The 50,575-nt window shown below is 38.6% G+C and overlaps 3 protein-coding genes across 6 annotated transcripts; 1 reads left to right on the top strand and 2 right to left on the bottom strand.

The window, feature by feature from the left end:
- Positions 1-5,020: 5,020 nt before the first annotated feature.
- Positions 5,021-7,361, bottom strand: hypk (huntingtin interacting protein K). Its single transcript, XM_058381322.1, has 4 exons — positions 7,160-7,361; positions 5,464-5,519; positions 5,333-5,384; positions 5,021-5,238 (listed from the first exon to the last, which is right to left on the bottom strand). Exons 1-4 carry the CDS (start codon positions 7,337-7,339, stop codon positions 5,143-5,145), a joined length of 384 nt encoding a protein of 127 aa, XP_058237305.1. The 5' UTR covers positions 7,340-7,361; the 3' UTR covers positions 5,021-5,142.
- Positions 7,362-11,010: 3,649 nt separating this feature from the next.
- Positions 11,011-28,390, top strand: serinc4 (serine incorporator 4). Its single transcript, XM_058381905.1, has 12 exons — positions 11,011-11,591; positions 15,823-15,990; positions 16,135-16,313; positions 17,474-17,553; positions 20,087-20,180; positions 20,471-20,682; positions 22,033-22,128; positions 23,968-24,094; positions 24,177-24,249; positions 25,241-25,280; positions 25,373-25,526; positions 25,622-28,390. The coding sequence occupies exons 1-12, from the start codon at positions 11,523-11,525 to the stop codon at positions 25,830-25,832; spliced, it is 1,503 nt and encodes a 500-aa protein (XP_058237888.1). The 5' UTR covers positions 11,011-11,522; the 3' UTR covers positions 25,833-28,390.
- Positions 28,391-29,487: 1,097 nt separating this feature from the next.
- On the bottom strand, positions 29,488-47,717 carry adamtsl5 (ADAMTS like 5). 4 transcript variants are annotated; one of them, XM_058381903.1, is made up of 15 exons: positions 47,612-47,717; positions 46,811-47,350; positions 44,942-45,017; positions 42,906-42,978; positions 39,859-40,001; positions 39,643-39,703; positions 38,605-38,710; positions 38,373-38,500; positions 35,112-35,235; positions 34,303-34,386; positions 32,489-32,652; positions 32,117-32,303; positions 30,704-30,814; positions 30,518-30,589; positions 29,490-30,116 (listed from the first exon to the last, which is right to left on the bottom strand). In XM_058381903.1, the coding sequence occupies exons 4-15, from the start codon at positions 42,942-42,944 to the stop codon at positions 29,788-29,790; spliced, it is 1,548 nt and encodes a 515-aa protein (XP_058237886.1). In that variant the 5' UTR covers positions 42,945-42,978; positions 44,942-45,017; positions 46,811-47,350; positions 47,612-47,717; the 3' UTR covers positions 29,490-29,787. The 4 variants fall into 4 exon arrangements, with proteins under 4 accessions (XP_058237885.1, XP_058237887.1, XP_058237886.1 ...); XM_058381902.1 differs by lacking the exon at positions 44,942-45,017 and having other exon boundaries at positions 29,488-30,116; positions 30,704-30,805; XM_058381901.1 differs by lacking the exon at positions 44,942-45,017.
- Between the last annotated feature and the right edge of the window lie 2,858 nt (positions 47,718-50,575).

Consider the following 50,575-nt stretch of genomic DNA (forward strand, 5'->3'; position numbering starts at 1 on the left):
CTGTGCACCAGTGCACAAAGCAAGGTCCATAAAGACATGGATGACAGAGTCTGGTGTAGATGAACTTGACTGGCCTGCACAGAGTCCTGACCTCAACCCGATAGAACACCTTTGGGATGAATTAGAGCGGAGACTGAGAGCCAGGCCTTCTCGTCCAACATCAGTGTGTGACCTCACAAATGCACTTCTGGAAGAATGGTCAAAAATTCCCATAAACACACTCCTAAACCTTGTGGACAGCCTTCCCAGAAGAGTTGAAGCTGTTATAGCTGCAAAGGGTGGACCGACGTCATATTGAACCCTATGGATTAGGAATGGGATGTCACTTAAGTTCATATGCGAGTCAAGGCAGGTGAGCGAATACTTTTGGCAATATAGTGTATATCATAGGGAAAGGGGTAGGTCAGTGTGTGCAAACTGAATTTAAATGTCAGATAATCACCCAAACACAGCATTTAGAGAATTAAAGAAATAATTTAAAAGTATTTAGTGCCACATCCAGTGTGTATTTTCTTTTTATTTGTTGGTCTAAATATCCAGAACACATCACATTTCCCCAGTGCTATAGCTGTCCTGGGCTTCAGTTAACAGCCTGCACCTACAAACATTCTATCAACCCCAAATCTACAGTTGTGTTGATTTAGAGTAGATTTTTTTTTTGTCAATGCAATAATCTTGCTGCTATAGTGTTCACAAAGACTGACTCACTCAGACAGCTTCACACTCAATCCAGATGTGACTGCTCGTTCTCTCCTGCTTAAACAAACAGCTCCATGAGGGAATAGAGCATTAAAGTTCGATGTAAACAGACTAAAAGCTGCACATGTGAAAGAAGTCCAGATGATGTAAAAAGTGTACTCCAGGCTTGTTCAGTGTGTAGTAAGAGTTGTGTGTGGGATAGTGGTTAGGCTTTTAGAAGCAGGATCAGATTCAATTTCACCCCCAGACCTTTTGTTTTTCCTGTGAGGACTATCTCAGCTTTCAACTATCTTGAGTCACTCTCTTTAGCTGGTAGCTGTACTGTGATGGTGAGAACATGGAAGTGAGTGGGGATTGAAAATGGCAATAGTAATTGAACAAAACGAGGACACTTCAAACAAACTTTGCACACACATAGTTTGTATTAGCTTCCAGCTAAAATCCCAAATCTGACTGCTGGAGCTGATGAGACTAAATTCCAGTATAATGAACTGTGTTCTGTTATTTCAGGTCAAGAACTTTGGTCGTTCAGGACGCACCAAATACACACATCTGGTGGATCAGGACACCACCTCATTTGACTCTGCTTGGGCTCAGGAGAGCGCCCAGAACATCAAGTTCTTCAAGCAGAAGGCAGGGGGTGTGAGAGACGTGTTCGACCGGCCAACAGTGCAGAAGAGGAAGACATGAACTATGTTCTGGATGTATACATTATAATGAAAATAAATATATAATAATTTTTCTTTGTTTTTTTTGTTTGGGGGGGGGGTTGAAGATGATGCATGAAGATGAAAGTTGTTACAGCATGGCAACAAATTTTTGTTTATTGCATTTTGTAATTGTGAATAAATTACAGGAACATTAATTCCACAACATGCCTTGGTCTTATTCACACACTGAATTTTTTTTACAAAGATCCCGACGCAAAGATCCTGATCCAAACCCGTACATCAACCACCCGGTAGGTACCACACACGAACACATGTTTTTAAACAAATCTGATGCCTTCTGAGGTTGTCTAAGTAAAATTCTTGATACACTTTCACAGGAATGAATGTGTGCATATGCAATGACAATAAAAGGGGATAAACACATGGGAACAAAGTCATCATCAAACAGATGTGGATATTCCCTCCTGTGACAAGAACTTGTCCACTTCAGATGGATCCTGGAACAGGTTGGTAGTTCTCCGGTATGTGACGTTGAGAGAGGCAAGATGAAGCTGTCATAAGTGGCAACAGACGCTTTCAGACGCTTCTTGACCTTGTCAAATTGCTTGTGTTTACGCAAAACCGCAGCAGAGAAATCTTGGAAAATCTTCACATTAGATATCAAAGTCTGCTCTCCGTTACCCATCTCTCTCACTGCTGTGATGACCCATTCCTTGTCCAAGTAGTTATGAAGGACCAGGACTGCCTTTGGATATGGGGATTCACCTTCTGCATTCTCAGGAAGTCCAACAATACATACATTCTTTCTTCTCTATCTGTTTTCCAAATCATCCAAATGATCTGTTAACTCCCAAACTCGTCTCTCTAGCGTCTCTAATTTACCTTTGACCGGGGCAGCAGCATCTTCCACTGCAGAGATTCGGTTCTCAGTTTCCGTGATTCGTTTTTCATGGTCATCAAACTTTTTCGTTCTGTTGTTGTAAGTGCTGTGACAATATACTCAATTTTTCATCGATCAACTTTGAAATGTTTTCCGTGATTTCTGTAATAATCTGCCGTAAACCCAGTTCGGAAACACTGGTATTAGCATCTGAGCTGACATTAGGATTATCCTCACCCTGATGGTTATGCTCTATCAGCTAATCAGAATCAGCTTTATTCCCCAACTGTGCACAGACACAAGGAATTTGTTGTGGTTTTTAAGGTGCTCTTGGTACGTACATTATATATATATATATATATATATATATATATATATATATATATATATATATATATATATATATATATATATATATATATATAATGTGTACTAGGGATGCAACAATACAGTTAACCCATGGTTCAATACGTGCCTCGGTTTTTACCCACGGTTTTCGGTTCGGTTCGGATGGCTTGGCAAATTAAAGTGTTTTTTTCATTATTCTTTGCTTAGGTGACAGGAACAGTAAGATGTTAAGAAGAAAAAAAAAGCTGGTTTTAGTTGCAATTCTCTTTATTTTACTTAAATGGAAAAATCACATTCGTACGAAAAAACAAACAATCAAAAAATCGAAAACAAATTGGCTAAAGCACAAAGCCTTGCTCTAATAACAGATAGTTGGACCTCGGGGGTAACAGAGAGTAATCTCACCCTTACTGTTCATTACATAGCGGATTGGGAAATAAAGAGCGCCGTCCAAAGCCGCCCCCTGTAATAAAGTCATACAAGCGCTAATTTTTATCTCTCATCATTTTCAGTACACTATAAATGCGTACTGGATGTGTATTTGGCCTGTTTCTACAAGGCTTTGGTACACCCCACTTCGGTAGGCGTCTTCTTTGGCCTGGTGAAGCTGTTTGAGTTTTCCACTGAACCAAAGTTTGTCGTTGTTAAATGTTTAATAAGTCCTGGAGGGAACACACATGTCCTCACAGAAAGTGATGTAGGACATCACGGTGTGACGGCATCACAGCTGCTCCGACTAAAATGTCCGGTAAATGTCTCACTGCTCAAATGTCGGCAAAAGTTTGTTTGGTGTGCTATTTCTGATGTCCAGGAGTTCGTTTCGTTTATTTATAATTTAGTATTTTTTATTTCTTTTATAGTTTTGTCTTATTCTAAATGTGATCACCGTTTGCGTGAGTAGATGTTGAGGTAATTGGCTATTAACACTTAACATTGTAATTATATTCTGCTTAAAGGAACGAAATGACGAAATAATGAATATTAGTTCATTTTGCTGAATGAGATTCAAAGATCCGAGTAACTAAAATAAACCGAACTTCCCATCAATTCTAAAGACTGACATATTTTTATGCAGGTGTAGTGAACACCATGTAGTGGCCCTATGTAGGGGATACTGAGTGAATTTACTTAAGTTCATTTAATATCCATCTTCATGTGTGTTCTTGAAGGCATAGGATTATTATTCCTGGAGTTTTGCATGTTGTTCCTTAGTTACAGAGATTCTGTGTAACTTCTCCACTATTTTTATAGGTAGGGAGGAGGAATGGATGATAAGGTGAGCAGTTTAAAAATAATCCTGTTCAGTTTGAGTATTAATTGTTGGGAAATATGCCAACATATCCAGACATATGGCGTCTTTTATACAGCAGGACAGTAAATGACCTACACACAGCAACTGTTCACGTATTAAAAGCACTGTAAAAAGCTCTGCTGGTGGTCTTGAAGTGTTTTGGCAGACGTGGCATACTGTCACCCCCATACAGATGCACATGCACACACAACTTAGATCACGAATCTCAGTGTGCAATCATATCAGCTGGAAAAAACTTGTGCTGTAAAGACAAAAATATTGAATATTGTGGACATATTTGCTAGTAAAATAATTGGTGGTGATATAAGGGTTATAAAGGTTTTGACCGCCTGATTCACTAAATTTGTCTTTTAATTATTTTATTATTTATTCTCCAAGTTCCTAGGGTGGACGTAATCTGCTCAAATACAGCTTGACTCATGTTGGTGTCTGTCTTTCAGGAAGGACAGGGTGTCTGTGGCTGAGCGTGAGGCTGAAGACCAGAGACAGAAGGGTCTTGAAATTGGAGCTAAGAAGCATGCGGAGACTCTGAAGATTGTAGAGGAGGAAGCCAAGAAGAAGTTTGAGGAGAACAAACACACGCTGGCTGCTCTGGAAGCCCTGGACATGGCCAAAGAAAATGAGGAAGAGGAGTATAAGGCCTGGAAGGTCAGGGAGCTGAAGAGATCAAGACGGACAGAGAGGATCGAGAAGCGCAAGTTCTGTTTATGTTTACTGAGCAAGGTAAAGTATTTTAACGCGTGGTTCCAAGTCTCAACGACTTGTCTGCGTGTGATCTCCAGGATCGAGAAGGAAAAACCGACATAGACAGATCTCACAGAAGAGGAGAAAATGTTCCGTTTTCAGTGTTTGTGTGTGTTGAAGATGAAAGTTGTTACAGCATGGCAACAAATCTTTGTTTATTGCATTTTAATTTTGTACATCTGATGGATTACTTGACAATTTAGACCTTTGTAAAAATCTTAGTAGTAATTGTGAATAAATTACTAGAACAGGAAAATTAATTCCACAACATGCCTTGGTCTTATTCACACACTGAATATTTGTACAAAAAAGTTACTAAAAATGAAGGAAGTCTTTAGAAAAGCTGAGAGGTGGACATGGCTGAGCTGTGGTGTAGAACAGGTGAGATGTTTTATTATAGATAAGAGAATGCGGTGTGAAGCGGAGGCACTGCTGAGTAGGAGGCACTCCTATGCCCATGCTACCAGTCACAGCTGGGTCTTAACAGTTCAGTTGGTCAGTGCAATCAAAGCCTCCACAACGTTCCCCATGTGTTCCCTTAAACTGCGCTCGGCCACGACACGTGGAATCTCCATCTCGGCCATCTGTGGATCAAAAACAGTATCGGATGGAGTTCAGCATAAGCAGCAAGTGATTCAATAGGAGATTTGTGTTGAAGAAAATTCTTTCGATACTTACAATGAGCTCTACATCCTCCTTCTTAATTGTCACTTTGGCCAATTCTTTTTCTCTGTGGAGACCATGCAAGTAATGGATTTAGCCATGTCTATAATAATCGTCAAAAATAGCATATAACTGCATCACCTCACCTTTCCTGTTTTGCTTTCTGTTCTCTTGATCTCCTGTCACCAATCACGGACATGGCCTTCAAACACAAGAGCAGATGAAATATACAGTCAGGTGAATTAGCTACAACAATTCATTACAGGAGGCTGAACATGGGGCATCAAACAGCTGGTTTAGGTGATGTACTTGGCTTATTAATGTCTGTGATGTTAGCACCCCATCTGAAAAACTGAACATGAAACACTCTACACCATGTGTTTGTGCTAGTTTGGTTTCTGAGACACAACAACTGACCTACAGGGATGCCACAGTACATTATACCCTGTACACATTGATTAATTTGACAGTCTAACCAAAAAAGTGTTTCACTCACTGTACTGTTTGCACTCTGACATCCTGCTTGACTGTTGATTTAAACTGAAATAAAGTAGTTGTGAGATTATGAAAAGAACCCTGGGGTTTTCTAATTTCCTCCCAACAAAGCTGTGTGGGTGTGAGGATTTAGCTGTTCATATTGCAGTTCACTGCAGTGGTGAAGTAGCTGTATGGGCCCTGAATATTTGCTTTAAGTCATGTATTTACACAGTGTGTGAGTGATGTGTGTATCCAGTGCTGTGGGAATGCTTGGCTTCTCAACCACAATATATCTTTGGGACAGACTTCCAATCCACTACAACTCTGACAATAACAAGGCCATGATGAATGAAGGGAGTGATGAAAGGATGTTCTTAAACAATAGCAATCAATATGTTTAGAGAGTGAATTAGTTTTACTCAGATTTTTCTATTTATCCGGACAATGCCAAGGACTCACTTCATACACGCAAACAGATTTATATTTTAAGGTAGTTTTAAATGACCATATTTACACTGCACTACTGTTCCCACATTAAAGCAGGTCTTGACTAAAATTTGCAGTGGCTCCGCCCACAAGGGAAATTAATTGATAGGTAGTCACGTGACTTTAATACAGCATATTAAAGTACACTCAACTTTGGAGCAGACACCCAGTATAGTCTTACATATTTTATGATTAACAGGTTGTAATAAGACATGGAGGTTCATTTAATCGCAGCATTAGAGGGAGGAAAAAATAATCCAAACGTCCAACCTGATAGACAGATGACAGAGATGAATATTTAGTATGCTCCGTTTGATAAACATTAATAATAGTAATAATAATAGCGTACAATACGGCATGCATAGGCAGTAATTAATGCAGCTTCAAAAAAGCCTGTCCTTTCTCTATTTTACTTTTTAAGCACATGTCAGCTCTTTAAAAAGATTTACAAGAATTTCATGTATTACTTTAACTTGTCCTCGAGTCATTTCCCTGCACAGTAGGGACTTGTAGAAAACGCTGCCATTCCCTAGATACGTGCACTTCGTAGGATAAAGAAGTAATTCTCCACGTTTGTAGTTCAAGTGCACTAGAGAGACATTTAGGACCCAGCCCTCCACTGAGCAGGAGTAATTACAGCGTTACCCAGCACGCATGCTATCAATCCGGTTAGCATGGTCCATACTTCCTCGGTGTGATCCAGAGCTAACGGAGGGTACATTAACTAGCACTCTCTCTTTCACAGTTTAAAGCGAATCTAAATAAAATATTTCAACTCAAACAGTGAGATCTCTTTATTAAAACACTCAGGAGACACGGCGCTTCCCCCCTCCGCACATGGTTAGCTAAGACGGCTAGCTGAACAATCTGTAGCCTCACCGTTTCCAAGTCGGAACTCGAGATTTCTTTTTCTTCTGCATAATCGGTGACTCTTTCTAAATCAGCAGCCCCGCTGTCGTGCTTGCGTGGTTTTTCTGTTGGCTTCCCGGTGCAGTTCTCCTCAGCCTCCAGGTCCAAATCCACATCTCCCTCAGCCGCCATGTTTGCGTCCATCCGCATCCGGAACAAACGGAAGATACTGCGGAAAAGACCCGAGAACAAATTAAGGTAACACACAGGAGGCGAGTGACGTAACTGTTTCCGTTTCTAGGGAGAGAAAAAAAAAGTGGGGAAATAGCCTCACGAAAATGTCTGAATTTCTGACACAGTGCTTAAAAATAACACAATAATGAAAAGTATGTCTACCAGGGATTACTGTAAAGATATAGCTATTTAAACAGTCTTATTTATTATGTATTTCCATCTGTCCATTCATACTTACACACCTGGAGTCTATCCCAGAGGACAGGAAGTTAGGGCCAATCTGGAAGGGTACCAACTCATCACAGGGCACAATCTCACACACTTTGGACTATGTACCGTTGCCAATCAGTCTATCATGTATGTCTGGACTGGGGAAGGAAACCAGGGTACATGGAGGAAACCCCTAAAGAACATGCAAACTCTCTCTAGAGGCAGGAATCAAACCCCCAATCTCTGGAAGTACAAGGCAAACATGTTTAAACCTGTAGATTACTGTCAGTCAATATCATAATGACAAATTGTTTAGAAATGTTTATTTGAAGTGATTTAAATGAAATTGCAAAAAGAATTTCTGTAATGTTTCAAAACAAATTCAGCAACAATAATTATAGCACACACACACACACAGAGAGGGAGAGAGTGTGATAGATAGATAGATAGATAGATAGATAGATAGATAGATAGATAGATAGATAGATAGATAGATAGATAGAGTGTGATAGATAGATAGATAGATAGATAGATAGATAGATAGATAGATAGATAGATAGATAGATAGATAGATAGAGAGTGTGCTAGATAGATAGATAGATAGATAGATAGATAGATAGATAGATAGATAGATAGATAGATAGAGAGTGTGATAGATAGATAGATAGATAGATAGATAGATAGATAGATAGATAGATAGATAGATAGATAGATAGATAGATAGATAGAGAGTGTGATAGATAGATAGAGAGTGTGATAGATAGATAGATAGATAGATAGATAGATAGATAGATAGATAGATAGATAGATAGATAGAGAGTGTGATAGATAGAGAGTGTGATAGATAGATAGATAGATAGATAGATAGATAGATAGATAGATAGATAGAGGAAGAGAGAGAGTGTGATAGATAGATAGAGAGAGAGAGAGTACTGTGCAAATGTTTTAGACAGGTGTGAAAAAATGCTGTAAAGTAAAAATGCTCAAAAATAGAAGTGTTCATTGTTTATTCTTATCAATGAACAAAATGGAAAGTAAATGAACAGAACAGAAATCCAAATCAAATCAATATTTGGTATCATCACCCTTAGCCTGCAAAACAGCATCAATTCTTCTAGATTCACTACTCGGTAGGTTGGTTGTTCTAAACATCTTGGAGAACTAACCCCAGATCTTCTGTGGATCTGTCCAAAATCCTTCGGTCTCTTCATATAATCCCGATGATGCAGACACGATGATGTTAAGATCAGGGCTCTGTGGGGGCCAAACCATCACTTCAGGACTACTACTCTTCTCTATGCTAAAGATAGTTCTTAATGGCATTGGCTTTATGTCTGTAGTCATTCTGCAGAATAAATTTGCGGACACCAAATGACAGACACCACCCTGAAGATATTGCATTATGGATAAGTATCTGCCTGTATTTGTCAGCATTGAGGACAGCATTAATCCTGACCAAATCTTCAACTTTTTTGCAGAAATGCAGCCCCAAACTTGCAAGGAACCTCCATCATGCTTCATGCCTCATGTTCCCTGCAGACACTCATTATTGTACCACTCTCCAGCTTTTCAGTGAACAACCTGCCTCCTGATATAGCCACAAATTTTGTCTCATCAGTCCAGAGCACCTGCTGCCATTTTCTGCACCACAGTTCCTAAGTTTTTGTGCTTTATGTTCCTATGTTTTGTACATTAAGAATATGTCTATTGATTTTAACAACACACATAGCAACAACAACTTTGCTCATAGATATAGAAACATACAGACAGATGACGCCAAAAAAAGTCTCACCCATTCCATAGTATACTGTGAATAAATAAATAAATAAATAAATAAATTTCCACTCAATATTAAAATATTGTAATCATTTAAATTGTAATAATTTATATGAAATAGTTGAATATATGTATTTCTGTAAACCTGCTTTGTTACAATGCCCATTGTTAAAAACACTATATAAATAGAATTTAATTGAATCAAAATTTCCTGATGTTTACAAAAACTTCACCTGTCACATGTTCCCTCCTCCTGCCTGGCAAACCAATCCCTCAACTTAACCTTAATCAGCTTAACAAAAAAAGGAAAGCTTTCCAACTTTAAATACAACATCTACGAGCCAGTCTAAGTGTTTATCCTGACCTGTGGCGCTTGAGGAATGATTCAGGAGTTTGACAGATGCCATTATTCCATCATCACCAACATCTTCATCCTACTGTATGATTGATCTGTGGACCTGGAGCTCCTCTTGACCGTAGGGTTACTGACAATGACGTGTTGGCGCTGTTGCTGGGCCCAAGTAAGATAATGAAAACTGGGAGTTCTTTAGACTTGTGCAAGTGTAGTTTTTTTTCTGGGATCTTTAAATATAGTCTTGTGACCTGAAAGTGTTTTTTTTTCATCTGTCTAACAAAAGATCTGTGCCTAACATTAGCCAGATGCAGATCTTTTTCAAAACATAGGCCAGATTTTAAGCTTTGAACTTTAGATGCATATAATAATGAAATCCTGTTACATCAAATGTGGATCTTTTATCACTACTCTGTGTCTTTTTAATCATATTTTCAATTCAGAGTTGCTGTAATCTAGCTCTATGAGAAATTGTACATGAAGTGTTTACTGCAGTGCTTTGAGCTGTATGCTGAGAAACATGCTTTTCACAGGGTGGTTAGTTGCCCCTTTTCTCACAAAGCCCCCAATTATCAGTGAGGTCCGTTGTCCATCTGATGTTTTCAATGTGAGAGAGAATGGAGGCCTGTTGTGTGTATGACCTGTTTACTTTAACATACACTAATTGCTGTGGAGAAATTACTTACAGCCTGGTGTATCCAACCATGGACTAGTGGCCTTCAGTTAAACATGATTTTTTGCTATTATTTTAAAGAGAAGTTACAGTTTACTCTACTTGGAGCTTTAAACATCCACACCTACATAAGAAGTAGAGCTGTTTCGAGTTATTTAGCTATTTAGAGTTCAGTAACACTGACAGTGAAGTAAAACCTCTTCCTGTGTTGCAGTGAGTAGCAAAGCTGCGTCATTGCACATGATATTACGCTAATCAGTGTGTGAGACAGGGCTGTTTTGGTTGCTTTATAAATCAGTGCTCTGTTCTTATAATAATTACTGCAGAAAATATGACATGATTATCTTCTGCTGAATCATGTGCTAATTATAGATTCCATGATACTTCTTTCACCTTCATGATTTGTATACACTTACTGAATAATACTAAAGTCCAGTACGTGTTTCATGATGTTTTATTTACATAGACAGTAACTTCTTTAGAAATTCCTCATTCTCCTGCTATTGGAAGAGCATACAGAGGAATGTTGAGTTCTCTTTCTGTCTCTCTTCCTCTTTGCCTTTCTGGGTCAAGGTCTAATGATTGGATTATGTATGTAGCTTCCACCTCAGCTTACAGACCAGGGAAACTCTCTGAACTGGGAAAAGAATAACAAAAGCATTTCGACTGTGAAGACTACACGACTATTACAAGATTGCAATTACTTGCAATTAATTATTTGACACAAAACAAATTAAGCTACAGATTTTTTCATGCTTATGCTGTGGTGCTGCCTGGGGGAAGGGTGAGACAGATGGACTAACCCATGTAAAAGTCCCCCCCTCCTCTCTAATCTCTCTGGGTAAAGAGAAGGAGGGCTATCAGGCATCCAGCCTCGATCACTCACTCTACTGGCACCGTTCACTGCCTTCAAACAGTTGACAGGATACTGCTTCTTTTGAGTTTTCTACGGTTTAAAGGATGAGCATGTGCACAGCGGGGGACCTTCTGTGCCCTGAGATCTACTGCTGACTCAGGATCACAGGAGAAATCTGGGGAATCTTCTAGATCACTCAATACTAACTGAAATCATCACATTTTCAAGCATCACCAGCTGGTCTTTGGAATTTGTCGATTAGGTTTTGGTAAAGTCGATCACATAAGTAGTCATGTCGACTGCTCAGGTGATCACCCGCAAAGGCGTCTACAACTACTTCCTCAACATGGTGGCCTACCAGGTGAGAGAGATTTGAATGCAAAGCAGACCAGATAGCTAGAAGACTGTTGTTAATGAGGTTATTTGTGTCTTCTTTGAGACAGGCACCTGAATCATTTCTTCCTTCATCATCAAACTGTACAAATGCATAGATATTCCTTTCAGTTTCCGAATATTTTTGCAGTATTTAAAACAGTGATGGAAGCAAACGAATATAAAATGCACAATTTCCAGCTTATTAAGATTGTTTCCAATTGTTATTAGTCAATTTTTGTGACATTCTCTTTTGAATATAAAATTATTAGGGGATTTGCTGCTCACAGTGTAAAAGTTGGATGAACCTCATTTTAGTTTTCAACCAGTAAGAGTAACGTGGATTTCATTTAACATGTTAATATCTTAATGTTATGATCATCCATAATGGAAACATACTACAAGCTTTTACTGTTGTACAATACATCAAACTCTGAAGTGTATGGGGTATCTGATGCTCAAATGTACAGTTTTGATGAGCCTGTGCTCCTGTTCTTGACTGACAGGAGTTGACTCTGATCTGCTGTTGTACTCAATACACTTTTACTTTATTTGTTAACACTTATTATTTATACTGAGATGCTTTTCTACATCTCTACATTTTCTACCTTTCTACATGCCACAGTTTTAAAGAGCAGTTAAAAGTTTCTATAGACTTCCTGTCAGCTCAATCCTGTCTGATCAACAACCAGGCTTGTCTAAACGTGTCCAGAAATGGCTGGTTCACGTTCTTACCATGCAATAGGCTACAATTGTGTCTGTTGAACTAATATCAACTGATTAAACAGATGGAATAAGGTGTGGATTCTGCTTGATTGAAAAAAAAAAAAAACCCTGCATTTTTCCAGAAAAAGATTGAACACCCTTGTTCTAGACACTGTTGTTTACCAGTTGCAGAAATATTCAAACCAGCGTGTTTGACCCCAACAACCACCCCACAGTCAGAGACACCAATATTACTGAGATCTTTTTGTTTGCTATGAACATTAACTGAAGCTCTCACACACATTATTTTACAGATTTATGTATAACTATATTAAAATGAAATAAAAAAAAAAAAAGCTTTGGAAAAGACAGAGAATGACTGGATAACCATAATGGTAAGATTGAATAAATACTGGTTAAGGAATATGACAGCTTTTTATTTGTTTAGCGTGAGTAGTATACACATTTTTGCACTCAACTTTACAGTAGGTGTGAATGTTTTATTTTTTGGGTGTGTTGCACTTACAACAGTCAAAGATATACTTCAGCTATCATCAATATCAACAGCACATTAAACACCATCTCTGTTTGAGGTCAAACCTCTCGCTTAAGTGCTTTAGTTCTTAAGTTTGGGTTTAATGGACCAATGTGAAAGCATTTGTTGTGCAGTGTTTGTCCTTACATAACCTGATGTTCAGTTGTATCTCTTCCTGTGGACTCTATAGTGTTTCCATTCCAATGTCTCAACCTATTAACCTCGCATGGATGCATTTTTGACTGGAAAAGCTCAATACTGCCTCAGCAGTTGAGAAAGACAGTAAATCCATATTTTCCATTACAGTGTGCACAGATATTAATCATCCATATATCAGATGAAGGCAGCTGAGGCCATATTGCAAGTCAGACCCGGCCAATTTGGTGGAATACTGTAGTGACGTTTTCACTTGTGAATGAAAGAAAATGTGCCTTGTAGAAACCGTCAAAGTGTGTTAAGAGGATCAGGAACCTATTAGCCCTGGATATCTCTCCCTTTCCTTTCTGTCAGTGGAAGATCTGTGTAATAGTTTAAATCATGTACTTATATATGCTGGTAAAATTATTGTACATCATAATATATATATTTTACATGTCCTTTAAAAGTACCTGGAATGCTTTGAATAGTTCACACGTTTGCATTGCAGAATTTGCATGATGTCTAGACACAGAGAGAGCTACCACATGTCCTTGCTTTTACTTACTACATTATTTTAGAGGTATGTTCATTATTTGAAGGCACAACACCAGATTTCTTCAATTCCTTGTTAGCTAATGATATTGACTCCATGATGTTAACATACTTCAAAAGATGTACTCAATGTTATGACTTTTATGTGGATTATTAGACAAAAGTTGCTTGGGTGCTTGTCTTATGTCTGATGAGGATCCTACTCAGGCCATACACATATGGCAGAAGCCACATGTAAAAATTTGGATTTTTCTCTTTTGAACCACCCTAAATTACCACCCTAATCAAGTCATGTCAACTTGGCTACCTCAGTGTAAAGTCCAAAGTGTCTATGGCTATGCCCCTAGATACAAGATGAGAAATTTTTGCTTTGCACTCAAAAATGAACTGGTTTCTCCAGATCCCTTCAGATCTTTCCATCTGCTACTGTTTCTGCAGACTTTTACCTCTTTAGTGTTCAGTCAAACCAACAATAAAGTACACTGTGTAACTCAAGCAGGGATTGATACATGATTTCATCATCCATACCTTATATTAACCAAGATTTCTGAGCAAATATTAAAGTTCATTAAATTCATGAGGAACTGCATCAAAGTTTTAGTGGTCAATATATAAACTGCTTGGCCCTAACAACTATCACCATTCCACTTCATATTCAAGTAACTCAGAAACCACACAAAAAAAAATCACACAGAGCTGCACATGACAGCCCCTGGCTCAGTGGCTCAGATATATGCACTCTTGTCTTTTTATCACATTTAATTGATCCAGTTGATTTTTTTTCCCTCTGTGATGTTTGGTGAAACACAGTTTCAGTGCACGTGACTGAATTCAGTGTTGATCCAGTCACACTGACTAGACTGAGTGCTTATTCATGTTGTATATGGATATAACGTTACAAAGAACTGTATATTAATGTAGAAATCTACATATTGTGTATCTAGTGCTTACTCCCTATTGGTATATGCCATAAAATGATCTCAGAATCATAGTATGCTCAAGAATAGACAAATCAAATATGTGCATTTATTAATATGAGCAAACATGGGATCACTAAATGAACTGATGTAGCTTTAGCCCAAATAATACAGTTTAGGATGAAAGCAATTTGACCTCTGTGCAACCTACCAGTCTAGATCTATTAGAAAAATCCAGATGCCCTGAGCTATATGGATTAATCCCAATCTGAGCAGCCCTACCCTGACTGTAAACTCACAAATACAGTCACACACACACACACACACACACAGCTAAATGTAGGCTGTAATCTGTAGACCTGATCCTCCCTGAAAAATTATACACCAACCTACTTTCAGGTGTCTCTCTCTTCATACAACAGACTAACCTGGGAATGGGGAAAAAACAAACAGAATGTGACTAAGCTTTCAGGTCAGCTAGGGTGGGTTCAATTAACCTCTAAAGCAAAAGGTGTAGAATTCTTCGTCCCAAACACTGGAACAACCAGGAACTCAAATAGCTCTCGACATGTGGTCCTGTTTATAAAGATTCAACAGATATACCTATGGCTATGGCTATTAAATTGGGCCTGTATGCAGTTTTAGGGACATTATAAAAAGTCTGAATACCCTCAGAGCACTTTGTATAGTATAAAACTAACAGCAACACTAAAAACAGGCATCTAATAAAGTTTCCCCGTTATTATAAATTTGTATATTGTGTTGAATGCTTGATTCTCATTGGTCATGTGTGGCTTAGTTTTCTATAACTGCAAGGCAAGGGCTGCAGTTCCAGCTGTAACGTTTATAATGTGCTTGTTTCCAGAGTAACAACTTTCACTGTGACTTGAATAGCAGATAGGTTAACGTAAACAGATTTTTGATGCATGTGTTATTGTGGATATTGTGAAGGTTTATCTGGAGATTCTCCAGAGTCAGTGCTTTCTAACAGCAAGTGGGTATGCCGACTGGAAGGAATATAATGTTTCTGAGTACCATGACAAGCTGTGTGTGTGTGTGTGTGTGCTTTTAAGATGAATTTACATGTGCCCATGCTATATATATATCACATGTTGTGTAGTTCAAATAATCAACTTCAGGGTATTTTCTATCACAGCACATCTTGTCTATTTTTATTCCTTAAATTCATTATAGGTCAAAGACACTCAACATGTGACCATGAATGCAACAAAAACATACAACTTTATCTCTGTTACCAAGCACTTCTTCTACTGAGTAAAGTTTGAAAAGGTTCAGATTACCATGCTCTCGACGTCAGATAAAAGCTTTCGAAATTAACTGTATAAATGTCTGTGCCTCTTTCTTCACTATAGATATGTTGCTGCTGTGGTCCAGCTCCCTGCTCGCTCTGCTGCTCCTGCTGTCCACCCATCAAGTCCTCCACCAGCACCCGCCTGATGTACACTCTGTTCCACATCCTAGCCTGCACTGTGTCATGCCTCATGCTGTCTCGTACTGTCTCTGAGGCCGTGAGAGAGAACGTGAGTTGTTTCAAACCTCTGTCTTCATTACTTTCTGTTTAAAAGTCACACTGGCACAAGTATGCTGTAGATGTTCAGTCAGTTTGTTTACAAGAGGAAAACACTGAAACCGTCCACATAGCTGCTATTGATCATCCTCTTTAGGTGCCTTTCTTTAATGTGGTGTGTGACGAGGCCCACGGTGGAGGAAACTGTGATATGTTGGTGGGATACTCTGCGGTCTACAGGGTCTGCTTTGGCACAGCCTGCTTCTACCTGATGATGGCTCTTCTTCTTGTGGATGTGAAGTCTAGCCAGGATTTCAGAGCTCTCATCCACAATGGGTCAGTGACATGACAAATCTCTCAGGAGGAATTTCTTCATCACAGAAGCATTTTGTACCCAGTACCACACACAAACACACACTCACAAAATCACTGTACCAGTAACACACACACACACACACACACACAGAAAACCCACTCTGAACAACTTGTATATGAATCACTTGTGTGATTTATTTTGTAGTGGAATTCTGGGTCAACTTATTTTCATCATCATTTTGGTGCAGCTTCCTGTATTACCCATAACACTATTCAACTAATAGCGGATAGGAGTGCAGTGGGATTTAGCTCTACTTTATCTCCAGAGAGAGATGCAGCAGTGCTTTAGTCTTTTCATCTGTCCAGTTCCTTTCACCTCAGCGGCACACTCTGTTCAAACAGAAATCCTGCCAATATTTAATTATTATTCAATCCAGTTTGTCAATTGCTAACTAGAATAGCAGATTCTCCCCCTCACATTAGTCCAACTGTCATATAGCTGCATTCTGAGTGAGAAAAGAAGTTCTTGCTTTTTGCTAACAACCAAACCTGACTGTTATTTTTTCTCCTATTAATGAATGTCTCCTTGAGACACAGAGTGCCACACAAACCTTGAATTCTGAAAATAGAGCAAAATATTAGCACAGAAATCGCTAATCACATCACAAATATTTCAATACAAACACATGTAATGATTTAATGTGTTTCAGGCTAAAGTTTCCTTTAAGACAGAAAATATCCAATGAAACTAATATATATCTAATATATCATTAACACACTATTTACTGTATCTCAAAAGCATGATACATGGAAATAATTAATCTTATATTAAGTCTATTAGGCATCTATTAGCATATTCAGTCTGTTAGGCATCACATTTGATTCCAATTAGTTTCTTTTCTTCTTTTTCAATTGCACCATGGCACAGGATCTGAAGAATGGACTTCCAGAGATTAAGCTCTTAGCAAGTATAACAGGGCCACACCATGTTATCAGCGCTAAAGCTCTTACATATGAGGACAGAGCATTGGCCAGGGGGTTAAACTCAGCTGAGACACACAGAGACAAAGCTCACTGTGAGCTTGAAATAGATGTTACACTAACTCTGGCCATCTGTTCACTATTTACAGATTTACACGTGTTGTAATTCAACAGTTCCCTTTCTTCTGTTCTTTTATCAGATTCTGGTTCTTGAAGTTTATTTTACTGCTTGGGATGGTCGCAGCTGCCTTCTTCATCCCCACTGATTCTTTCCTGCAAGGTGAGTCACTCAGTGGTAAAACTGTGGAGTACAAAACAAAGCAATATACACTGAACAGGCATAGCTTTATGACCACTGCCTAATATTGTGTTGGTCCCCCTTTTGCTGCCAGAACAGCCCTGACCCATCATACATTGTGTATTCACCACTGTTCCTTCCTTGGACCACTTTTGATAGATACTGACCACTGCAGACTGGGAACACCCCACAAGAGCTGCAGTTTTGGAGATGCTCTGATCCAGTCATCTAGCCATCACAATTTGGCCCTCAAATCCTTACACTTGTCCATTTTTCCTGCTTCTAACACATCAACTTTGAGGACAAAATGTTCACTTTGCTCCCTAATATATCCCACCCACTAACAGGTGCCATGATGAGGAGATAATCAGTGTTATTCACTTCACCTCTCAGTGCTCATAATGTTATGCCTGATTGGTGTATATACTGTGCATACTTCTGAGGCCACTTCTCCTCTATTGATTCACACAATAGTTTGATTTTTTTGCTACATGTGATAGAACATTTAGTTTTTGCATTAATTAAAATTTTTTTTAATACATTATACAGCCACTGAAGAGTTAACTCTCAGTGCCTGATAAAATGGGGGGTGGGGGGGTTGTTGCTTAAGGAAGGGAATCTGGTGAAAACCTGCACCAAAAAAATGAACATGAACAGGGTACAGCCAAAAGAACTACAACAGCAACAACAAAATACATAATACGCTTGTCTTTGGACTGCTCACTTTTTTTTTTTCAAATAAATAACCCAGTCTTGCAAGTTAAAGTAGCTTGGTAATGTTTGTAGAGAAATTACAATAACCTAACAATCGTTACCCTAAAGGTTTCAACATTTAAAACAAAGTTATAAAGGTTTTACATGTGCATTTACACATCAGTGTCTTCTCAAACGTTTTGCATTATTGCTTATGCATATGATCCTTTTTCTGTCAGATGCTTTTTGGATTACTTGCTACTTTTATTTATTATAGAAGATTTTCTTATTGTTTTTTTTTTTTTTTTGCACTGAGCCTTGATATTTTTGAGATGCATTTTGTTATGACTGCACCGCAGCATGAATACACATCACTATCAGTATTCATTTTTTTCAGCTTGTGAATTCTCTAATGCTTATCTGCATTTGAACACATTTACATTTCTCTTTTTTGAATTTTCTTCTGGGAACAGTAATATAAAACAGAAAGCCACTATACAAATTTAAAACCAACCCCAACACAAAAAATAAAATAAAGAATAAAATACAATTTAGAATTAAATACACTATAATAAAATACAATGACCTTAAAAAAAAAAAAATAATAATAATAATAATAATAATAATAAATCAATTAATAAATATATTTACAATATTACAATTTTTTACAATAATTTAAAAAAAGATGTCACAAATTTTAAAGCACAATGCCATAATTTTACAGTTTTCAAATTAGATCCATGCACACAAGAGGTTAAGAAATACATTTACATTTCCAGTTGTTTGCTTTATAAAGCTAGACATTTCTATGTGTGAAATGATGCCATCAACTGTCTAGATCTCTAATATAAAAATATATATATTTAGTGAATTTCTAAAGTCTAGTTAAACTGGATTAGGCTTGTATGATGAGTGTTTTTATACATTATCTTATTATTCTTTATTTTATTATGTCTTTGTGCGTGCGCGTGTGTGTGTGTGTGCGTGTGTGTGTGTGTGAGAGAGAGAGAGAGAGAGTGAGAGAGAGAGAGAGAGAGAGAGAGAGACCTAATCCTATTAAAATACATTTGCCTTTTTCAGTGTGTACATCATGCATGAAGTTCTTATAATAATAAATAATATAATAATATATAAATTCACATGAATACACTTCTCCTCGAATTCGTCCAGGTGGCGCTGTTGGCCCATAGATTTTTTTACAACCTATTTTTTTTTTTACAGCCAGAGTGAGTATTTCTGTCAGCACCTAATGAATCTAGTGTGGCTTGAATCAGTTTTCTGCATAGAGTAAATGTTATTCATGGAGACTGTCTGTACTCTGGAGAATGAGGTACTTGATATTTACCTGCCAACTGAAACAGATTTGCCAGCACACCTCATTACCTCATCATCTCATTACCTCATCACCTCATCAGATTAGTAATCTTCATGAGGAGCAGAATCAGGTGTGCTAATAGTAGAGAAAACTAAGAAGGCGATGGAGGCCCAAGGGTCTAAAAAGCATAACCAGGGGGTCTGTCATATATCTGGAAATCTTTATTTCACTTCATTTATTTTTACAATTTATTTATTTTTGTTTTATTTTAGATTATAAACATTTTATTCACTACTGAGTTCTTATATTTATTCACCAGTTTGACTGATCACTTGAATTGAATGGGTTTAATTTGAACCACAAGCTAGCAGTAAATAATGTCAGCTTTGATAATGTGTGAAATTTCAGATCGAAAAAGCGTGTTAAAAAAGTTTATGGCTGCAAAAATATGACAAGTATTTTTCAGTTTTTATTAATTTTTCGCTCTTTCCTCTTGATCTCTCTTAGCCTGGCACTATGTCGGAGTGGTGGGAGGTTTTTCTTTCATCCTCATTCAGCTCATCCTCATCACTGCTTTCGCTCACACTTGGAATAAGAACTGGTGAGTGCATGACATCTACACACACTCGTACTCCCTCGTTCCTCTGCCTTGCTGTTTCACACACAGCTTTTCCCCAGATGTCTGTGGGATCTAACAGGCAGCATGATGCATCACTTACTCAACACAGCAGACATGACAGGAGTGTAGCTACATTAAAAAAAAGAAATGCTCCACTGAAGAAAATGGCATCGGTCCAAGAAAAACACAGTAGTACAAACACTCCTCTTACTGTGTTAACATCCGGAGTAAAGTCAACCTCGCCACTCTCATGTCTCGCTGTTCTTCCTCAGGTTAACTGGTGCAGCTGAAGATAAGAAGTGGTATGTGGCAGTCATGTGTGCCACCTTCTTTTTCTACACCATCGCTACTGCAGCCTTTACCTTCATGTACAAGTACTACACACACCCTGCTGCGTGCCGACTCAACAAAGCACTGCTGTTTACCAACCTGGGCCTGTGCACAGTCATGTCCTTCATCGCTGTCACCCCCTGCGTCCAGCAAAGTCAGTTACAGCAAATCCTCATGTAGTCTAGTAATGTGTATTAAGTCAGTGTTAATGGATTAATGTTCATTTTTGTACACGATACGTGGTTAACAAAATGCCTTAAAGATTCTAAAAACTCATTTACATTTATGGCATTTGGCAGACACCCTTATCCAGAGCAACTCTGCATTTTATACAACTGCACAATTAAGGGTTGAGGGCAACTTGTGGACCTGGGATTTGAACTCACAACCTTGCAATCAACATCTTAACCACTAAACAACCACATAATCTCAAAGAGAATATCAGCGACAAAGGCGATGCATCTTTTTCCTGTTTTCTCACTATTGCTTAAGGCATGTCTGGAAAAGGTAAAGCTAACTAGCTATACAAACTCTTATAGTAATAAAGTTAAAAGTCAGTTATAAATTTGACAAAACCTATGTTTTGACTGTTTATTGATCCTTAATTTTTACAAAATGATCAGATAATCATTAAACATATTTCACTACATTTTCAGATAGTTTATTACGTGCAATGTATGCAGAGAAGACCTGTGCTTCTATTAATATCTTATTATTATATAAACTAAGCTTATACCTTCGGCTGTCTGGTAATAAATCCAGACATGTGTATACTTAAATAGTAAATTTAGCCAAAATATTTGATCATTTATGCCCATAGCATGGACGTGACTGTCTGCTGACATATGCTGCAAATATACTAAATGTTTGAGGAATTATAGCAGTGCAATGGATTACAGTAAAGAGCAGAAAAAGCACCTAACGTTATACTAAAGACAGTATAGTCATTACCTACAAATACAGCATTTTATGTAATGTTTTTGGTTTTGTGGTAAGATTCTGGTTTAGCAAAGCTGGCAGCTTTACAAAATGACAAAACCATGTGTGAATTCATCACTGGAGAGCTGTAAACAAACACAGAGACAGAGTGAGTTACTGAAGACACTTCCCGTAACTTGTAACCACAATGCAAATTAATCAGACTGGAGACACCACAGGCTCTCAAAGTATAGAGGAAAAGACACGATTCACTACTTCACTACTATCTAGACATTTAAAATGACCACTGTTGAGTTTCTCTAAAGCGTTACATTACATCGCATTAAGATGACATTACATTACATTAAGATGATCTTACCTGAGAAAGAGAGAGTGAATCTCGCTCTACCATTTGATGGAAACGTAACGTAACCCTTGACATTTGAAAACCTTCGGAGAGAATTTACAGAAATTGAAACTGGTGACAAGACTAAATACTTTAATCAACATTACAGCTGCACTTGATACTTGCACACCTGTAATAACACACGCAATACATTTATTCTGGCTTCTTCCCTGTGTTCAGAACAGCCACGCTCAGGACTGCTGCAGGCCTCCATCATCAGCTGCTACGTCATGTACCTGACCTTCTCGGCTCTCTCCAGCCGTCCGCCTGAAAAAGGTGCCAACAAACCTATCCCACAGTAACATGATATATCATTTATAACATGCGCACTATTTTAAGTAATGATAGACTGTGATCTTTGGCCATTTTTCTTTATATTTATCCACGATCCCTTTCCATACATCATCAGAATTCAAAGCCATATGGAAGCCCACATGGCATTCCTGAAAGGCACTGAATGACATCCCATTTACACAGTAATGCATGATGGGGGCTGTTGTGGGCCATTAGGCAATGTGTTACAGGAGTGGAGGTATAATCTGGCTCAATCTGTCATGGGTAAAAACGAGGGCTTGTTGACAGTGAATGTAAGGAGAAAAGGGATAAGGCAACTGTCAAATATCTGAACACAACAGGAGTTTCTCTGAGGTCATCACACTGATGACTGATTATCACAGTTGGATACCCCATAAGCTATCTTCTGACCGGGCTTTTGGGGGTCTGACCTACAGGAACATTAACGGAACTATGAATGAACATACATCCTAAGCCCTTATCTCACCTCTTATCTAAGCTCTGTCTTCAAGTTTAATTAAACTTGGACTCAGCTTCCATCTATGTATTTCATGCATCTCAAAGGAAATTTATTTGAACAGTACACAGAATGTTAATTACAGGTTTCTAATTCGCTCTCTCGCTGTGTTTGAGGACAATGTAAAGTGGTTTAAAAGAACAATAAGGAGTTTCGGGAAAGTGCAAAAGTTTCAGGAATGCTTTGCTGCTCCATTACATCTCTTACATCTCTAAATTTGTCAGGACAAAGTCATGATCTGTGATAAAGACTGTAATAGTAGAACATTTGAAAATGACAAAACCAATAACAATCTGAGAAGGTACTTGTCTTGAGCAATCAGTAAGTATGTTTCCTAAATATATAGTACCAAAGCTATGAGAAATCTCAAAACCCAGTATTGATTCTATTTCAGTGACCACCATTAACCAGTAAGATTGGATTGCTGGACAGTTCGGATGTAAGAACTGTATGTGATGCCTCTGGAAATGTTAAAATCTAAATGTCTAAATGAAAAAGAAATGACAAAACCATTGATGAGGCAATGGTCAGGGAGGGAAAGCCACCAAGTTATTATCCTATGTACACTACCGCTCAAAACTTTGGGATCACTCACAAATTTTATTGTTTTCACAACCAAAATTAGTCTTCCTCCATAGCTGAAATCAAGCTGAAATTTGCAAGTGATCCCAAACTTTTGAGCGGTAGTGTATTTCAAAAGACTGATTTTTTCAAATAAAGGAGCCTTATGTGTTAATAAAATACAATTCCAGCCTGGTAAAGGAAAACAAACTGAAGCTAGAGTTTAACATTAATAGATTAAAATTATTAGTTATTAATTATTATAATAAAGGACTATATTTGTCTGGAGTCTGTTCAGGCGTTAGTCTATATCATTACGACATTGTGTGTAAAATATGCTTATAAGTTGTCTCCAGGCGGTATGGGGTTATGCTTTGACATGTTTGATGAATATGCACAGTCAGCTTGCTATAAAACATAAAACAGCTTTTCAGCACACACAATCTTGATTGCAATAATATAGCTTTTACTACGTCTTTAATAACAACTAGCAACTCAGGAGTTGTAGCACTGGGTGCAGTATTCACTATATGAATATAGAGCAAAGTGGAGCTTTAATCTCATCTGAAAAGAAAATACAGGGTACCACTGACTGGAGCCTGATTCAAATTCCTGTATAAGTGAATCACAAGCCCTAAAGGGAGAAGTGGATCACGTAAGCACTTGCTTTGTCTTAAGTTAAATGAACTTTCTACACATAGAAACAGGCTAGGAAATGTATCTGCTTTGTGTATGCTTTTCAGTGGTGTACCAGGGTGTCAATGTGACCGCTTGCTACCCGAACGTGGGCAGAGACGAGATTCAAAACGAAGGAAATGCTGTTGCTATCATCGGGGCTGCCATTATGTACTGCTGTGTGCTGTTTGCCTGGTGATTATTTTTACATATCCAGATCAGTGTGCTCGGTGTTTCTCCATTTCACATTAATTTAACAATTAATGCTCCCTTACAGTAATGAGGCTTCTTACTTGGCTGAAGTTTTTGGACCCTTCTGGATGATTAAAGTTTATCGATATGAGTTCCAGGTGGGTTGAACCTTCAGTAACAACAATAGCACAACATACAACTATAAAATATGCATTTTTATAGCTAGGTCCCAAATGGCTTCTGTCAACAGATTAACTGGCGAAGCTTTAGAATAAACTTGGTCCATGTTGATCTTAACAATAACTCACTAAAACCTATAAAATGTTGTAGGAATTATAAAGAAAAGGATGCTTTGTTTGTTTTTATAAAGCTGCCAGAAAGATTCACATGGCATCTGGTTGAGTCAGGAGATGTGCTTCAGGAGCCCAATGGACACATCAAAAACCATGCAAGAGCAGGAGGCTTTAAATTGAAAGTGTGTATGATTGCGCAGTCAGATATGAGACTCAAATGAAAAGCTGACTGAAATTAAATGAAGATATTAGTTGGTTTATATTTTGGGAAATACAACCAACTATCCTGGGCATGTGTAAACAAAAATATCACTGCAAAGATTAAATACAAGTGAGTCTTGAGTAATGTAGCTATAAGGCTGGAGGACCTGTCAGGGTCAGACTGACAGACTATGCTGTCAGTGCAGGAATTTCTACCTCTTAGGGATTATATTTAATAAGGAAAAACAGATATTTGAAGCACTAAACACATTCAGATAATGCAGTTGTTTTCTGCCTCTGATTTGGCGTAAAAAGGTCAATATAACACAATGGTTTATGTTATTTGTATTTGTTAACTGATTAATAGCTTGTCCAGCATTTCTGTATACGTTAGTTAAGCTGTCTTAATATGGCATCTTGTTTATAAAATAGCTGCTCTCCCTCTTTTAGTATGTACTACACACTTATCTGGATAATATGAAAACATATAGCACTGTAAAAGGTGATATTAATATTAATATTAATATTAGTTAATTATTAATTATTTTTTTTAATACATTCTAATCTTTAGTATCTCATTCTTGATTAATTTTGTTATGTTTTCACCCACAACCTTATAATACTACAATCCCACAATGTGTGTCTGGATTTACAGAAAGCCACGTGTTGTTTCTGCTGCCTCGAACAAGAGGAAGGTAAGAACAGAACAGAACCTCACCCTTCACAATCACTACATAATAATAAAATCAAGGTCCTTTAAGTGCTATGGACCCATTCGCTCTTTCAGCAAAGGAAGATTTTGTAGTTGATGATGAGAGCAAAGGCTGCCAGAAAGTGATCCATAACGAGAGTCACCGTGTGGCCTACAGCTACTTCTTCTTCCATTTTGTCTTCTTCCTTGCCTCCTTATACGTCATGATGACCCTCACCAATTGGTTCAGGTCAGTTGTAAAGAGTTGGGAGGAGTTGTGATTGTTGTTCGAGCAGAATGAAAGTTAACATTACTAGGATCTATTAACTTGATCTCCTCCTGTAGCTATGAGACAGCAGTGTTGGAGACCACGTTCACTCATGGCAGCTACTCCACCTTCTATGTGAAGCTGTCGTCATGCTGGGCCTGCGTGCTGCTCTACCTCTGGCTCCTCTTGGGCCCGCTGTGCCGCTGCCGCACTGATCCCAAACAGCCACAACGATCACGGATCAAAAGACGGATGGCTTCCCAGTGCCATGTGAGCATCAGCGTGTGAGCTTTTCTCAGATCCCATGGTGTCACAGGGTGCAGCTGAGAAAGAGCCCTTATCTTATCAAGAAATGGGCGAGTCCGGAATTTTACTACAAGCATTTTGATGCTTCATAAATACAAATGGACTCAAGCATAAAAGATGAGGCTGGAACAATCTATATGTTTACGATTACGACGACCGAGCAGTCGTCGGTATTGCCAAAAGGAATTACAAAGGTGAACAAAATACCTGTCCCTTTTTCAGATAGGAATAATGTTCGATTTCGACACCTCCTCTAGTGGGCTGCTGTTTAGAAGATATTAGATCAGACAATAACCAGACTAGATCCGTTCACAAGAACTTTATGTAGTTTTCTTAACAAAAACTGTGAAAAACTATTTATGTAAATTATGAGCTGTCCTGTTACTTGTCATTGTTGTTACTCAGTGATCTGTTGCTGGCACATAAGGCAGCCATATGCTGCAGGCAAAAGGTCCATCCGCTTTCGGGCTGTAGTGTGAATGCAAGCTTTGAACTGTAATCATTTTATTAGACCAACCTTACCCTAATTATAGGCTTAATTCGCAGCATTTTCTGCCACTGCCATGAAAAACAAGCTATTTTTGTAAATATATTTCTAACAAACCACACATATTAAGCATTTTCTGTGCAGTTATTCATGGGGAAAAAAGTCAAGGGGAAATGCCTTTATAGAAAAAATAATTCTTGTAAAGCTGTGTAGCAGTCTCAAATAATTTACCAAATATGTTTGCTCCTCCTCTAAAAAAAAAAGAGCTCCATAAGTTTTGCTGCAGTTGTTTGATGCACCGCCACCATGAGCATGGCAGTCATGAAAGAGTCACACCTATAATACAGATTTGTGCCAAATTCAGGTCAAGCTGTTGCTGATAGCACTGAATACACTTGTCAGCAGATTCCAGACACATACTGGACACGTGAGCTGTTAGAACCCAGTTGCCTTCCAAGCTACCAATGAAGATGTGAACAAACATGTCATTAGATGGTTAAATCAGGAAGATGTTCATAAAATATGGAAATTGCGTGCCAGCTGGAATCTGTCCTATAGGCTTTTCATTAGTGGATGTGAGGACAACTTGTCACAACAAAAAGAAAAGCGAAACGCTTATTGCACTGCTCTTATATCACGCTTTCTTATCTCTTCACTAAAAACCATTCAGCAGGGGATTGCTTGTTTTTAAGAAGTAAAAAGTGTGTTGTAGTCATGCCACACTGAACTACAGTCACTGTCCAATCACAACTCTGAGCTGTACTTGAAGTTGAGGTTGTAATCAGAGACAAAAGCAAAGGTCTGAAACCATCATTCTTGAGAAAGTGTTGCATTCCATACAAATAAACACACTTTAGTAAAGAAAGTTCACCTTTACTGTGCTCATGAGTTCGTTACTGTGCAGCTTATGACCGTTCAGATAAGGATACTTCAGTTCTTTTCTATTATATTTGTGTAGCTCTTTTTTCAAAGAACATTGCCACAAAGCAGCTTCACAGGAATATACAAAGTCAGGAAGAATACATGTTGAATTTAAATGTATCCCTAATGAGATGTTGACGGTGGTGAGGAAAACTCTCCGGGATGGACGAGGACAAAACCTTGAGAGGAAACAGACTGAAAAAGGGAACCAATCCTCATCTGAGTGACCCCAGACGGTGTGATTGTAAATCACGTCTTTTCTATAACTGTACACTATATGATCAAAAATTGTAAAACTGTTCACTGATGGAGACTTGGGTGCAAAAAATGTTATGGCGATTGCAGTCCAAACCATCTCCATGGTTTCTATGTGCTACCATTCACCGCATTCCCATGAATCTCCAAACTATCTGTGTGAAGCCGTCCGCAGCAGCATCGAGCGGTCTCCAAGTAATAAGACTCGAAAAACAGACGTAAGGCATCACAACATATCAGGCAGGTCCGGAGAGCAGAAAGGGGTCAGAAACAGTGGCATTTCACAGATCAATGTACAAAGTGTGCAAGCAGGGACAAGAGTAGTGATGAATAGTAGGAGTAGTTTGCTCTTACATACTGTACTGTGAGCATAATTCTGCATTATGAACGTGGTTCATCAACATGGTTTTATGCATAGGATTTAACTGTGATGAGTCTGTGCCACCTTGGTGCCAGATATTAAATCTAACAACTGGACAAGCCCCAGAGCAAGCCATACCAATATTCTCTAAAGACATGGGTTGTTCTAAATATATTTTAGAACATCTGTAAAACAGATCGGTCCTGTTTCGCAAATCGGCACAAGGTCTGCTGTGTTGTGTTAATCTGAAGTGGATGCAATACATTTGGCCTTAATCCGGTGCAGTTAGTATTTGGTGTTTAGTTAAACTCTACAGAGAAGCATGCTTTTATGTTCTACATCCTGTGCTTGCAGAGCAAATTGTACTGATAGTCTGACTCATAGACAAGCAAAAAAAAAAACATTGTTCTATTGTGTTATGGCAAGTTTTTATTGATCGGTGTCCTGTCCCCCATGTTTCACTGACACGGCTGAACATTCAGGCATTAATTTATCTGATAATTAAACACAGTTTTGGTTTAATTGCTAGCGTGTGTGGAACATGTGCTTTGTGAACTGACTTCTGGGTAAATAATATAAATGATGGTCTAGGAAAGCAAGTTTGATTATACAGTGGAAGAGATTTAGGTCAGGAATCAGGACAGCATCATCATGATTGTTACTGAGATCCTCCTGAAATGTTTCACTCTCTTCAAGAAATCATCTCATTGAAGCACTTTGACGAAAGTAAAGTCAGTCTTCTGCTTGAGGTATTCATTAAATGTTTTGCATCACTGGCAAGACGTACACTGCTAGTAAAAATATATATAAAAAAGCAAAACACATACATAAATGTAGGTATATATTCTATGTGTACTGTTATCATAAATATATTAAAAAACAATAATTGTAGAAAAAAACAACAGCAGAGATACATTTTATGCCATATATATACACACACACACACACCCACACACACACACATCCAATTACCACCTGTACACCTGTCAGCTAAACATATGACAGCAGCACATTGTATAATATGATGCAGACGCAGATCAAGAGCTTCAGTTAATCTCACAGTTTTCTCAGACTGGGAACAGACTCACCAAACCTGGAATGTTGAAGACTAGACAATGACACACAATCTTCAACTGTCCAGTGCCTCAGATTCCTGTTCTTGGCTAACAGGAGGACCGTATCCATCTGAGGTTTTTATTTTTTACTTTTCTGCTTGGTCTATAAGAGTGCTTATTTGATTTATTATATCCCTCCTGACAGCTTGAATCAATCCTCTGTCCTCTCATATCAACAAGATGTTTCCACCCACCAAAATGTCACACACACTATGTTTTTTGAGTCTATGTAAAGTCTAGAAGTCGCTGGATGTGAAAATCCAAAGAGATTCCAAAGAGCGGCTTCTCAAACCAGTGACAAGGTTCGGATATGGATATCTTTTTTTTCAATATGATGTCTGATCATTAACTGAAGCGCTTGACCTGTCACATGATTCACTGATTACCTTACACAGGTGTTCCTAATAAAATGGACACTGAGTCAGTGAGTTTGTGCTTCATATATATATATATATATATATATATATATATATATATATATATATATATATATATATATATATTATATAACTTTCATAACAATACAAAAAAAATATGTTCTTCTTTGGTATATGCATTTTTAAAGGTAGGTTATAAAATCCACCTAAAGTGCTTCATTTAGTGAATAGCTTTGGTATAACTCTATAACTCAGAAACTCGTGGGCTCCTTTTCTTCCCAAGCGTTCCAGTAAGATCCACAGATACTTTTTAAAGTCAGCGGCAGGTAGTTTTTCTTGTCATTTGTATTTTTTTGGAAGCAAGATTAAATATAATAAGTGCACAATGAACTGAGCCAAACAGGGTCCAAGCCCACATCCTCTACACTCTGTGGCGAGTTCTCAGTCCCCTGTTACTGCAAAGATTCTCCAGGGGGCGCAGTAGGCTGTCCTCACGTGGGCGATAGAGCTGAGCGTAGCTGTCCTCTTCCAGCAGAATACGATCGAGTGTCTGCTCATGGTTGACGTGACGCCTGACCATTAACACATACTGATAGCCGTCCTCCAGCGCAGGACAGTCGCACCGGTTGGGGGCCCACAGATATTCCCGGCGTTCCAGATGGAAGCGGTTGCGGTATGTGTGGATTATTTGAACGTCGTACCGTGTCTCCTCACCAAGATAGACCTTCCCCAAGATCTTGGCTCTGAAGACTGACAAAGCAAAAAAATAAATTAATTAATGAATAAAAAAAGATTTTATTAAAGATGCATGGATAAACAATAAATCGTTTGCTGTCCAGAGACTGTTCATTTCACAGACAATTATTATTTTTTAAGCATTGTTCCATGCTCTTGGTTCAACAGAAAACCTTTAACAGAATATTAGGAATACAAAAATATTCACTTAACATTGCAAAAAATGGACTTCTTTACAATAATAATATCAAATGTTATTAACTCATACTCATATTTTATTATAAAATATTTAATATCAATATTTCATTTTGCTGTTTTGTCAGTTCAATCCAATTTTAAAATAATACTGAAATATATACATCTAATTTTGCAATCTTGCCACTTAAAAACCGCTTCCTATACTGTTTTTAGCTCACCATAATCCTTCTGGCAGTACTGCCTCTGCCGTTCACCTCGCCCCTTCACCCTCCTGCATTTTCCGCAGTAACCTGTAAGAAAATCAGAGCATGTTTCCAATTCAAACTGAATCTGTGACAATGTGATGAGTCAGAATAGACTGAGGTAGACAGACTGTTCAGCAGCGATGATTAACATGTGCTGACCTGTGCTGTGCGTTCGGGGCAGGTAGTTACTCTTCTCATCTCGTTCCAGACGAGGCAGAGGCTGCTGCTGGAAGGGAGGTCTCACGTGAGGTCTTCGTCCACCTGCAGGACCTGGCATAGACCAGTCTCTTAAATTCTGTTTTCCATCAATCAAGCAAACAGACTAATGTTTACTTATTTTTCACAGCACACCTCATTATATAGGCATCTAGATTTCCTCTCTTGCATTGTCTAATGCAAATTAGATTAATAAATTTCTCCGTAAATCTTCCTGAGGCATGAACACCAGACGACCTCAGCTTCGCATTACATCACATAATGCATTTGATGCTCGAGGAGAAGGGAGCGGCTTGCATGCATTCCACCGTCCCGGCAGGCATGTATGTACAGATATATGCTTTAGGAAGACACTGAAAACCATTTCCATGCCCGTTTAGAAAGGAATGTACCTTTTATGTATGAGAATCATTCTGTACACAGCTCATCAATCATCTAACCTGAGAGAAAATGCAGCATTTGGATTCATGTTAACTTCATACAACTTAATGTGGGGGGGTGGGGGGGGCAGAGGTAAAGGAGCATCTAGTCACCAGACATACTAATGAATTATCACAACAGCATGGGGCAGCTTACACATGTCTATCAGTCCAGCGGAAATAACCAATTGCATGGTGTGACGGCGCACTAACGAGTTTAATCACTAAATTTTGTATAGGACACACTTGCTTTTAATGCTCATTCATGCAATTAGCCAATCAGTGTAGCAGCAGCAGCACAATAAATAAAATCATTCAAAATATCCAGTTCACAAACATTAGAATTGGGAAAAAGTGAGATCTCAGTGGTTGCTGGTGCCATATGGACTGGTTTGACTATTTCAGATTTCTAGAGTTCATACAAAATGGTGCAAAAAAATAAAAATAAAAAATAGTATCTGCTTTGCAAACTGAAATGCTTGTCCAAGATGACAGGAAGGTTGAGTTGACTGAAATAAACGCTGAAACTGAAAAGCATTTCAGAACACACGACATATATATATACGAACACAGGCTCCAACAAACAGAAGACCACATCTAGTTCCACTCCAAAAACAGGCTGATAGCTGAGGCTACAGTGGGCACAGACTCAGTGATATGGGGTCAGAATGAGGTGGAGAGGCTTTATTTAATGTGGGCAATTAATCCTCTTGTGCCCCCCATGTTGCCCTACCCCTGCACTTAAGCAAATCAACTACAGCATACTAAAGCCTAAATGCGTCTTCTGCAATCCAACAGCTTCCTGTTTAATGCATTATAAAATGCAAACTCATCCTTTTCCAGGTCTGTCACTGACCTCAACCTGATTATTATGTTCAAGAGCCTGGGCTTTTTCTTTATCAGTGAAACATGTTTAATAACAGTAACTGGTTTTCACCCCATGAAGGCTGTGTGGTGGCAGGAGGCCTCGTTGTGGTGGTGGTGGTAGGTGGCAGATCCCAGGGCAGGAAGTTTGATGTGTGATGATGCCGGTAAGGATTCTGCCTTCCATGATGCAGGGCGTAGAGCTCAGGGGGCAGCCAGTACTCATACTCTATCCCAGAGTTCTTATCAGTGGACAGAACCTGCAAGCACAAAACAGGATTCAGTCAGCAGGATCTGTCAGATATTTGAGCTGCAGAATTGAAGGGAGTTAATATTACAATAGAATTTCATTCTTTCTTTCTTTTATTTCTGTGTGAAGCGGTCACCAAATATGAACATCTATTTCTTAATAGCACTAATAGTATCGATGGGTAGAATCACTCACCATGATGTGCAAGTCCTCCTGTGTTGGCCCGGGCACCTCAAAGCTTTCCCATGTATCAGCAGAGCGGCGGTACAACAGTTTGGTCCCAGCCACGTTATACTCTCCTGGAACACTGATCTTCCAGTTCCCATTAATCACAAACTGGGAACGTCCATTCTGAAGAGCTGGTTCATTCAAAATAAACCATTTTTACACAAATATATTTGTAACCAAAAACATATGGGGGGAAAAAAAAAACATGGATTCTTTTTAATATATTGGACTGAATATTCTAATCAGTCCTTCTAGGATTTTGCATTCTTTTTGTAATTGTTTGTACCTAAAGATGCTTGATTGTGCTGCAGTATTTTCCAAAATTTGTGATTTTTTTTTTTTTTACAGAACTCTAACTGAATATGCAAGCACAGGATTCTTCAGTGAAGACACCCATGTCATTTTTTTTTTTTATGATAGCTGTACTCATGGTAGACGTAGATAAATCGAAGACAGTCACAAGATACGTCTTGATCCAAATCTCATAAAACATCAGTGGTCATTTTAAAAATCTCCTCTGAATATCATGTAGTTTGCTTGATTTTGCATTCACTTCTGCAGTCTCAAAACCACATAATTCTGGAGGGACGGTTTGTGATGTTTAGGGCCAGGAAGCAAAAACCTATGATTGATTTCTGAGTTAATGTTGGTCTTAATCTCCTGCAATAGATTAAACAGTTCCTGCCCTCTCTCATTTTTTTGTATCCATTTGAGATATTTTGAGATGATTTTAACTGGTTCGAGTTCCCCAAATATGATAAAATAAATCATTCAAAACACAAATGAGTAAAATAAAGCTTATACCAGGTGCACTAAACATACACCGATCAGGCATAACATTATGAACACTGAGAGGTGCCGTGAATAACACTGATTATCTCTTCATCATGGCACCTATTAGTGGGTGGGATATATTAGGCAGCAAGTGAACATTTTGTCCTCAAAGTTGATGTGTTAGAAGCAGGAAAAATGGGCAAGTGTAAGGATTTGAGCGAGTTTGACAAGGACCAAATTGTGATGGCTAGACCACTGGATCAGAGCATCTCCAAAACTGCAGCTCTTGTGGGGTGTTCCCGGTCTGCAGTGGTCAGTATCTATCAAAATTGGTCCAAGGAAGGAACAGTGGTGAACCGGCGACAGGGTCATGGGCGGACAAGGCTCATTGATGCACGTGGGGAGTGAAGGCTGGCCCGTGTGATCCGATCCAACAGACGAGCTACTGTTGCTGAAGAAGTTAATGCTGGTTCTGATAGAAAGGTGTCAGAATACACAGTGCATGACGGGTCAGGGCTGTTTTGGCAGCAAAAGGGGGACCAACACAATATTAGGCAGGTGGTCATATTGTTATGCCTGGTGTATGAGTGAAAGCAAAAAGCTCGGAGCAAAAGTAATCAGTGTACATAAAACAAAAACGCAAACTAGGGAGTGAAATAAACAAAAGAGATAAAGGTAGAATAGCAAGGGAAAGTTAAACTGCTAGGCAAAAGCGAACTTAGCAAGTGAAAAGAAATTAACAAACACAAACAAACTAAGTGAAAGCAAACCAGCAAAGGAAATCTGGTGAGCGAAGAACAATAATTTAAAGCAACTGGGTAAAATATAAGCATTTAAATACTTCTCCAAGACTTTAAATCCACACCAAGCATAAAGGGATATTTTGCTTTAATTACTCAACACTTGCTCTTTTTAAGTTATTTTGTAACAACAATTATGTAAGCTACTTTTTTTACAGAAAAACACATTTATCTTGAAGCGAACAGGAAAAATGGCCTTGTTCAAACCTAAATAGTTTTTGCTGTTATCAGTCACTCTGATGTGGGTGGCTCCGGCTGGGATCATGGTGACCTCATTGTATCCAAACGGCCCTGTGGAGAGATAAGGAGGGGGAAAAAGTTATAACACTGCTGGAATATGAGCACCATGCTGAGACCACATTTATCATCAGAGCACACACTCGATGTACACTATCTGTGCGTGTGTGTGTGTTTTTATGGCCCTGACTTCCTGTAGCCATGCTGTACACTTGTTTCGTGGTTTCTGCTTGTGGAATGGAGTGAGAGAATTACGACTCTCTCTTCATCGCTGGCTTGTGACCTCACCATCAAAAGCACCAGACTGCTGGCTACTGAGCTGTTATCCTACTCTTAGAAATCCAGATGAAGAAAAAGGGTATTCGAGGACAAAGCTGGCATTATCTGTGTATTTTCCCTTCTGTAAGTGTCTTCGTTTTCATTATTAGCATGAAGATGTTTTTTTTTTTCCAAGCAGGTGGAACTCAGTTAAAGGGGTCAGTACATTTTTTTGTGTGCGGTTTTTGTGTATCCTTATGTATACAGCATGTGTGTCTTGTAAACATTTAGTTTATCCTACAGGAACAATTTGGATAATAATTCCCTGGAAAACTGCTCAAACTTTTAAACTAGTCTTGATCAAGAGTCAGAACGACGGCTGTTTTCAGTCCAAGTTTTGAACAACGGCCACAATAAATCTATCTTATCTACCACCAGATATTTTCCTAGTACTGTAACCTCGTACTGCACATACACACTGAACTGACGGTTTATATGACTGTCACAGAATCACTACTGACCGATGTCCTGGCCGATACTCCGGTACACACTGCGGTGATGAAGGCAGGTGGTGTTCTGGCCTCCACACACCATACAGGCATCTTCCTGCTGCTGGGAGCCAAAGATCAGGTCACACCCTGGTTTCTACACACACAAACAAACAGAAAAATGATTAGAAACCCAACAGCTGCCCATCCCCACTTATCAGCACACACCACTTTAGCAGCAGGACACAGCACACCCATAAAAATCCCCACAAGATTACCCCACAAAGTATTTTATATGGCACCAGTGTGTTCATATCTGTATACAAATATCTGCTTTTTTCATGAGCGGTTATTTTCCAAATACTTTATATAACGTAGTGTGAAGCAGACTGGGACGTCATGAACAAGTTTTTGATGTTGAATAAAGGTGCAGCAGGTAGCATTTCCACCTCACAGCTCCAGGATCACCAGTCTGATCTTGATCTCAGGTTTCTGTCTATGTGGAATTTCTGTGCATGCTCTCTGACTATCTGCATGGGTTTACTCCGGGTTCTCCGGGTTCCTCCCAAAAGAATGCAGGTAGGGGGACTATTAAATTGCCCCATGAGGTGGGTGTTTTCCTGCTAGGTGACCAAGTGTTCAGGGATTGGCTCCATGGCCAGGAGCTTACAGGTCTTTACACAAGAAGAGTCCAAAGTCTTCTTAGGACTTAAAAACAGACAAAATACACATTGTCTTTAACCTAAAACATTTCTTCACTGTAAAGTGATCCTTGTTTTTTTTGCTCTAAAATAATGCATGTGCTTGCCTCAGTTTCTCTGATGATTACAAAAACTATACAATTACACTGACTCATCAAATCAAGTTTATGTCACTCATGCTACTATGCTGATTTTGTTACAATAAAATGAGATGTTCCAATTTGCTGTAAACATAATTACACCTTACAGCCATTCACATGCAAGTAAAATATGCAGATTAGAAATACAACTGCACTTTTTAAAAACATTAAAATCTGGAGTCTGCTAGACAAGATGCATTGCAACATGAGAAACACTAAATACTAAATCCTGCACTAAAATGAGAAAATATCAAAGCCATGTGGTGTCTCCATAAATATGTTTCTATATTATTATTATTAATTTTTCTAAATCTTAACATGATGAAATGACCTCAAACAATAACATCCATTAATAAGAACAAAACCATCATGGACCTCATTAGGCTGACTGCAGCAAACCGTAAGCATCTGATCGTGCTTAAAGTCCTGAAGTTTGTTTCATGGTCATGCCACAAGAGATGGTCTGCAGCATGACCTCGCTCCCTATTTGAATCAAACGAGGCTGGGAAAAACACCGTGAGTAAGGTTCACAGGATCAGCGAGGGCGAGTCAGGAGGAGGGGTTCAGGAAAATTAGAAGAGGGGGATTAACAAATCCATAGGGAGGTATTTACAACAGACTCTCCCTAGCAACTCCAGTGGGCTATAATTAAACCTCGCTTTCTGTTTCACGCCAACCTTGTCACGCACTCGTGTATAGACTCAGAGAGAACAGAAGAGTCAGAAAGCTGCTCTACATTCCTCATTCCTTTTTCCACACACACCTTTCATCCACTATGATATCAGTCAGTGGATTTAAATAACCCTTCACACTGTCGTCTAGAGCCAGTGATTCGAAACATACTGGGTATACCTTAAGTATATTTCAAGGTGCACTCACATTCTAATCTGGACTCAATCTATCCTGCACCATTAGACCACCTGCTTCTCCTTTATACAATCTGCCTGAGAGCCTTAAAACACTCACACACTTCTCATCTCGCAGCTCATAAATTCCCCTTCACATGTATGTAAAATGTGCCATGTCAAGGATTCTTTAGTACAATGTTGGTTTTATTTTAAAGCAAAACCCTAATTTAAGGTCTGCAGCAAAATCCATGCTGAGACATAAAGTCTTGGCCTCATTCACACAAAAGGAATTTAAAACCTGAGTTGTTGTATAAGTGAGAAAATATGCAAAAGACACAACATTCCAAGTGATGGGGTTCTGGAGAGAAGAAATGTTCTCCACATGGGACACATGGGTTAGCAGAGAGGAAAAATGTAAATAATATTTTTTATATAATATATGATAAGCGCACTTTTTATAATTAACTGTAAAATGTTATCTAAAAAAAATGCAATAAAAGAGAGTATTAAGAGTGATCAGATTCTCTAGTTCTCTTGTCCAGGGTTTGGGGAAGTATAAATGACACAAAAAAATCTGCATAAAATATAAACAATATATATACATTTTTTATACATGTGCTCAGATCAACTTCTGTATCTATTGTTAAATGGTAATATGAGCAGCATCCTGAACACACTCTACCCATTTAGATTATCTTCAGATAACAGAGCTAAAATAATAAATAATAATAATTAAAACTTTGTAAATAAGTCATTTTTTAGTCACTATCAACTTCCCTAACTCTCTTGCTTACACTTCCACCTGCTCTCCCATCTGTCATTAACATCCCTGAGCACAGAGCTGGCTTTTTTTTGCATCTGTTACCATAGAAGTGTGGCAGCTTAGGCAAAATCCTGAATTTTCTGCTTTACAGAGTTCTGAAAACTACAGACTTTCCCGAAATGAAATACTGTTTATTTCTCTTCCACATGATTCTCAACCAGAAATAAAGTTATTGCGTGTAAAAATGTCATACCCAGACATAAAAACAAAGAAAGCTACATTTAAAGATATAATATAGCATCAACATATCGACTGCAAACCAGGAGCATTACACAGTTTCACAGCCTGTGCGTGACTGTAAACTAAACTGTTGAGGTGTCAAATTATACCTACAGGCAGAAGAAAATATATTTTTACACTTTTGGTGTACAACTACATTATACAAATTAAATAAAAACATAAATAAATAAGCACAACTTGGTGTCTGCTTGAGGACTTTGGTATCATGAACACAAACTGAACCCTGCTTTAAATAAAAAAAATGTAGGAGAGAGAGACTGGCAAGAGTAATGGGTTTCTGGTGTTTAAAACCGTTCTCCACATGGGCTAGTCCAGCATTTAAAACTTGAACTTTGACACTCTCATGAGCATGAAACTGTTACAGAGATGAAAAGGGTGCACATGAAAAGCTGAGATTTTCCACATGGCACAAACCTCTGGATAATCCCTGGACTGTGTCTGTCACGAAAACAATCATAAAACAAGCTGTTCATGATTCTCCAGTATCAAAGAAATGAAAGCCAAAGAAGTAGGGACGTATTAAAGTGCAGGTTGCCCCTCACCAGGCATTTTCCGCTCACACATATGGCCCCGGGCTCGGTTGGGCAGGGTGTGCCATCCAGGACTCGCCCAAAATTGTAGTAGAAATTGTGCCCCAGGGCCAAACAGCTGAGCTCACAGGGGTCAGAGCCTGGGACATGAGAACAATCCAAAGTACATTGATGAGGTCACTTTAAGTCTAGGTTGAGGGGAAAATGTACACATCACACACATTTGCATGCACGTCTCACTGACCTCCATGAAACGTAATCCACTGGTAACTGCTCCCAGCAACCAGGGGCTGGTCATCAAAAGCTTTACATTGTAGTTCTCTAAAGTCTAGAGATCCAGGAGGACAGCTCTGATTGAGAAGGACCAGAGGTGTTTAAAAGCAAGGGACAACACACACACACACAGCCTGCCTGCCTGTCCGTACTTGCTTAGAACCAGCTAAGTCCTGCTCTATCAACCGTCTCTCCATCTTTCATACTGAGTCACTAGGCGGACAGACTCCTTAATAAAGGACACACAGTCTGTGATTCATGAGAGCACAGAGGACAAACTTTATAATCTCCAAGCCTATTTCTATACACAGTTGGCATTTTGGGTGATACCACAATCTATTCTCTACACTACTTCTACACTCATCTCTGGATTTGAATTCTTTTAGATGAATTATTTTAATCATTGACTATAACAATCTTGCAAATAGTGCTAAAATAGCTGTGTGACAGTTAGCTCAGGTTTGTCTGCTTTCATAAGCACCTTTAAAAAGGAAATCTATGGCTTGTTGGTTAATATTTTCATTACAAGGTTTTAAATATTTGTGTGGCAGTCTGGTAAAACCCATCAGATGCCATTGTGGCTGAATTCACGGCAAAAACCTTTGAATACGTTTGCTTTCTCCTGCCTGTAACATAAACTTTGCCATCTCCATTTTAAGAAAATGGAAATATATTTTACCAAAATGATGTATATTAATTTCATGATTTTTGTATAGATCAGGTTAAGCAGATAAGGAGCTAGTTTAACAAGCATGGCTGCAAAACTAGCTGCAGGCTATGAATTTTTCATTGTTACATGTCATGTTTTATAAATAAATAGCAGCATTAAAGTCAATAAAAAATCAGCTGCATGCTGATAAACAGTTTATTGCTGTCTTAATGCTTCATATGAAGCAAATTTCTTTTAGACCAGCACACATCTGCTTTGCTGTTTAATAGCTAATACCCTAAATGATAATTCCACAATAACGAAATGCACCAAGTTTTATTAACTAAATATTTTCTGTACCTTAGTGTTGCAGATCTTATACTGCCTGGGATCTCCTAAACATGATGCTCCAACTGGATTCCTGAACAAAAAAGCAGCATAAAACTGTTTCACACTGATTGCTTCTATTACACTTCTCTGATTGCTTCTTCATATTATTAATGAATTTTAAAAACTGCTACTTGAAGATGTGTGTGTTTCTTTTATCATTTTTTAGACAAAACACCACAGCTGTACCTGTAGATACAGGTCCGTCGGCGGATGGAAGCTCCTCCTCCACAAGAGCGAGAGCACTCGGACCAAACTCCCCATGATGCCCATTCGTTGTTAAACAGCTGCCGAGGCACTCGAGATGAACGACCAACACGTTTGCCCCGAGTCTGTCAAAAAGAGACACCAGTGCTGAGCGTAAGACTGGGATGGAACAGCACCTGAAAGACCTGGAAGGTTCAAATACAGTGCAAAATCTGCATACATCTAAAATACATAGAAAGGTCAAAACAAAGCAAAAAACTGGGTGGGAGAGGGGACATACTCTCTCTCCTGTTAGTCACAATGACATCAGCCAATCATGGGTATCTGTGAACTCCTGTATGTAGAAAAGGGCAGATTGACATTTCCTATAAATGTGTTACACTGCCATGTGATACAGCATGAGCAGCAGTTGGCTTTATGTGTCACCGAGGAAGAATGTGTTAGCCTTCATCCTCCTTGGTAGGTAACTGATATATGCAGGCTGGTGGGAGGGAATTGGCCAATACTAATTTATGGAGAAAATTTATTCCACAGTTTATGGGTAATTTTGTAATTGATCGTCAGGATTAACAGACCCACCTCAGCTGAGCAAAGTGCATGAGATGACCTAAAAACATCAAGGCATTAGCAAGACATGAGAGATACCATTTTGCATATTTCATATGCAAGAACTTGTAGTCAATGTGGAACTTAAGTGCACTTAAGTGCACAATTAAGCTCCACAAGTGCATCCTAAATAACCCAGGGTAATGGTGAAGTTGAAGCAGATCTTAACTGTCAAGCTGTAAATTCAGTGCTGAGGGCATATCTTAGCTTGGTATACATTAGGTAGGCATACAAAAACATACCCACAAAACATACATACAGCAAGACAGTTAAACAATTCAGCGATTTTTCTGATGTGTAAGGTTCTGGATATAAAGAGCGGACAATACACAGCCTAAAACACAACCTTGTGGGACACCACATTGCTCTTAAATCGGATTAATCTCAGTTTGTGCTAAAAACAAAACAAAACTATAAATTCTTCCAAGTAATATTTATACCATGCAAGAAATTTCGTTCTAAACCAGTTTTTATGAAGGATCTTTTAGCGTACCAGGAAATTCTGAAATGTAGGCTAATATATGTGTTAAACTATAATGGAACATGGTACAATAGCAAATCTGATATCAGGCAGAAATCATTAATCATTTTCAATTTATTGGCATAGCTCACGGGCCTCTGACGTCTACATACTTCCTTAGCACTAGACAAAGCAAGCCACATTGTCAGCTAGCTATTGTGTCATCCTGTCTTATTAGTTATGTAGTATTGCTATAGCATCTCTCTAGAGAGGCGAATTAATCGTCCTGTTGGATATCATTACAGTGCCGTTCTCAGATCCGTCTCTGGCTTTGATCCGAGACAAACAGGCAGCGAGGGAGCGAGACGAGACAGCAGCTTTCATCAGGTCCCCGGGGCCACCCTGAATCCATCACATGCATATTTGTGTGTGTTAACGTGAGAAGAGCGTGGAAGTCAGGAGTGCACACCCTGCTACGTCCGTCAATCTCACACACAGCAGTTGGTTTCTCACTAAAAATAATACAGATAGCTTCATAAATCTAATATGAAGAATGTTGAGGACTGTGTGGAATGTAGTACAAAGAAGCAAAACTGGCAATGTATCTAAAACTCGGGCACCATCGTAAGTCAGTGGCTTTGACTTTTATGCTTTCACACATGCTCCATAATTTTCCATTAACACTTCACATGCACAAAGTCCATCATTAACCTCATTTCATATCATGAATAAATGTCATGCCAAAGCTGAGTGGAGACTAAAACAAAATCTTTTAATGGATGATTCTCAGATCTAGACTAGATATTAATCAGTGAAGTATAATACACAGATAACAAGTGACTAAAGCCTTCTCTGGAAAAACACGTAATGACATGAAACTGCATAACCATGGCCAGCACAGAGATTTATAACTGCAGCCAGGGACTTCCTATTGTAGAGTGACCTGCGAATGGCCTCATTAAAGTGCCAAAGACTCAAATTAGTGTTGATAACAAACCGCCATGGGGCCAGTGGGCAAGCTGGATTAATGAAATCGACCTTTAACCTTCAGAATGGTTGTTTTCCCCCTGGGACAATGTAGCTGGAGACATCCTGACTTTGGATTGGATCTACTGAGAAGGAATTTGAATGTGACCAAGGTCTGTTAAGAAACTTACTTTATGGCTAGTTTGCATTTATGGGATGTCATCTTCAAGAAAATGATTATTGTGGGCAAAATACATTGTGATTCATAAAAAGAATCATACATGCAGTGACTCATTTTCAGGTTTAGTTGTTAGTTGTTTTATATTATTGATTAGAGAGTAAAACCGCAATAAGCGGAATGTGCATATTAGTGTTTAGTAAGAACAAGTCAAATATGTCTGGTACTTCAAGCTTAAATAGGCCTGAGAGGAGAAAATGTGTGTGGGGGCCAAAGGACAACAAGAGAAGGGCAATAAATTCAACCCTCTTCAGACAGACAGCCCCACACCTGCCACTTAAACGACAGGAAAAGGGAATTTAAGGAAGAGACTCCTCCTGCAAGTTCCTGCTGACAATCAAGCAAAGGATGGCAGAATTTTTACTCTGTAACTGAACCCTGACTCTGACAGCCACAATCAGTGATGAAAGACAGCAGTGATGCCTTGATGAAGTATTACACTACAGTTCTGACAGGGAAACTTGCCAGTCAGAATATACTATTACCGCACGTAGCGCTACACCCACAGTCCTGTCAGCTTAACTATCAAACGTCATCCTAAAACCTGGCTGAGGATTTCTGATGGAACCAGATTTTCATGCTGGACCCAATTATTGTAAATGAGACAAGATCAAGGATGAAGTGTAATTTAGAGTAATCGCGCAGTCTGGGGATAAACCGTGCTGGCATGGAGTCGAGCTGTTGTTCAGTGTAGTACTGCACCATGCGTTCCTACCCAAGGAAGCGTATGATGGAAAAGAGGAACCGGTGTTGTCTTACTTGCTGGGATGACAGGCAATCCGGGGACGTCAACAGCATAACAAGGGTGAGCGCCTGGAACAGAGACAGTTTCCTAGAGACAGACCAAACAAACAGTGTAAGCCTTTTACAACCATTCAGACCTTGATTATGGAGAATTAATAACCAGGCACACTGGACTGAAACCTCTTAATACCGTAATTAAAGTAATCATAAGTGCTCATCATTATACTGCTGAGTTTTATATAGAAAAAGGAATGAGCTCCCAGTAAATGGAGGGGCCTCCTTTAGTACTTTTATTTTCAAAACATTTTTCCATCAGCGATATATACTAACAGTGTGTTCTATTACTAGCCATTTAAAATATGTCGTCTTTATGTTTTTCATTCCTTGTTTTAATTCTCCAGAGCTTGACAATGAGAATAGATGAACAGATACAGTATATCAGGACATACATATGAAGATACACTTCTGTAAATTCTGTCTGATAAGAAAAAGAGTAAGAAAAATGCATGGTTCAGTTTTTGTGGCCGCTTTAATCTCTTGTTGTACTACTTCCTTAAGACAATGGTCTTAGCTTAAGACTATCCTGAGATGTTTTTGACGGAGACAACAAAGCATTTCTGCAAGCCGCTTTGGATAAGAGTGTGTGCTTAATACTGTAGGTATAAATGTGAGGAAAGAAAATCAATATCTCTACACATAAAATGGAAAATAAAACAATAGCTGTGATGGCAGCTCAGTTTGCCATTATACGGTTTAATCTGATAATTCTGTGATTTTATGATATTGAGCCATAATGTTTTCAGCTTCAATACACTTTATTAGGTTTTGAGATTTACAAGCAGATCTACATCATTTAAAAATGAAGCAATATTTTGGTGTAAAACCTCTCTCATATATTCCATGGAATGTAAAAAACACTTTGTTTTAGTAGGACTATAAACCTCAGGCATCCACGGGACACGTGATATCGACATATTCGAAATTCAGTAATTCAACTGAATGTGCTACAATACGATATGATTTTGTAGCCTCTTATAACATCCTATCTGTTATCAACATTTAATTCTCAAATAATAAAGATGGTAATGAAAAAAGGAAGACTTTTTAATATCATTGTCACCTTTTAGCCTATTTACACATTTAAATGTGATTTTTTTTAAACAACATATCTTAATAATTCAGTCACTTTCAATTATATTAGATTGACCGATGTTGCCTCAATCTTATTTCATTGACTACAAAAGCAAAAGACAAATCGAAAAAATCATCGAAACTTCCCAATTGTTGCTAATGATGCACAAGATTTCACTTCACACAGCAATGTGACTAATGTACAAATCATACCAAACATGTGGATTCACAGCATCTGTTAGAGAGCCAAAAAAAAAACCCAAATCATCTAGTGAAAATATGATTAGTAGAGATTTCATTATGGCTACAAGTCAATGCTTCCTGCTTATCATGAGAATTATTTTGGTTAGAAGCACAATAATTATTACAGTTTTCTGATTTCTGGTCAGTTTTACACTTTCTATTTAATCATTCCAAAAAGAAACTGATAGAAGTGATCCAGAATGGCACATTTTTGTGTCATCCCATTGTGCAGTATTCAAGACGCTAGAAGGCAAAAACAATTGATGAGACTCTTCAGCGTCACCAACAATGGCCTTTTGACCCTGGGTCACCGAGACACCATTAATAACAGCAAATGATTCTGTCTGACCTGTCACGACAATGATGTCCCATGAGTGAAGAAGCCAAGGTCAGAAATTCCTGCTAATGCTCTAAAAGAATACGCATTAACTTCTGCTGATTTGCATCTCGTTGCATGAGCATTGCATCTGTTTTCTTCCACTATACATTACACATTGCCTATAAAGTCCAGTCAGTGTGGTTTTGTAAATAATGAATATATGCACACATCTATAAAACTCCACCATCCTCTTCTTGAGCATGAATCCTTCTGAAACCGTGTTTGTGTGATGCTGCCATCATGTAATGTTTATATGCACTTGTGGAAAGGTTTTCTTGGGCAAGCCAGCCTGACTCACTGAATAAGAGCTCCACATGAACTCCTTACACTGCAGGGAAACTCCTGTCCTTCTTCCTGGCAATGTTATGCTCTTACTGAAAAAAAAAAAAGGTTGATTGTATGTCTCAGGAGACTGATCACAGTTAATTCCCTGTGGAAAAGTGTTTATCCTCACATCTTGGGCTTATGATTTTAAACAGGCTGTTTCAGTGAATTTTGGCCGTGTACCAGAACGGGAGCCACCCACGATCTATATCTCCTTCACACACTCCAGTGATCAGACCAATCTGAGTAGCTGCTGTTTATCCATACTTTTAATGTGTGTGTGTGGAGGGGAGGGGGGGGGGATCCAAGATTTCTCAAATTGTTTCTCTAACTTCACAGTTCTTGACATGGGGGCCAGGGACGACCAGGGGTCTGTGAAACATATTCAAGGAGCCTGGATTTATTTTTATTAGAGTTGTGAAAATTACAAGCCAACTTATTCAGAGTGTTTTTTTTAATACTTATAGTTAAAGTTAAACAAAAGGACACTTTAATTAAATGGGTTGATCCATACCTTGGTAAAATCTATAATTTTCGTAGAATTGTGAAATCATTACGTTTAAAGAATAAGCCTATTATTTAAATTTTGGGATTATGTTCATAAAAATTAAGTCTGTTCTGCAGATTTCCATTGATTCCTTTCCCTCACAGTTAATTGGTGGAAGTGCATCAAGCACCCAAAGAAGGTCACAGCATGCTCCGTCCAAGACGAAAGGCACAACACAGCAGCACGCAGAGAGACATCCTGCATATTTGAACTGAATTGCGGTCAAAGGCTTCCTGGGGTCAAGAGGCCCGACGCTAAAAGGGTATGACGAGGTCATAAACCGCAGCCGTTAACATAAGACAGAATGCATTGTCCATGCATGCTGAGAGCAGGTGAATACATGACCTCTGCTCTCGGCCAAACCCGTGGAGCATTTTAGTGAAATCTCTGATCAGTCTAAAACTGTGTGCATTGTCTGTCTAGATTGCCACTTCATAAATATTCATTCGGTTTAAATACATGGCACGACAGAGAGAAGTAACTTGCTACAGTATTTTAGGAATAAGCATCAGCATCCAACATATATGATATAAATCATCTGTAACAGTGGGTCTGGAAATGAAGTTCAGTGACCACCAGTAGTCTGAAAAGTATAGAAAGATTTGTTGCAGTGGTTGAAATCAATAACACACTGTTATTAAAGCTATTATTATATCATTATTATTATATAATTATCATAATTATTTCTGAACTCTTATTATTACTATAGCTCTTAACATTATTAGCTGATTTGACTGGATACTTAAATGAAACAGATTTAATATAAACCTCAGTAACTAGAAAACAAGTACACAATGTCCAGTTGGACTTTGTGAATGTGTCCCGTCAACAGAAACTTAGCTAGAATATCCATGTATGCATGATGATAGTGGATTAGTTCAATAAATATCTCTGTATTGACGGGGTTGGTGGAATTCATTGTAATTTAATTTAGTTCAAGAGCTAAAGGATCTACTTCATGGAGGTTTGATCTCCACAAAATATATATTCCTGAAGTTTGAAAGACAGTCTGTGCAATTTAAGAGCACACTACTATTGTAGTAAGGATGGAAAATATAGACGTGGAAAGAAAGAAAGAAAAAAAAAAAAGATCCATGTACACCTTCTGTGACCTTAACTAGCGGAGTAAATTCAATTCATAAAATTTATGGTACAACAGAAGGCACATGTGCTGGCCTGACAGAGATTAACTTGACACCTGGATTGATGCTCGGCGCTCCACCTCTGTTCACTCATGTACTCAAAGCACTTTTATCAAAGCACAATCAAATGCCAAGCACTTTTCCCTACACTTACCTGCAGTGCTGCTCTGGCATCCTAGCTCTGTGTCAAGTCAATCACAATGTCACTAAACTTCTACACATCTGAATTAGGAATCATCTAAAACAGTCTGGGATCCCTGGGGTGTTTATTCTCAACCAGAAAGTGTTCTTCATTACATCCATAACAGCCCCATGAGAGGTGAAAGACTTTTCTTGCTGTTTGGTTAGGAGCCAGACCGAAAGCCCAACATCTTCTCACATCTGTGGTGCACAGGAATGTGTAAAATCCAGGACAGGGGGCAATGCTGGAAGTGTTTAGAAGGAAATCATCCTTGTTTTTTTGGGATGGGGGTTCCAGATGCTCTTTTTTTCCAGGCAGTACAACTCTAAAATCCACCTTCAACTGACAGCATGCAGGTGATTTATGGAAATCCGATGGCACATTGACTTTTAATGGAGCTCGACCAGGTCCATCACCACCATCAGTGGATGATCTTGAAAGACGGATCTTGTGGAGCTTTAAAGAAGTTGATTCTCTTAAAGCTGCTCATTTGGACTGGCTTTTGGAGATCACCTTGGAAATGAAACGTTAACATCATCAACATCATCATCATCATCATCAACATTACAATTAAAAATCCAGCAACAGAACACATTTATCTAGGCATCGGAATATAAATATAGCTATTACTACACAGATATTTAAGATCATTGAGTAACTGAATAGAACTCCGTATAAGTTCACTAACAAAAAGTTAACCAGAAGTTAATAATACAAATAAAAGCAATAAAAGTTATCACAGTCTTTAGGAACACGCATTCAGTACTAGTTTACCTGCAGCGCGTGACACGCGGTTTGTAGCGCCGCTGCTCCTCACCTGAGACTCCGCTCACTTCCACTCAGCAAGACCCAGGGTTGCCAGATTTCACTTGTTTCACTCCTAGACTGATCCAGTTCACACAGCCTCACGATTCCTCTGTAAAACGTTCAGAGGACATTCAGAGAACGCTCTCAATTATCCTTATGAGCGACACAAGCAATGTAAACAACAGATTAAGTAATTAGTTTTTAGTTAAAGAGAAATAAACACAGTAACCAAAGACAAGCTTGAAAAGAGCATGACATTTTATTTGTTTGTTTGTTTGTTGATCCTATGATTTTAGGAGGTGGGAGGAAACCAGGGAGCCCAGAGGAAACCTACATAGATACAAAGAGAACTTGTATAACTACAGAGCGACAATGATGCAATGTTCGAGGCAATGAAAAAGACCCCATAAAAGAAATTTCCACTCATCAGCCAGTTCTCAGATACAAGTTCCTTACCCATTTCCAGAGTGATGGTCACACACAAAGTGTAAAGAAATGGTCTAAGGCAGTAGTGGCTTTAGGTCAATTATTATATAGAAACAATAGTTGGTTACTAATATGTTTTGTTTTGAGACAGGTAATCGACGTTAAATCTACCACTCATAAAACTCATGTTAGCTGTCTTTTTGTCGCTATACATTACTCAGTCAAGTCACATCCTAATAAAGTACAAAAAGAGTGCATTTCAGTTTCCATACATATAAAAACATTTTCAAGGTGCGTTTTGATTTTAAAGCTCCTGTTTTGAACATGAATCTGTTTAATTTCAGAACAAATCTGATTGTATCTGAAACGGATTGTGATCGCTGGAACTGAAATTTTGTGATGTCTACCAGGCAGCAGCTAATGTTGCCGCATCGCACATCTTTAGGGTTACTACAGTATGTGCATATAGTTTGTGTGTAGGTTCTCCTGGTGTCTGAATGCATTTTCTCCACGTTTCCTCCTCATATCTCCCAAAAACTTGCTGTTAGGTGGACTAGCCAGAGTTCTCAGGATAGGAATAAGCGAAAGAAGAATGAACAAATGAATGAATGAATGTTCATTGTTGGACAATGTTGGAGGCCTGTCCTTTCCATCCATCCATCCATCCATCCAGTTGGTCAGGGTGCCAGTCCACCAAAGGGCACAATCTCTCTCTCTCTCACACACACACACACACACACCAGACTATTTGGAGATGCCACTGAGCCTGCAATGCATGTCTTTAGACTGGGGAAGGAGACTGAACCCAGAAGTAAGGACAGAACATGCAAACCTTCAGTCTTTTCCAGAACGTAAAGTATCAATCTGGCAACCTAAGAGCTACCAAACACGCCCCGTTTAAACTGTATTGTTTAACGAGTGAAACGAGGTGTGCTGTATTTATCCAGACTACTTATCACGTTTCCATGCTTTTGCTATTGTTAATGTACACATATATGTCAACATATTACCAGGAATTATGATCTTTTTTTTTTTTTTTTTTTAATTTTTTTAACTCGAACAATTTTATATTATGATATAAAACGATAAGGCTTTCATAAAATGGCAAAATTAAAACCAGACTATTACTGAAGCTGGATGGACCTATATTTTTGAACACGTGATTTGAACAGGAATTTACTCAAGCACAAGTTACTCAGTAGTATGGAAAATGTACAGTAAAATCCTCACTATTAAAACTTTTGTTTGTCTCCTGTTGAACACTGTGTGCTCATTCAGCACTACTGTTTTTTTCCCTGCATGTGAACTACAGAGTGAATCTGACGCACAAGATAACATTCTTCACTTCCCAGAAAGGTTAATCATGCAAAGGACAAAGGAGAGGCACTATTACGAATCAGTGTTTTGCAAGATAGTCAGTAGCTATTTGTAGAAATCAGTGACACGCCTGGCTGATATATATTTCACTTCTGACTGTAAACACCACAACAATGGACGGCCAGCGGGCAGCGTTTGGCAGCTGTTCCAGCAAATCCTCAGACATGCCTGATCTCCAGCCATGGAAACCATTCCTAAAATAGACCATATCAGCCTCAATTCCCCATCAGCTGCACACTGAGAATTGTCACGTCAATCCTCAGAAAGCCCCCTTTTCCCGAAAACAAGGTTAAGTGCTTGAAGCATTTCACTAGCGAGTGATTGCTGAGACACCCGGGCCTCCTCTGGCCTGTTCCAGCTTGCACAGACGTTTTCTGTAGCAAGTGTATAACATCTTTAGGCTCCCCAATGAGCACACTCCGGACTAACAAGAGAATTCACACAAATGACAACAGTTGCATATTATCAGGATGAGTAAGAGTATAACAGCATACGGCTTCCATCTGGTGTTATCTAAAGTTCAGTAACGGTTTGTGAAATCTACAATGAAGGTATTTTTGCTTATAAGTGTTTGGAAATGAATATCTGCTGATGGACTGTTACCTTTGGGATGAACATGGATGATGACTGAAATATAGATACGATTAGCTGTGAGCCTTGGAAAAAAAAGCAAGGTGATGAGGAATGAGAAGAGGTTGAGACACACCACAGTCTTTACTTGGCAATATATTGGACAAATACCAGACAAGAACATGGTTTTATGCATCATGGATTTAAGAATTGGTTTCATGTGTGTTAAATTTGGATTAATAGTAAAAGATGGTACATGTTGCAACCTAACCTCCAGCTATAGCATCTGGAGCGCATGTGTTATTAACACAGATACAAATCTTGTATTCCTATAAGGACGGTTGCTGAATTTCATCAATAAAGCTGATGCTTTTATGAATCAATGATATTTGTGTAAAATATGGGAATATGTTTTCAGAGGGAAAAATGACAGTAATCCTTTTTGTAGGACTCTAGAACAGTATTAGATCAACTTTAGACAATTTTTTTCTTATGTCTGTCTCATCATCCGGCATCTACTTAAAGATGGTTTTCACATTTGCATTTTTGTTTCTCAAA

This window comes from Hemibagrus wyckioides, linkage group LG27 (genome assembly GCF_019097595.1).
Source record: "Hemibagrus wyckioides isolate EC202008001 linkage group LG27, SWU_Hwy_1.0, whole genome shotgun sequence".
Classification (NCBI taxonomy): Eukaryota; Metazoa; Chordata; class Actinopteri; order Siluriformes; family Bagridae; genus Hemibagrus; species Hemibagrus wyckioides.

Coding starts and splice junctions, on each gene's coding strand:
- hypk (XM_058381322.1), bottom strand. CDS start 7,339: ATGCGGATGGACGCAAACATGGCGGCTGAGGGAGATGTGGATTTGGAC. Junction 5,520..7,159: donor CGAGTTCCGACTTGGAAACG/GTGAGGCTACAG, acceptor TTGTGTTTGAAG/GCCATGTCCGTGATTGGTGA. Junction 5,239..5,332: donor AGGAGGATGTAGAGCTCATT/GTAAGTATCGAA, acceptor TTTGATCCACAG/ATGGCCGAGATGGAGATTCC.
- serinc4 (XM_058381905.1), top strand. CDS start 11,523: ATGTCGACTGCTCAGGTGATCACCCGCAAAGGCGTCTACAACTACTTC. Junction 17,554..20,086: donor CACTGATTCTTTCCTGCAAG/GTGAGTCACTCA, acceptor GATCTCTCTTAG/CCTGGCACTATGTCGGAGTG. Junction 25,281..25,372: donor CTGCCTCGAACAAGAGGAAG/GTAAGAACAGAA, acceptor TCGCTCTTTCAG/CAAAGGAAGATTTTGTAGTT.
- adamtsl5 (XM_058381901.1), bottom strand. CDS start 46,830: ATGCCAGAGCAGCACTGCAG. Junction 40,002..42,905: donor ATTGCCTGTCATCCCAGCAA/GTAAGACAACAC, acceptor TCTTTTTGACAG/ACTCGGGGCAAACGTGTTGG. Junction 30,117..30,517: donor GTACTGCCAGAAGGATTATG/GTGAGCTAAAAA, acceptor TTGCTTTGTCAG/TCTTCAGAGCCAAGATCTTG.